Here is a 72,089-nt window from a genome sequence, read left to right as displayed (position 1 = left end):
TCCGGGCATAGGTAGGATTATATGGTCAATTATGCTTCTGCCTTTGTCTCCTGATACACAGTAACTTTAACCAAATTTTCAGGGTCTGAAATTGAATCATTAGAATAATGAATATAATATATCTAATTCTTCTTCAGTCTGTACACTATATAAATTAATTAAATAAAATAAAATTAGGATTTAAGTATCAGTAATGATTACCAACAAAACTTCTAGAGATCTAAAGATAATTATTTGTTCAATCCCCCAGGGAAGTGAATGGACATTGGTAGAATGCTGGATCTCTTCTTCAAATATCAGATTTTAAGTGTTTGGGGATTAAAAGCAAAAATATTGAGCTACTTTCTAAAATAAGACACTTGCAGGGCACGGTAGTACACACCTATAATCCCAGCAGCTTGGGAAGCTGACGCATTCAAAGCTAGCCTCAGCAGCTTAGCAAGGCCCTAAGTCACTCATCGAGACCCGGTCTCAAAATTTAAAAGGGGGGTGGGTGGGGGATGGGGATGTTGCTCAGTGGTTAAGTACCCCTGGGTTCAATCCCCAGTACCAAAATAAAAAAAAGGTGTCTTGAAGGAGCAAATAACAAATAACAGGAACCACTCTGGAAATCATATAACTTTAAACACCCCAGCTGGCACAGATCCCCAGTATCTGTGACCTGAAGTAGAGATGGGGATAGAGGTGCAGTTATAAGTTCTAAACAAGTATTGTACTAATCATGCTGTTTTCTTGTAACTGGGGGGAGGAGACAGTCCCCAGAAAACTGTGTGTTGTCAGATGAAAAGTTGGCCAAACAAGATAATCCAGCATAGCACCACAATGACTTTAAAGTATGAATTTACCATCTGCACATCACACACAACCCCCACCCCCACCCCAGTGCAAATAGGTCTTTTTAAAGCCCTGTTGCATCAGAAAGTCACTTATCTGGTTTGCCTTCTCTAAACACTGTAATCTCAACTGTAACTGTCACTGGAATCCGCTTGGATCACCTATCTCTCCACATCAATACCCTCAAAGTGCTGTTTATGTTTAGGATTTTATAAAAGCAACAGAAAGATATGTAGAAAATAACTAAAAACACACTATGTTATGAAAACAGTAGGAGAAGCAAAAAGTGACTTGGGGAATCTTTAGAGACCACCCAATAGTAGCCTTCAGTTCTCACCCAAGTCATCTCACACAGATGTACAATCTAGGTAAAGGTTCTGTTCTTACCATGCTAACAAGTTAAGTTCCTCAGCTGCCCTCCTGCAACGATATTGCTAACACTAAATTCCTCTTCTGTCTACATTCTAGAGCCACCTCTACATTCTACACAGGTGACAATATTGGTAACTCCAGTATTGTTGTACATGACTGATAATCTTATATATACCATTTTAGTATTAATTTCCAATTGCATCTTACACAGGAACAAGAGAAGATCTTTGGTCAATTCAATCAGGAAATCTGTTCTCATCTAGATATTACAGCACTAAGGAATCCTTAAACTTTTCCTGGGTGTTTCTGTTGGAATTTCTCTGTGCAAATACACCTTCCAGAACAATGACTTACCTGTATCTGGTATCTTCATACTGAGGATCCAAATTCAAAGTTAACTTTGAGTAACCCACATTCAGTGTGGTTAAGGAGAGTGGGGTTTGCCTCAGTTAACTCCACATGGTATTGACTACTAGGTTTGTTTTCAGAGAATGACTTTTCTCTCTTCCTATTTGGATAATACTGTAGCATGCTTTCTCTCTCCTCCTATTTTTGGAAATATGCTATGATTGCTGGTTGCTTCACTTGTCTTTTTGAAGTCAGCAAAGATGTTTGATCACAAGTCCTATAAAGGAAAAAGAAACTTTCAAACTGGTAAAACCTGGGTCTCCTATTGTACAAAAACAGGAAAACCTGGAAGCTTCCTATATATTTCTACTATCCACCTGCTTAGGACCACAGTAGCCTGGTAGTTTACCCTGTAGCCATTTCTTGCCCATTCACTTGGATCTACACTTAGATTTTCTACTGCACATTTCTTCTCACTAAGCTGGGAGAATACACCAGCAATTAAGTATAGTAAAGGTCAATCAATTACAGTATTTGACTATAAGACAGGGTACTGGATCCATCTGTCTCTTCCCTTTCTGAGTTCCCTGTTTTTCAACTCTCTGTATCTAGTCAGAACATTTCATTTCCACTATACAAGCACCAAACAGTTAAATCAAAAAGGAAAGATTCGATGGGGCTGTTTTCTTTTGGAATGCCCAAACAGCTTTTGCCATCTCTCTCCCAGAATGTTTCAAGGTCTTTTGGCAAAGGGAGGTTTGTATTCAAAACTCTGGCATGGCAGTTTCCTAATCTGGGATCCCAACAGTTGTCTGTAGCATTCTGCCTCATTTCCTGTTGGGAACAGCTGTGAAATGCTGTTTATTTAATTCCTGCTCAAACTCTGTGGCCCACTTCCCAGCCCAACACTAGGAAATCACTAGCATTTCAAGGTCCGACACAGTGAAAGCTGTCCATAGTCATGTGTATAGAAAAAGCTAGGCTTCCTTGCAAGGACAATGTACCTTGCTTCAGCTGTCCTGTTATTAAGGGGATTGAGTATGGACCTCAGTGATAAGATAATTAACCACCCTTCAGCTTTTTTGGTAAGAAGTTTCTAGCATTACCTCTAAAATCTAGTGCACACTTGTGGGGAGAAGGGGTTACTAGAAGCCTCTGAAGGACAGAAGCCAAATCATCTTGGCTGTCTTTATCCATTTCCTTTTCAGAGTAAGAACATGTGAGAAATGTAAAACAAACCCAGGATCTAATTTGATTGCAAGTATGACTCAACTAAATATCCCTCTTGGGACACAGGCAACTTCATACATTTCTTTGGGATGGCTTTGTGACGATTTTACTAACTCCACCTTTTGTCAAGAGTCTATTTGAGGGCAGTGGGACCTAATTGCCTCAAGGAACATGACTTAGGCCCTTTCCCAAGTCATCCACGTTCTGTGCAGAATCCACAAAGCAGCTCTGACTTGAATTAATGATTCATCTCTGAGATAGGGCTGTCATCCTTGAAATACAGTTTGGTCCTATCTGGTATATGCTATATGAGCTTCTCACACTTTCCTTTTATGAGAACATGATGGCAGAAGGAGAGAGAAGCAAAGAGGAGAAGTTAAATTAAGAAGTTTAAAAAGAAAAAAAAAAAAAAGAAGTTTAAAAAGTAGTGATTTGAATTAATCATATTAAGTGTCACTGTGATATATTCCAGGCACTTCACAGTCCTAAGGCTTTGCCTGGAACACCGAGGCCACTAAATAAACATTTTTTTTTTTTGATAAATAAACGAGATTCTCAAACAATCAATAATAAGCAGGGTTAGTTTAGTTTTGTTTAACATCCAATGGAGAGAAATTAAGGACAGAAAAATAAACTATGATATAGAAATCTCACATTCAGAGAAAGAGAGAGAGAGAGAGAGAGCAGAGTCTTTAATGTTAAATTGTCTTTCATCATTCCAAAGAGATAGTGACAACAACATGGGAATGCTATACTTGGGAATTCAACACTTTTAGTATATGTTTACCTGAAAGACCTGCTAATTCAAAAACACTGATTTAGAGAAAAGTGCCAAACCATCTCCCCTTTCATTTCCACAACACAAATAATCCATTTTAATCTTCTGCTGTTTTTCTTCTCCTGAATGGTGTAACTTCCACAAAGTAGGTTGAGTAAATATTCAGCTTGCTAGGTCAGAGGGCAGAGTTCAAGGCTCTGATCTCACTCCCTGCTCTATCTGCTATGGTTTGTGTATGCTTTGAACATGTCTGGCAAAATATCGTGAGCTAGAAGCTTAGTGTCCAGCATGGTGGAGTTGAAATGGTGGGACCTTTAAAAAAGAGCATCCAGTGGAATGTGATTAGGTCATGGGAGCTCCACCTTCATGAATGGGTCAGCTATCTTGTGTGAGTGAGTCAGGTCTCCAGTGGCCAGATTAGTTCTCAGGAGAATGGATTGTTATATAAAAGCAAGCCTTTTTTGTGTCTCTCCCCTCCAACCCCGCGAGGTGATGAATGATGTGAATCTACATTGTGTACAACCATAGAAATGAAAAGTTGTACCACATTTGTGTGCAATGACTCAAAATGTGTCTGTAAAAATAAAAAATATTTTGATTAAAAAAAAAAAAGCAAGCCTGGACCCTCCCTTGTCTCTTGCTCTCTATTTCACCATGCAACATCCCTCACACACACACTCTCACTATTTGATGCTATTTACCACAAGGCCCTCACTGGAAGTCAAGGACAGAGCCATGCTCTCAGACCTCCAAAACAAGCTAAAATAACCCTTTTTCCTTTGTAAAGTTACCCAGCCTCCTAACAGACTGAGACACTATGCCACTCCAAAATTTCAGGTTACCCAAAAAGAGTCAGGAAAATGCTGGTCAATTGCATGATGAACGAAGTTTTCCAGGATCACTGGGAAGCCAGCTACTGCCTCCTAGATCCCAGCACAAATGCTAACGTAGCAGCTGATAGGAACCAGCAACAGGTAATAAAAAGGGAGAACCAAGAGAATTGAAGCAAGACTAGATCATGAAACTTTACATTTACCATCACCAACATGGTGGCCCTGTGTTTTGTCCTCTGTTATGTGACAAGATACCTGTAGTGGTTTCACTCAGATGAATGGCCAGTCCTTCTCACAGGACATAGTCCTCCACTCAAATACTCATTTATTCTCCTCTTCCTCATCCCATCTGACAATGCCCCTAAAGGCCTCTGGTTTATTTCACATGCTTGATGGTGACATGGTTTACTTTGTTGAATAATTTGAGTTTGGTTCATTCCAGAGAAATTTTATCTTCTTTACATCATATTGGTATCTGAAGGTGATCCAGTGACAAGAGATAACAATGATTTCCTTTTTAGACACGCTTCTTTATTTACCATGGAGGCACATGATTAATGGATGTGATAGGTCATATCATACTTCTTGCATTTGATTCCGTAGGGATATGTTCATCCCCGTCCCACATATGTTTAATTCATCTACATGCAAAAATATACAGACATAGTCTAACTATTATTCAATTTCTTAGTGTTGCAGAAGATAATAATTCTCTTTTTTTTACAGTAATATTAAAAAATAGTACCCCATGTCCAATTCACAATCCATTAATACCATTGTTACATTGCTGAGAGTATTTCTAAAAGAATTTTAGTGGGATATTGTGACTCCTCTCCAGGACAAATGATTAAGCAGCCTTCACGTCATCCAGAATACTTGGAAGACTTTAGCATCTGCGATTATGACTAAACCTCTCTTAACAAATTTCAAAATTTACCATTAGTTTTGTGACGGGAGCTTCCTATAATTAATGTCCAAAGATATCTCTTAGTCCTTTGAATAATGTTGCTATCCAAAAGTGGCCTGAGGAAACTAAGGGTCCCTGAGACCCTTTAAGAGAGTCCATTAGGTACAACCTATTTCCATAATAATACCATGGCATCCTTTTGTTTTTTACTACATGGATATTTGTGCCAATGGTGCAAAATCAATGGTTGATAAAATTGCTAATGGTCTAGTGCATCAAACTGTTTCATTAGTTATTATTTTCTTCACTGCCACACATTCCCACTTAAGATAAAAAGTATCCATTTCACCTAAGAATTCCTTTGATCAGCCAGTGGAAACTCTTAATAGTATCAAACCCCAACCTTTGAGTACATATTTTTATCAGCTATGTGACAAGTTTGGAAGTAAACATTCAGTGATTCTGTGACAAATGAAAACAGTGTGGTTGTTTCAAGGAAAACACTTGGAGATGGTTTGAGTTGAAAGTTGAACTAGCCAACTCATCTCATGCAACATTATTTTTACTTGAAAGTATTATTAATAGACACGTTATGATTACTCAGGTTTTGGTATTTGTTAGACATTTGTTAAAAAATGAAAAGAGTCTGTTACTAAGTGAATGCAACTGAGAGTATCTGTACCAATGGTAGAAAATTGAGCTTTCAAGTAAAAATTAGAATTTTAGAAAAATTTTTATCTTGAAATTAGCATTTCACCATGACGCTTCACTTAACAAATTGTCAATGTTTAAAGATTTTGTTGATGAGATCAATGGTGATGTTAACAAATGTACTTTTGAAATATTGTGTGATGAAATACATCAATATTTGGTAGGTAAAATTTCAACCCCATGGCATTTGGCCCCTGGTGTCATGTCATAGTTTTGTTACATTTCATGCCCAAAGGGAGTTTGAAGATATACTTAAGTTTACTAGTCAGTTGATTTTTAAGATTATCTGGGTAGGTCCAAATTGCAGGAGTGCCTATCAGAAGAGAGAGGAAACAGAACAGAGACTTTATGTGAAACATGAGCAGTACTCAGCCTGCCTTAGCTGGCTTAAAGACAGAGGAGGTCAAGGGGAAGCATGGGAAGGAAATGAATTCTGTCAACCTCCCAAAGGAGCTTGTGGGTAGACTTCTTCCCAGAGCCTCCAGTAAGTCCTGCACCAGGGCTAACACTTTAGCCTCAACCTGTGAGATCTAACCAGGGAACCCAACTCCATTATGCTATGTCTGGACATCTGACCCATGAAAACTTGGAGAAATGGGCATTGCTTTAAGCCACAAGCTTGTGGACACTTACTGCAGCAGTAATAGAAAACCAACACACTCCATGAATCAATATTTTCCAAATGACCAATGCTAGATGTTTCAAAATCATGCATGAGCAATCTGTTCAAAGGACAAGCCAGACCAATGGATTCCAATGTTGCCAAGTATGAAAGTTCCATTATACAGTTTCAGAAACTGCTGTGCAGCTAACCTTTAAGAAATTGTCACTCATAGTTTGAATATAGCGTCAGTACAGAATGTGCACACTTTCCTTGAAAGGCTATTAAAAAGGCTCTCTTTCATTTATCTTTATTAATGCATTTTGCCTCATAATCTACTTGTCTATATTAACATAGCCACCCACCCTTTTCAAGCATTTTGTATCCTTTCATTTTCTCTTATAAGTAATAAGCAGTTGGATTTTCTTTCTTTTCCTCCCTTCCTCTGTTTCCCTCCCTCCCTTCCTCCCTTCCTTCCTTCCTTCCTTCCTTCCTTCCTTCCTTTCCTTTCCTTTCCTTTCTTTTTTGTTCCCTTTTCTTTAGTTGAATTCATGCTGTCAAGTATGTTTGGAGTATTTCATCCATTTATATTTTGTGTAATTGTAGCATTAATATGTTTGACTTTGAATCTCTTACTATTGGTTTCTTTTTTGCTTACTTTGTTCTATTCTTCTTATCCCTAAAGATATTTCCTTTACTCTTTTTGAATCAATCAAACATTATGTTATTTTACCCTTTTTTCATATATTAGTTTTATACTTTTACTTGAAATTATAGCATGCACACTTGACTTAGCAATGTTTAGCATAATTTAGTACTTCTACTCTAGCCTATATATTGCTAGAACTGATAATATTTTAACTTGAATTATCCTCCTCCAAATGTGCATGGTAATATTGTTGAATGATACATGTATGCATATTAAAGCTCACAATTTTTTATTTCATCTTAATTATTGAAATGAATTTCACTTTGTATAGAATCTACTGTTAGTAGTTAGTTTTATCACTTTTTTAAAAAAACATTTAATTATCTTCTGGTTTTCATTATTTCTGTTGAAAAATCTGCTTTTAGTCTTAGTGCTGCTTTTTTCTTTTAAAGGCAATTTCCTCTGGCAATTGTTAGACTTTCCTCTTTATGCTAAATTATGATATAATTAGATGTGACTTTCTCTTCATTTATCCTGTTTTAGCTTGTTGTTCTTCTTGAAGCTGTAGTTTGAGGTCTTACATCATTTTTAGAAAAATATCTAGGCAAATATTGCTTCTATCCTGCATTTCCCTCCTTCCTGGAGTCTGATTACATGTATATTATACCTTCCACTGTTTCACATATGTATTTTTTCATTTATCCTTTACCTAACCCATATGCATTTTTCATCTTTTTGGTCTTTCATTCACTATTTAGCAATCTTTAAACACCCTTTTTCTCTCTTTGGCTATACCTACTCTAATTTTTGTTATTCATTTCTTGTATTAGTACTTGAATTTCTATTTGTTTCCATTTTAAAGCTTCCTGGTTTCATTTGAAATTCTCAGGTTATCATATCTTTTTAACTAATTGGACATTTAATTTGAAATCCATGTATGAAAGTATATTGTCTAGATCTCTTGTGACCTGACCTCTATTTTCTGTCTTGCTCTTGTTTTTCAGTCATGTTTTTATCTTGCTTTCTCATTTATAGTTACATATAGTCACACTTAATTGTATGCACAAATAAATGCATGATCTCTTTCCTCTCTCTTTTCTCTCTCTCTCTCCCTCTCTCTCTCTCTCTCTCTCTCACACACACACACACGCACACACACACACACACACACACACACACACACACACATGTACACAATTATAGGGATAATTTGAAGCTCTGGATAATGTTAGATATGTCAGCTAAACTAGTTCAAGGAGAATACTTAATTCCAGATATATCTTAATCCAATGAGTAATTGAGATTCTGAAAAGCTGTGGTACAATTTTCATGAGCATTGGTATTTTATTATATGTTCTTAGTCCAAGACTGTGATCTCCTGACCTACAATCCAAAATATAGGAAGTTCACCAATGTCCTTCCCTCCTTGAAAGGCTCAGATTCTTGATATTTTCCCTAGTTCCCTCAGTCTTCCAAAAGCTAGATTCAACTTTTCAACTATTTCAGTAAGAAAAAAAAATCACCTATATTCTTCAAGCTTGCACCTGCATGACCAGGTGAAAAGTGAATACTAAAACTGTAGCATTACGAGGAGGAATTCCCTGTATAGGAAATGAGACATTAGAAAGGTGCTTGATAGGGATTAGAATTCTAAACCTTGCCCTCACTTGGTACTTCCAGTTATATGGTCTTGAGCATGACCCTTTATCTTGAAGGTCTCAGGAGTGAACAGAGGTGTTCTCTAGTAATTTCTAACTCCAAATATTGTAGGATCATCTACAATACCTTCCAAATGCAGGGTCTTGGTTCCATCCAATATAACTGCATCAATACTTCTAGAAGTGGAGTCTTGAAATACATGTGATTAAAAAGTAGTCCAGGGGATTCTATCTCTAATTATAGACCAGCATTTGGAGATGGTGGCCTTGGAATTGGGCTCCTCTGATTCATGATTTTCTAAGGTTCCATTAATGCAACTTCTGGTTGAATTACCCCCAAAATATCTGATAAAACATCTCTTAACAATGATGAGTCATTCTGAGGAGGACTAACAGACAAAAAAAAAAAAAAAAGAAAAAAAAAAGAAAAAAAGCATACTTCATCTTCAGGGTAATAGTACTTTAGTTTGGTGATTAAATTTACTAAACTAATATTGATTGGCAATCTACTACATAAAAAATAATGTGCCAGGTACTAAAGATAAATATGAACAAGGAAAACGGATCTTATATTTGCTGGGGGATATATACCAGTAAGTAGAGAAGCTGTTACAAAGCAAAATGATAAGACTATTTTAAAAAGCACAGGATGCAAAATGGGGATGTGGGATGGGATATGACAGAGTTCAGAAGATCTGGAAAAGCTTCCTGGAGGAAGAAACATCTATGTTGAAATTTGAAAGACAAGGAAAACTTGAGAAGAGTGTTTCAACTGGGGGGAGCAATTTGGGGAACTGCAAGGAACTCCATGCCAGTATTTGGTAGGAGCTGAAGGGTATGGATAGAGTAGGAGAGGAACTGAGGAGGGAGAGCAAGAGTTAAAGCTAGGTAGAAGGAAGGGGGAATTATGGACCAGATCATGAATTCTAGTATGAGTTCTCAGCAATGACCACCCATCCAGAAACCTGTCAAATCCTAATCTGAAGTCTGGTATGTGCACCTGGGGACCCAGCTGAGTTTGCAAGTATGAGCCCAGGTTTTCCAAGGAGTGCTCTCTCATCTTACAGGCAAACAGCACAGCACAAGTGGAATGAGAAAACACTGTTTTCTGAAATGGTCTCTTTCCCTGAAACTTCCTTAGATTTGGAACTCTGACTAAAGCTCTAGAGAGTGTGATGGAGGGATAGGACATCTCAGCTCAGGTTTAGGTCCACAGTCAACATGTCCTGAGAGACCAGAAAGAGAAGGTCCAGGTAAGAACTGTCAATTGAGCATGCCAAAAGGGTTGAGGACAAGTAAACCACCATGGCAGTGCAACACACTCCCTAAGCTACTTTGAGTTATCAGAAGATGTGTGGTCTTCAGTGATCCCAAAGGCCATGGACTGAAAACTTGATTATTGCACTGTGGTGCTATTGGGAGGTGGTGGAGCCTATAATAGGTGGGGCCCAGTGGAAGGAGTTGGATCATTGGGAATTATGCCCCTCCTCACTCTTTCCTCTTTCTCTTTGTCTCCTTCTCTCCCTTCTCTTCCTGGCTGCCATGAGATGAACAACTTTGCTCTACCGAATGATGTTCTGCCTCACCATAGGCTTTAAACAATGGAGACAACTGACCATGGACTGAAACCTCTGAAATTGAGTGCCAAAATAAATATTCCCTTCTTTATAAGTTGCTTATCGCAAGTATTTTATCACAGTGACTAAAAGTTAACATAGAAGGTATGCAGATGTCTGCCTTACACAAGACTACTTTATTTTTCACTTTTTGTAATTTTATTGTGGTATAGTTTCAAAATTACAGAAAAGGTACAAGTACTTCCATATACCTTTTATCCAGATTTACCATCTAGTAAAATTTTTACCATTTAAACAGTTATCATGTAATAATATATCATAATATAGTTATTTATATGTATCATTTATATTTCGTGTATAATATTATCATTATTATATATAATATATAAGTTTGAAACATATCTTTAATTTTGTACTTTTATATTGTACTATATATTATATAGAATACTTTATATTACATAGAATAATCGTAAATATACATATTTATTTTCTGAAACATTTGAAAGTAGTTTCATAAACATGTCCCATTCCCCTTGTTTACAAATTTATTTTCTTACGATGTTCACACATAATCTCCATGCAATTATCAAAATTTAAAACAATGAACATTGTCACAAAACTGAATCTGTAATTAAAATTTGCCAACTGTTCCCCAAATGTCCTTTATTGTACTTTTCCCCAGTAACAAATATAAGCCAGGACTAAACATTGAATTTAGTTTCCTTATTTCTTTAGTTTGCTTTAATAAGAAAAAGTTTCTCTGTCTTTGTCTTTTATGACTTAGCAGAGTTGAAGTTATTATAGGACTATCATGTTGGATGATTTGCCTCAATTTGAGAATGTTTGATCTTGTCTCATGCTTTGACTGAAGTCATACCTCTTAGTGGGTATAACACAAAAACCTTCATGCATCACATCAGGAGGCACCTGGGGAAGGAGGTTTGTCCTGTATTTTGTGAGACTAAGTCCTCTTTAAATATTCCTCTAAGCATTACTAGATCCAATTTTTAAAATTTAAAATACAAACCCACAAATATAAAGGTATTCAAGAGGACAGAATATACTAAATCAGGAGAAAAACCAGCATCAGTTATATATTTACCATGTGTCTTGCATCTGCACACCATATTACCTACACCATCTTAATCTTCATAGAAACTCCCTGAAGTTGATAGTATTGCCCCTAATTTAACACATGAACAAGGTCCAGAAGACCAAGTCAAACAAACTTATAGGATTTGAAATCCTACATATCTTGCCTTAGATGAACGCTCATAATCACCCTATTAAACAACTGGATTTAAACTTTTGATATAATCACATTGATAAAAGCAAATAATTTCGCCATCCACCATCAGCATTTTGATCCCAATGCTGAGTGCCTCACTCCTTACTCAATACCTTTAGGTCACCTCTTACTGACTAGTTCCCATCCACAGCTCTCCTTCAGAGAGAGTTTCAAAATACACGCAATGATTTTTTGAATTGCAGTGTTCAGCATTTTCAATTCTCTCAACAGCTTTAGAAACATAGCTGTGGTTTCCAAACCACTGAACCATTCATTCTCTTAAATTATCCTTGGATTATGACTCTTGAAGAGAAATTATGTAGTCGTCTCTTCTTGAAGCTAGCTCCCCAAAGTGAACTGAATGGTGTTTCTCTCCTCTCCCCATGAAGATATCAGGCCCTAAATTCCAGGAACCCATGATTGCTACCCTATATGGTAGTTTGCAGAAGTGATTAAATGAAAACTCATGAAATGAGGAAATTATTCTGAATTATCAAATGGGCTCTAATGCTTCACCAGGGTTCTTACCTGAGACAGAAGATAAGATGTACTCAGAGTTGAAGGTAACAAGGAGACAAAGGAGTTATACAGCCACCAGATGCTGGAAGATAAAAAGAACAGGACCACCCTCCATGACTGGATCTGAGAGGTCATGTGACCTTGATAACAACTTGATTTTGACTCCCAAACTGTGAGAGAATAAATTTGTATAGCTTTTAGTTATGAGGGTTTTGCTATGTTATAGCAGATATAGGAAACATACATTTCATAAACTGCTGTGGAGGTGACCTGTTGAGTTGAATGACCAACAATGAATAAATATAAAGAATTTATAGCTCTCTTCACAGGAATTTGCCCTTAACAGGCCCTTGTCCAAAAGAGTATCCTTATAACACAGTCAGGCATCACAGAATGCATCAGTTCGGTCAACCCGTGGAGGTAGTATTTTGAGAAAGTCAAATTTTAGGCAACTTTACATGACCACTGAGCCAGATAGCCATCTGGTTGCTGTTGAAGACCCATCACAGTTGATGGAATTTGGGTGGTAAGCTAGGAGAATACAAGTATTGGAAGTGATAAGTTCCTTCATCTACAATCATTCAGACGTCCTCTGCCCCTTTGTTCCTTCTTTTACTCATCGATCCACTGTCCAAGCAGCCAAGGAAACCAAGATTTGCTTCCAGAGGAGAAAGTTTAGCATTGAGATTAAAGGTCTAGGGTTTAGGTCAGAACGAAAGGGCTTCCAATTTGTGCTCCCAGGGCTCTCTGCCTGGCCCAACCCAATTAGGTACTGGACTTTGCAAAGGTTCCATTCACTACCCATAAAATGAGAGTAATAAGTCTACCTTCCAGAAAGGTCACGAGAACCAGATGAGAATGTCTATGCCACGAGTTTGGGGCAGCATCTGGGCCATACTGAGCACTCAATAACTTTGAGGTATTACTCTAGAGTTCCTTTTCTCATCTTGAAGTGGGTTGGTTTCCTCCAATAATTTTTTAGTTGATTTATCAGGCCTCTTAGGTGTCATCCCTCCAAAGCATTCATAATATGTAGATGAGATGTGAACTGTTAAATTAAAATACTGTGATTCAGCGAGGGTACGCTGTGTGTATGAAACGCCATGGGAACACCGTGGCAGAGGCCAGTCCAGCTGGGCAAGGGTAAGGGAGAGGACGAGGGAAGTCTGGCAAGGTTGCCACAGGCAGTGACTTGTACGTCTGGCCTGGAAGGCTGTGAAGGACTAAGTCTCCTGGAAGAGAGAGCAACTATATTGTGCCCCTGAGGTCTGAGGCTATAGATCACAGGTCTAAGTTCACAGGTCTAAGTTCATTTGCATGGGTGTATTTGTTAATGAGCAAATCTACTGTCTTTGCTTTGCATCTGCATTTTTTTCTTTCCTGATATGGGATGCTAAGTTGAGACATTAACACATCTTCTTTTAGTAAGGCATTTGTAACTTTCCTTTTCCTCTATAATGTGAAGGGTACCTCATGGGGTTGTTCTGTGAAAATAAAATTAAAAGTTTATGCACACGCCATTTTACCAATGTCTAAAGCAATAGCTGCTCAACAAATTTTACTCATCTTTTTCTGTATTTGGCTCTTCTCTCTTTTCTCTACATTAGAGGCAGTTGAATAGAAAGGATAGTTAAGTGTAGTTGATGGGTCTAGAACTTCAGGGAAATTTGACTTGCAATTTACTGTACCTCTTTTATAGGCTAGCACATACTTGGTCAGCTTCATTAACAGTTGGGGATGGAAGGGAGCAAGGGAGAAGAGTCAGAAGGGAGAGGAGGAGGAAAAAGAGCAATCCGTATGTTTCCTCATGAAACCTGTGCTCCAGAAGAGTTATCTCCTTCACCATGAAGGAAATTATAAAATAGCTTCGTTATTTTGGAATTAGGGTTTTTTTTTTTTTTTCTTTTCTTGCTTGTATTTTGCTCTATGTGCCTTATTTTGTTTAATTCTTACAGCTGGGGCTCAGAGATGTTCAAACTTGCCCAAAGTCACAAAGATTGAAATTCCAGTCTGACCCTAGGAGTCTTCCACTGCACTATCCTAACCAAAAGTAAGACACTCTGTTTCTGTAAGAATCAAGTGCCTCTCAGAAGTAACTGAAGAAAGAGCTGATCATTGTCTCTTAGAATTGATAAAAGTCAGCCATTTCTTAACTACATGTAAACCGTCACGTGCCGAGCTTCACTTCCCTACTTGTAGGATGAGAACAAGACCTACTCTTGCTCACCATACAAGGTTGCTGGAAGAATCTAACAGGAAATGACCTTTGTCGACTGTAAAACTAGAGACATGTAAAAATCTTTTAGTGGTGTATTCTCACTAAGGTGTAAATGACTGATATCAGATCCCACACTTAGTAGAGACAGACATGACCGAGCAAGAACTAAGAGAGAAAAATGTTTACATAGAAAAGCAAAATACCATAAGAATAGGAAGAGGACATTTGAAAGACCTGAATGTGCTATTTCATAAGTTTTGGGGATTAATCCTGCTCAGATCCAATGTGACATTCTACATTTTTCCATGTCCTGCTCCTATGTTTACCTAATATTCCAGAATCCATAGACTGCTCCTCATCCCCAAACACACTCACACACTTACACACACTCTCTCTCATTCTCTCTCTCTCTCTCCTCTCCATTTCTGGGGAGGAGATATTTCCCTCTCCAAATATGTACAAAACCACCAGCCCTATGCCGGCTGTGGGCTGACTGAGATCAGGGCTATTCTGGGGCAGCCCGTTTGCACGCTGATAGGGGAGGATTAATGAGACAGTCTGCTCATCCATTGCAATTAGAAACAACACTGGAACTATTCTGGGGCTATTTCTATGCAGGGAACTTGAACTGCTCATCAGCCCTCCTCACTCAGAGACCTGTGGGTAATTAGGGCCGTGTTAAATATAGGAGAATCAAACCCAGAGCAGCCCATCTGTGCTGGCGCCTTTGGCTCTGAGGATACACCGTGCCCTCAGCTAGCACTCCAAGAGCAGTAAAAAGGGGATTGAGCTGCAACCTGGAGGATTTTGGTGTTGCTTAACTCAAGCTAAAAATGCCTTGGCCTTTTAGCCCCACACGGGCTGTCAGATACAATTCAGAAGTGAAAACCACATCAGCCCCAGCAAAGTATCCTGACATTTATGGACCCTAATTAGCCAAGCCACAGGTTTGCCACCAGCCCAATAAAAGGACAATCCAGCTCAGGATGAGGCTACGGAGGGAGTGCTGCATGTCAAAAATCTTATATTTGAACAAGAACAACTAAAAAGAAAGAAAAGATATAAGTAGATAAGGAAGACAGCCAAGTAATAAAACCACCCATGACTCCAAGGGGTTATGGGGACATTCGGTCATTATGAAGCATTTTTCTGTCCTTGTGAAGAAGTACTCCTAAGGAAGGAGCACATAACACCCTGGATTTGAAAATGCTTTGTAATCATTAAATTAATTTCTCATGATATCGCCAGGGAACTGAGAAAGCACAGGTATTATTAGCATAGCATTATAGATTTTATCATCATCTTCATGTTCTAGAAATTGAAGGGGCTTGTGTAGGGAGTAAAATTAGATGCATAGTCAGAGCTTACAGTGGGTCCCAAAGAGCCATTCTGACTTCTTCTGGTGCCTGGTCTTCATGGCAATTACCTCTTTCCGAAATGCATCCTCTGAGGCCTGCTACTCAAAATCTAGTCCTTGGATTGGCAGTTTTGGCATCCCCCCTGAAAATGTAGTAGAAATGCAGAATCTTGGGCTTCATCTACTGTATCAAAACCTGCCTTTTAATAAGATCCCTAGTGATCTGTATGAACATTAAAGTTTGAGAAATACTCTCCAGAAGCCTCATTGCCTTGTATCTGGGAGGGGAGTAGGTAAAAGTGGGCATTTTACACAAGTTCAGCGATCAGTTTGAGAACAATGTGAGGCCATCTGTTGCAATGCCCTAACTATTTGTCATTTTCTTAAGTTTTTCTAATGCCTAATAATCAGAAAATTATATAACTTCTCAGGATCCCAGAATGGCATGTGGACCAACTGAGCTCCTCTGATATCCAGTCTGGAAGGCTTTTACTGTCTACAGTTTGACCTCTGGTATTGCCCTCAGTATGTGCATTTGCCAAGTTTTGTCTATCCATCAAACTTCATAAAAGATGATGACTCAAAGGTTCTAGACTTGAAGTTTCTTTACCCGAACCAATTTAGAGATAGTAAATTGTTTTTGTGGTTACTGAATGTTACACAGTTTCATCTTCCACTTATCTAGAGCTAGATGACTGTCAGCCTTAAGAAGGGGAAGTGACTTGGTATGTTCCTACAGTTGTATACTTTGTCTCCAAGGAATCCATTTTTCCCCCTCTTTTTGCAGTACAAATGCACTAGCAGTGAACTACATCCCCAGCCAGAAGCACATGTTTTATATATCCAAGCCTTCCTGGCCCTGCCAAACCTCAGGGCAGTAGCAGGGATCATTCTATCTTAAGAATATTCAGGGGCGTTGCTTTTTTGATGCAGACTGTCTCCTACTGAGGTCAATAGCTCCAGATAGGAAAGAAAAATTTTCACTTTTCAGATATTTAGGAGACTTGCTAGTCATGAAGGTCACTTTCAGGACTGAAAACACCAAGACCCAGGGAGCAGGTACTCAGACATTGCACCCTAACTATAGAGACAGACCGAGATTCTGCATCTCTGACAAGCCATTTGGGCTATGTATTTTGATTTCTTTATATCGTCCCAACTCATGAGCTTCAAGCAATTGCAGTCACCCAGGTGACTTTCTCTCAGAACTGCAAAGTGCCCAGTGGTGGTAGACACTGCACTGCCCTGGAGACACATTCTTCAGGCAATTTTATAGCCACTTAGCCTCCTCTGAAATTGATTAAAGTGGAGTGGTACAGGTAGCAGAGGAATATAGATGGTGACATCTTTGGGAACTCTAAGGTTACATAAATTACCAAATGGACAGTTGCAATAAACTAAGAGGCTGCATTTCTCCAAATCTGGATGGTGGATACACATCTTTTTAACCAACATGATCACTCAAGTTCTATGGTTGTCAGAAGCATCTAATGATCCTATGTCAAAAACTGCAGCATTTATGACACCACCAGCTATCACAGGACATATAGAAAGGAGTTTCAGACAAGGAGTGTTAATATTGTCTCTACCTCTGTGACTCTTTAATAATTCTTTTCTTGCCCAAGGAAGTAACATAGGTGCTATTTGTCAGTCTCCTTCCTATGCTGATTTGTTTCTTTAACAGATTTAAGGCACCAGGCTAGACTTTGTATTTGGTGCTGCAAGTATAGCATCGAACAGGTAGACATGACTCTGGCCTCATGGAGTCTACAGCTTGGTGAATGAGGCAGACCTTACAAAAGCGAGCAGAGAATTAATTTTTTGTTTAACATTATGACAGTGTGACAGATAAAATGTACAGGATGCTATAACCAGTTTAAAAAAAAAAAAAAAGAAATCCGGGTTTGTAGCATCTGCCAATTTCTATAGTGTAAATATTTCTGCCATAGTTGATTATAAGCTACCAACTGTTGCTAGCTCATAAAATTCCAGAACATTTAACGAGCAGCTCACTTTAGACAGTGTTAGTCAACTCTAGCACACCACTGGGTCACATAGAACACAAAAGAGACTGCACTGAATTATGGGGGTCATAGTTTTCCTGATGTAGTAAAATTTGAACTGAGCTTGGCAAGATTGTGTTCACTGGGGAAAGAATGAGAGCAAAATACTTTCCAAGCAAGGGAATAACTTGGGCAAAGACCCTGAGGTAAGAGGAAACATGCTGTTTGATGTAAAGAGAGAAGGTCATTGTGGTGGAGCTTATTATGCCTCCAAAGCAGATGAGATAGTAACTATAGTTATTATTATCGTTTCAAATGTAAGAAAACTGAGCTACAGAGAGACAGCAAATAAGCAACTTGCTTAAGGTCACTCAACAACACAGTGGTAGGGAATGGATCTGAATCTAGGAAATCTGTGTAAGTCTGTCATATTATAACTACTTTTTGCTGCCTTTCAGCTGAAACTTTAAGGAGTGAGCAAGGGCCAAACCATGCAGAAGCTAGTGAAATTTGGGACTTAGTTCTAAGAGTAGTACCAACTTCATTTCTCAGGGCATCTCTCTAGGCTGGCAGTTCTTAACCCATTTGATTGAGAGAACTCTGAAAAATTTGACAAAATGTATATAGACTGTAATGGCTAATTGGAATTGTCAACTTGATGGATTAATAGATGCCGATGATTAAGAGGCTTCTGTGTGTGTCAGTGAGGGTGTTTCTAGGAATGATTTGAATGTGGGATAGTGAACTGAAGTGGAGACCCTCCCTAAGCATGGGCACCACTGCCCAATGGGATGATGGCTTGGATGGAATAAAGTTGGAAGAACAAGAAAGCAGATGCAAATGCAAACTCAACTCTTCATGAACGGGTTCTTGATTGCAGTTTCCATCATCTGAGGATATCGCCTCTTGCTTCTTCACTCTTCCAAAGCAGACTCTGCCAGTGATTCTCCAGGTAGTTTCCAAAAGCCTTGGTCTCAGACTAGGGTAACACTGTTGATCCTTTTTGTTCTGGGGCTTCCACTTCTTGGACTGTGCAGCTGCTGGTTCTTCCAGCTCTCTAGCTGCAGGTGGCCATTGTGGACTATCCAGCTTCTGGTTGTGTAAACCAATCTAATAAATCCCCTTTATATAATCATACTTTCTGTTGATTCTATTCCTCTACAGAACCTTGACTAATATATAGACAAACTCCTCATAATAAGTGTGTTCAAATCCAAGCACAAATTGACATATGGTTTCTCTAGGTTCACAGAAACCTTGAAGTCTATTTGCAATCTCTTTAGTCATTCAAAGGTTACAGGAAAAGCACCTGTTACAAGCGGTGGCTTCTCTTCCTGCTTGTCTTTCTCCTGTTCTGTCTCAAATGTTCCTTTGTATGTAGGTCTTGCTCTCTATCTTACTGCAATTTTCTAGCTTCTCTCACTATTCCAGGAACCAAACATTTCATCTTTTATTGGAGTCCTGGAGCCACATCATTTAAATACCTTAACCAAGTGTGTTGGGTTAGGATCAGATGTTGATTTTTATTTCAAAGGTGCTTCCTGACACCTTTGTCCCCTGATTCCCTAACCATTACCTGATAGCTCCTATTTTAGTGTTTTCCTTAAAGACCCACACTTTAGACATCCTTTGCAAAAAGTATTCCCTGACAATATCCATATGTCTTTCAATAATTCAATTTCCAATAAGTCCACTTGGCATGTATTGAATTTTATTTCAGAGTAAAATTCTAATACAGTTGATCTTAACTGTTTATAAATACTTTGTGGTTTAAAAGAGATATTTTAAAAGTGTTGTAAGACTTTTGAAAAGAAAGTACCATTGAAATGCAGAGCATTATAATTATGACAATCATTATTTTGTTGCTATTCCACTATTACTTCCTGATATTGTCCCCTTTCCCAGTCCCAACCCTTCTATCAAAAACAAGGAGAGAAGGTTTAAGTCAAATAAAGACAGAAAAAAAAAATAGATCTTTGTGTTACTTTCTATTATGGCATCCTTATGAGGTAGATAGCAGATTTTTGTTGTTTTACCATCACACATAAATACAGTGGCTCAGAGAAATCTCACATAGCTCATGAGAATTGTTTTCTGAAATTTTGTGAGCTGAAGATTTTTTTGGATGGTGGACACATGGGATAAAAATGCTCTGATTAATCAGTAATAAGACACTACATGAAATATAAGCAAGGCACCCAGTTGGATGCTACTGGACAGACCCAATGGCCTCTTTGCCCTGCAGAAATTTACAGTCTGAACACTACTTGGGATTCTACCCCTTAAGAGTGTAGTCTTGCTGTGCATTGGGTCACTGCAAGATACAAAAGAAGCAAATGTTTATTGAATGAATAAATAAATGCTAAATGTAAGGCACAGTGCTGTCTGGCATTGGAAAAATAAATTCCCTGAGCATTCCAGCCACTCATATTCAAATTAGGAGAAGGGAAATGCCTTTCTGATGATCTTCTTGGAATAGACACATACTGAGCAAAAACCAAAGAATGGATAATTGGATTCTTTGCACCTTCAGTTCTGTCTCTCTAGTTGCTTCTCCTGCTTAGAGAGCATTATTTGTATGAATTATTGCTCAGTGGACCCCCAATGACTTAGTAGATTTGTGAAATTTGGTATTACTTTAAAGAAAAAAAAAAACCTCTCATCTGATGGAAGTAACGTTTGTCAAGACTCCTGGTTTTGTATCATTTACATCATGGTGAAACCTAGATGCTTCGCCCACATTAGTTCATTTAATCATCACAACAAACAGGTAAAGTAGGAAAATAAGACCCAGAGAGGTTAAATTACTTAGTTAATGTCATACAGGACTCATAACTACTGTGTTTCCACTATATAAGGAGAACCCTTTAGAAAAGAGTGTAGTGTGTTTTCTTCTAGGATATTTCAGTTGGTGTTCATCCAGAGGAGAAATGCTCCCCAGTATAGGATAAATGCCATGATTAAGGAGAAGATGATTGATTCAAGTACTCCCTCCCTACTTTGAACTTCACATTTATCCAATCATGAGGTCAAATGAAATATCATAATTTCATCATTTCTTAAGGCAATCATGTGTCAGATATGCCTGAGGAGTGCTCAGAAGCTTCATAATAAAAATTTCAACCTATTCTGTCACCAAAGACAAGCAGTTTTTAGAAAATTCTCTTTGATTACATCTCCCCATTTATCCTCTTTCCACAAATACACTCTATCATGAAAGAACACTGTTATGGATGAACAAACACACAAATCCAAGGTGCTGTGTATGATCGTGTTTCACTGCACGAAAGGAGTAGGTATAGGAAGAGAGAGAAATTGCAAAGTTAGAAGTGTTGGGTCTGAATATATACCAAGTCAATCATCAGAGAATAAATACCCTTTGGAAGCAAAGCAAGTTTAACTCTCTCAGGGAAAAAGATGAGGGAGGAAAAGGAAGTGAAAGAATGATTTGGGATCTGGTTAGTAAGAAATAATGGCAATGAATGGAAAAAGACAAGAGACAAGAAGATGTTACAGATTTCCTACCCATGTAGGGAGACTTTGTCAATCTCTGAATGTCTATTTTCACCAGGACTAGAACTGGCTAAAGAGGCATGGGATGTCAAGGAACTCCACCAGCTGTGCAGCCTGCAGCACACGGAGTCCATCCTCTGTCTTGCTCCCTGTTACTTATCATTTGCAAGACATACTGGCCTGTCTTGAAAGAGCTGAACCTGTGATTATGTGCTTGAGAAATTTGGCCACTCTGCCTGCCTCTAAGAAGACTGGAAATGGCTTGGAATTGATGCTTCTTCCCCTACCTTATCTAACAACTAAGATAAATCAGTAAATAATAACACCACCTACCTCACCCCTTGGATTACTTGGAATTAAACTCTGATTTTTCACAAGGGTTACTTGTCAATAACTCTATCAATAACAATTGTTTATTGGCTTCTTTCTCTAAACTCTGCTTCCAACCCCATCTCCAGTACCAGTTTTACCAAAGATCACTTCATCAATTGCTTATTTTAGAATTCCTGCCAATAGTCTGCAACTGAGAAAACCAAAGACAAGGCAGAATCTATTTCCAACATCCCACAGCTAACTAACAAAGTCAAACACCCTCTAGAAGGCATAAGTATGAAAGTTCATGCTGAGTGTAACCAGGCGGGACATCCATCCTCCCCATGGTGAGAGGTCTCTCCCAAAGCTAATATCAGACCTGAATGTTGGTCACTGATATTTTGGACATGATCTCATTCTTTGGATAGAATAAGTAGAGATAGGACAGATAGGATCCACAGATAGGATCTGTGGAATTTCTTCTTCAGGAGCATTCAGGTTTCCTTTTGAAATATATCAAGCCAAAAGGAGGGAATAAAGTACAGATAATTAGCCTTGAGTTATGGAGTATAAAATGTCTCTGAAACCAACAACTTTAAAAATTCACTACATCACTGAAGTGTGATCTGGATGAAAAAAAAAAAAAGATGGGTGATGTTGTTCTTAGGAAGATGTTCTTATCAGAACAAAGAGTTGAGTCAACCATCAGGAAGTTCTACCTCTGCCCTTCTGATCTCTATCCCCATACCTCAGGGCTTGGTTTGGAGGATGGAGGAAGATAAATCCTTGAGGCCAGAGAAGAGTTGAGGTGCTAGCCTTGAATTGCAATACCATTTGAAGCAGTTTTTGGAGCAAATTAATTTTGTTATTTTCCTTACAGTCATTCCAAACCTACTCCCTCCTGTAGGTTCTTTTCCTCATGTTAGTTGTAATATGCAAAGTGAACTGTGGTGGATTAAAGATGGTCACAAATTCCTTGCTACCCATTCTATTGAGGGATGGAGTTTAATTTTCCTCCCCTTGAATTTGGGCTTGCATTAATGACTCATTTAGTACACATAATTCCATGTCATTCCAGTGATATGGAATTTCAGAGTTTATGTGACCTAGAAACCTTCAGCTATTTTTATATCTAGAGCTAGTATATTCCATGGCACTAAAAGTGTAGACAGGGATACTTTATAGAGCCATTCATCCAATAAGTCAATTAAAGAATTTCTCCTGATGGACTAAGTGTTGCCAATCCAGCAAATCTAGGTTGGGCATGAATGACAGCATTCCATTATCAAGTGGAAGTGTAACATATGAGATTAAGCACAAGCACATTGAATAAGTAAGTGACTCAGAGTCCCATGGTTTGCTATAATCTCTTGGAACATACATACATAGACTCTTGGGAGCATCTCAGTGGACTTGAAAAATAAATATTTGACTTTGTTTAAAGAAAATTTCACATAATATCTTAGTATCATCCAAAACCAAATGGCTACACCACTGCAGTCCTACTCAAGTGTGATCCAGGAAGATAGGTGAAGGAATGTTTTTTCCCAATGGACAGAATTTTTCATCAGTGTACCTGACTATTTTGCCTAAAAGGAGAGAGAGACAGTGATATGAATCTACATTGCTTCATGGGCAGTAACTGATTGTTTGGATGGATAATCAGGGACTCAGAAGTAACATGATAGAAATTGGTCAGAGGAAAGATTGAGAAAGTAGTAAATGGACAGACTTCCTTGAATGGACACAGAATGGCCAATGTGAATGCTCACTACAGCTCAACCTCGGGATAGATACCATTTTGTGGACCTCTGTCAGATCTCTTTTTCCAGTCATTCCCTCTCTTGTTTGATTAGTTTGTAAGCAAAGTGGCTCTAGTAGCAGATGTGGAGAGTTTGTATGAATTCAGCAACATGAACTTATACTCACCAAGGCTAATCTGACTATAACCATTGAGAAATGGTCAGTCCAACAAAAGTGAGACCAACCTTGAACCCCTGAAAAAGTACAACCCTCTGGAAGAATCAGTCCCTATCTGACAGTTGGTTAGTTACAAAGGACTTTTCTTATCATAAAAGGGCAGTGGTTTATTTTTAGTCCATAGAAACTTAATCTTCATATTGTGTTTCCTACCTGCCATACTTTTGCCAAAAAAGTGCAACTGTGAATTTATAGAATTCTTACATCTTATTTATCATCATAATATGCCATAATGCTTTACTTCTGACCAAAGAATTTATTTTGCAGTAAAAAAAAAAAAAACATTGGAATAGGCTCATTCATGCTCATAGAATGCATTAGTTTTACCTTGTTATCCATCATTGGAAGGTGAAATGGTTCGTTTGACAATTTCCTTAGTGTGTTAGACGGAAGAAAGTTTTTTATCAGGCTAGGTAATGCCCTGAAAGATGCAGTGGATTCTCTAAACCAGCAACCAATATGTTACTATTTCTTCATTATTCCTGGGTCCAGGAATCAAAGGGTGGAAATAAGAGGAGTTCCTCTCACTGTTACCACTAGTGATCCACTTGCAAAATGTATTCTCTCCACTCTCAATGTTATGCTCTGCTGGTCTAGAAGTCTTAGCTATCAAAGGAAAGATGCTTCTATTGGGAAATGCTACAGTAACTCCATTAATCTGGAAGGTGATACTGCCTGCTGGCCACTTTGGGCTCCTCACTGATAAAGAATCAACAAATAAAGCAGAGTTTTGCTATATTGGTAGGAATGATAATGACCTTCAAAAAGAAATAGGGGGCTGGGGATGTAGCTCAGTGGTAGAGTACTTGCCTAGTATGTACAAAGCCCTGTGTTCAATTCCCAGTATGGGGGAACATGGGGGTGGGGAACAGAAGGAAACTGGACTATAGGACTAAGAGCTATGTTTGCAATTCAAGGATATCTCTTTTACTCTCATGTCCTGTGAGAACTTTTCTTACTGTAACCAAGTAAATGGAAAATGCCCCATACAAGTCCAATTGCCAAGGCCTGGATCCTTCAAAAATGAAGATTTAGGTCACTATGACCAGGTGATATGTTTGCTGAGGACAAAAGATATATGGAATGGGTAAGTGACTGAAGGAAGTTATAAATATCAGCTATATCCACAAGATATTATTGAAATTAGAATGGTAAAAGTTATATTTTGATATAAAATGTATTAACCAATTCTTTTTTATCTCCTATTGTCCATCTACTATGAAATGTGATAAATGCAGTTATCTTTTGTATTAGTTCCCTAGGGATGCTATAATGAAATACCACAAACTGTGTGGCTTATAACAACAGAAATGTATTCTCATGTAGTCTGAAGGCTATCAGTTCAAAATCAAGGTGTTGGCTATGTCAATTCCCTTTGAGAGGCTTTAAAGGTGAGTCTGTTCCACCTCTCTCCTGACTTCTGGTGGTTGCTGGTAATCATTTGTGTTCTTCAGTTTAGAGATAGGTCACTCCAACCTCTGCCTCCATTGTCACAGGACATTTTGGGGGCATGCGTGTCCGAATTTCTCTCTTCTAATAAGTGAAATAGTTATTGAATTAAGCCCACCTTTTCTTAACTTGGTTACCTCCCAAAGACCCCATTTTCAAATTAGATCATATTTATAAGGCCCCAGGTTTTAGCCTATCATTTGGCAGACAAAATTCAAACTTCCTTATATTTCAGGATTTCAAATGGAGACTGGATCTCAGTTAGTTGAGGATTTAACATCACCTCCAAATGAATAAAGTGACAAAATGGGCCCTATATACTGGGTGGAGGAAAGGGCAAGTGTGTTCTCATCTGTAGAAGTGACGGATGCTTATTGTTAGCATCATTTTGCTCATGTCTTTATTTGGATGTTACATTTGGTTAAAAAAAATAGAGTTGGCAAGGGATGGACTGTGGTGGTTTTATATAGTCTCACCTCCGCTACATCAAAACTCCATTTCAGAACTCCATTTCCTGGTTCACACTGGATTTGCCCTAAGGGAAATTTGAAGCAGAATGGAAGCAGCAGCCATTATATTTTGAAGGGAGCACCTGGAATCATTTTCACAAGCACACATTTTCGCTGGTCCCATGGCTCACTTTAGGTCAGAAGCTGTGATTGCGGCTTCTAAAGCTGTCCCTCGATCTCCATCCTCAGATTTACCAAGTCTTACGCTAGGTTTGTTTCCCGGGCAAAGGATACTAGGTTCTTCAAATAACTCACATTGAAGTTGGTTAAGGGCCGTTGTGGGCTCCAGTTTGTCTTCCTAATTCCTTTTTCTCTGCTATTTCATATCCAACTTGTCTCCCCAGTGACCTTACTGACCCAGGATATCTCAGGTCATCAGAGACAGAGGCAATCCTTTCCCTTTGATTTCACTAGATTCCACACTTGCCTGAGGTCTGCCCCTCAGAATAAACTCCTTCCATGTCTTCCAATGTTTTCACTTCTGATCAAATCCTGATACATGTGTCTTGCACCAAACATTGACAAATGTGGTCACAGAGGAGGAAATCAGAAGCTGTGGACAGTATTGCATTCATATCTTACCAACTCCAAAAGGCTGAATGTCTTCTATAGACAAATGTCCTTTTAGACGCTAACTTTTCTAAATATTTTATTATTGCTTATCCTTCTGGGCACCAGTGCTTAATTTTCTACTATTCCTTTCCTACAATGCACATACACAATTATCTCTGATCAGAGCTTAAACTTGAACACCTGAAATTGAATGCTACATGTTTGGGGAGAAAATCCCACAAATATGTGCAAATGTGCCTTATTTCAAGTGCCTGTCCAAATATAAGGCAAAGGTCAACATGAATTGCTTATTCTGTCCAGCTTGCCAGAATTCTTGCCTTCCACAAGGGAGGATCTAGTTAGAGCAATTTATTAGCATTCCTAGTCCACTTTTGGAGTGTGATCCAAGTTCTAGCTCCTTACCAGCAGCATAGCTTTTTCTTTTTTTTTATTCTAATATTCTGTTTCTTATATTTCATTGTTCTATGGAAAGTTTATCTTTCCCTATATACTGCCCACATGTAAGTGCTGGGTTTTGTCTTTCTTCTTTCATACCCCTTTGTATATGTCTTTTGTTGTCATCTTCCCCAACTTACCTCCCACACTGCCCATCTTTATTCAAAAGTAGCTGGCATAAGCTTCCACAAAACGTGAACTGTCTGTTCTGGTTAATATTCACTAATTGGAGTAATTATTTTACTGAAATAAATGTATACAGAGGTGATGGAGCACCTGGTCTGTCCAATTTAAGTTAATGATGTCTACTGTAAATGCTTTTAATTATTCTAGTAAATGATTAAGTTCATTTGGCATAAAGTAACCCTTGCTGTTCTCTGAGAATGATACATACTTTGGTCAGTGACTCTGCTTTCTCACAAAAACATGGTAATTTCCTAGCTTAGTACTGAAGTTCCCAGCAACTAGTGAGGCCTAGAAACCTGTGAAGTCTGATTTCTAGAGCAATGGTTTGGTTAATCCATATTATTTTCATGAAGTGTGTAAATTCCTCTTTAAAAAACTAGACCCAAAGCAGATTAAAAGAAAAGACCTGAGTCCCTTTCAGAATTCTTGGTATGCTGGTTGGCAAGACTCCTGTCTTCCCCAGGACACACTTTCTCTTAAAATTATAAACTTCCAAAAACATAAATCATTTTCATGTAGCTCAAGAACAGAAACTGTATTCTTTTTTTTGAAAGAAAGAACTTTACACACTATGAGAAATTTAACATTTGGACTTGAGAGTCTGGAAAATTACTATAAATTTTAAATCATTAATTATATATCAAAAGTTTACTCAAATATGCTCCAACATCAAGAAAATAGTCTGCTAATGAATTAAGTATAAATACTGTAACAGATTTACTTTTAAACTGATTAATATCTTGTATTAAAATAATCTCAAATAGCTGTTAATTACTGTTAAATTCAAGCTCCATTTTAATAAAAGAAAAATTTAATCACTTTAAGCAGAAATCTACTAAAAATAGACATGAAAAATATTTTGTTATAACATTTGTAAGCAAACGTTCACAAAAATATTTACGTCAAATAGAGTCTCATAGCATCAGACATGCCAGAATCCTTCAACTCCTACTCAGACCTGGAAAATTTGTTTATTGCAAATCTTCCCTATGGCTAAGTCCCTCTAGACATAGACTTCAATAAAACAGGAAATGTTTGGATTGTATTCTTCCCCTACCCCCACCTGTCTGTGGACTTATAACCCTGTGATACATTAACCAAGTGTTGTCATAGGTAAGTTTCACTTGCCAAACTGAGTCCACTTTGCTAAGAGCGGGGACAACAAATGTTGCGAATGCACTACCCAATGAATGCCTCCAAAGATGTCAATTGAACAAGGGGCAATGAAGGCAATGGGGACAGTGGAGACAGAAATGGCAGATTGTCACAGTTATCAAGTAGCCATTGGGAGATCACTGACTTATAACCAATGTGGCAGTGATTTGATTATCAAGGCTCAAAGGCTGATAAGAACCCTCATATTCTTAAGGTCACCTTAACTAGGGTTTCCACAATGTAAAAGGAATTATATTTATAGATGAGGATGACAGTAGAGGATTATAGGGAAAGGAGGAGACAATAACTGGGCAGATCAACCCTGGAACTCTTGGGCTTCCTCATAGCTTCTCTGCTTCACAGCCTCATCTCCTTCTTCCTATGTAAAAACATGTGCTTTATGTCTATGTTATGTGTTCAAGCTTCCAGAGGTAAGAGAGGCTTGATCTTGAGTTGAGGTAAAAGAGCGGGCAAAAACCACACATCCCAAAATGAGTTTCATTTATATAATGAAAATAAATTTTTACACAATCAACAGAAACACACAAAGGTCTTTTTTAGCGAAAAATATTTTTAAATAAATTTTTGTCATTTTTTTTACATTCTGATATACATATGTAACAAGGTTTATGGCACTGTAACCAGAATCAAATCAAAACAAAAAAACAAAAAAACAAAAACAAAAACAGGAAAAAGGTGGGAAGGAAAGTAATTGGTTTGTTGAATTTCTTTCTCTCTCTCCAAGCTGGCAAATTTGTACTATTTGTCTATCATTCACTTGCCAGCTCTAATGTGTTTGCACACTCAAAACACCATATTATTGCACAAAAGCCAGTGAAGGCCTATGGTATAATGGTCAGTCAGTTCCTCGCTATTTCAAAAAGTCTCTTAGACCCAGAGAGGGGGAAAAGAAAGTCCAGAGCATAAAACACTATTCTCTATCTCTTAAGAATGTGTGAAGGGTTCCTAGACCACTCAAGCTGCCCTGATCTTCTCTTTGCACCAAGGAGCACAGCAGGGCTTGGTTTGGTTGGGTTTTTATTTTCCATATGGATGGCCTAGGTGGCTCCCAGGTCTTCATGATCCAATGTCTTTTCTACTTACTTTTGGTTCTTTTTAAATGGTTTATATGGTATCTTAGGTCTATGAACCTGCACAGACTATTTAGTCATAAACTCTACAAAAAGCTTAAAAGGAAAAGGGAAAGAAACAAGTTTTACTATATTTTTATTGTTGGCTTAAAAAAAAATGACCTCTTTAGCCTCCCTGCTTTGTCAGTTTGTGGGAAGTAAATCTCAATGGCATCAAAAGTTAGAGTCTTCTCACACTCATTAAAAATAAAGTCTTTAAACAAGTTTGTTTCCATTCACAAACTTTACCCCCAACTAAAAAACGAAAAAAAAAAAAGGAAAAAAAAAAACAAAACAAAACCCATCCTCCTTCCTTTTCACCCCCCAAAGGAGAGCAGCAATCCTTTCCGCCCTGACCACCGTCACACAACCGTCTCTACACCCATCAGCTTTGGTGTAAGGATCCGCGGTGTCACACCATTGTTTAGGTCTTCCTCAAACTCCAGCAACTGCCCCATGAAGTTAAGGTTTGGGGAAATAATTGGTCGTTTGCCTTTGACAAATTTGTAAGCATCAGTCATGGTCATCCGTGTGTGCTTCATCAAGTAGGCAATGACAATGGTGGCAGAGCGGGACACGCCAGCCTGGCAGTGGATGAGAAGCCCCTTCCCACACTGGTGAGCTTCCTCTGAAAAGAGAGAGACAGAGGTAAAGGGAAGGAGAAAGAGAGATGGACAGAGACAGGTTAACGTGGACCTGAACTTGACAAGGCTTCATTTCACAGAGGAAGAATGAATTTGAATGGTTTTTAAAACCAAGTGCAATGTACGAGTCAATTCTGCATGCTTAGGTCCCAACTTCCAGAACTGGCTAAAATCAATATTAGATGAGCTAGAGGCTATCTGTCTACAGTTAGAGAGGAGACGGAGTAAATGAAACACTCCTAGGAACGGTATTTCACAGCAGGTCTGGAGCTGAAGCTAGACCTCCAACACAAGGGCTTATGTGTTAAGCAAGCCGTAAATCAATTAGAACATCTGTCAAACATCTTACTCCTTTTTATTATTATTTTTTTTGAATCATTATTGAAAAAAAAGAAAAAGGAATGAAGGAAGGGAAGGAGGGGCACAGAAGATGGAATAGAAGTAGGGAGTAGAAAATTATACACACATATACATAAATATATGCATACACAATTTGAGTATATATAATATAGTCCTCCTTCTAATTAAGGACATTAGTTCCAACTGCCATGTTGTGGAATTTATCAAAACTACAGTCATTAACAATGTCCCTTCTCACCTGTGACAGAAAAAAATAATTCTTTTATTTGGGGGGGAGGGTACTGGGGATTGAAGCCAGAAGCACTTTCCCACTGAGCCATGCCCCCAGCCCTTTTAATTTTTTTTATTTTGAGACAGGGTCTTGCTAACTGGCCTAAGGCCTTGCTAGCTGCTGAGGCTGACTTTGAACTTGAGATCCTCCTGCCTCAACCTCTTGAGCTGCTGGGATTACAGGCATGTGCCACCATGCCTGCCACTTTTCTTTCTTTACACTATAGAATTGCTTGGTACAGGAACTGACATTAAATGGATGAGAGTTTTTAATACTAAACTCTGATCAGAGTTAAGGAATAAAACTCAGCTAGAATGTTGTGATGGTTAGCTTCTCACCAGGAAAGTCAATCATGGCAAAGTTTAAAAACTTATGGTTTAGCCAGTGTCACCCTCTTTTTAAGTGTTCAATCCCCCTTGCATTCATGGGGGCTGTTCCAACATGGCAAGGATCTGCAAGATGGAGGAATCCCCACCATGGCTCAGAATCTGAGTACTCAGAGCTTCAATCCTCCTGTCTGAATAATGGGAACAAAACCAGGTATCTTGCCTCAGGGAATATGGGAATATTATCACTTGATTCAGGAGTATGCTGGCACAGTTAAGCTCTAAACCTAGGCTCCACCTAGTTTGTACTAAACTCTCAGTGGTTATTATGTTAAACATCTTCTGTTTACTGAAAGCAACAATATGAGATTTCAGTTTATCTGATCACAGTCAAAATAAAATTGTGCCATGCAGGTTGTGACTCTGAATTGTCTTCAGGCTAAATGCCATTTGTTACTGGTTTGGTTTGCCTTCTAAAAGAGCATGTAAACCTGAGTAATCTATAAGGAATGCGAGTTCTTTGGTTGAAATCCTCTCAGGACGCTTGTATCTTATGCTACTCATTAAATGGGAAGTAGTTTCCCCAATGTCCTCTGCCTAGAATGAAGTCAGGTGGAATAGCAGTCATGACATCATATATCAATTTATCTACTAAGGGACAAATATTTCTTCTTTTCTTCTTCAGGACTCAAGGATTGGCTCAGATTTTATTAATAAAGACTCTGAAGCATCTTTACACACATTTGCTAGTTGGGAATTAATTAATAGGGAATTATGAACACTGTCCCAATGTTTTGTAGAAAGGTCTATGGCCTGGGAGTCAAGAACCCTGGATCTCTGTCCCTCCTCTGACACTAGAATTCTGAGAACTTGGAGAAGTCACTGTACTTATCTGAGGTCAGTGACCACTCTAAATTTCCTTCCAAACTGAATATCCCATGGTCCTACACTGAAGATACAGTTAGCAAAGAGCTGAGCAACATGAACAAAGCTTGTTGGCTCTCCAGCAAATCCACCAGGTTGTTAAACCTGAGGTCTTTTTTTTTTCCCCTGACAAAGGAACATCAAACATGATGGGACAGAGGCCAGTAACAGCTTGCTGCAATAATGAGGAAAAGTACTGGGCTACCCCTTTGTAGAGATAACAGAATCACTTGAAAAACATTGAGTGTCTGCTATATGCTGGTGTTCTCCAAATGATCACTTGAGTCTTACAACAGTCCAAGACTGCAGAAGTAACAAAATTTAATTAGGATTAGGCTGATGGTTGCTTCCTTTTAAAAAGTAGAGCTTTCTATTACTATAATTTTTCTCCTTGGGCTACATAACCTGATCTTTCTTGCTTTAGTTGAGTTTGGGACAAAATGTCATAGGAAATCTTATATCATCTCATTAGTACTAACATTCACTCCATATTGTTATCTAGGGCTTAAGAACTGAAACAAAGCAGGAAGAAGGGAGAAACCACTTAACCCTTTCTCCCTCCTCTACAATGATGCAATGCATAAAGAGGTTCCCCATTGCATTACCAGTCTGAAAAAGTTTTTTAGGACCAACCCTTCAGCAAATGCTACCTGTGCCTCAGTCTCAGGTGAAGAGATACCAATTGCAGATTAGTTTAATTCAAGGTAAGGAAATGCAATCACTTCTCATGCTGGGTAAATAGGCTAAGTAGGGTACTAGGGAGGGTTGGGCATTTAAAAATTATGTATTCACTCTATTTCATGTCCTACAGGGCTCTGAGGGGAGTTAGCAGATTAGGTAGCAGCAGTACCAGCTCCAATCCCCAATTCCTTACTTTCCCTCCATTCTTCTGGTTTTAAAGCATGTAAATGCTAACCACTACCATTTTTTCATTGAGAACTTGAGGGATGAGAATTTCTAGTTGAACAGATGTCAACCCAGTTATTCTTTCATGTCCATCCTGATGACTCCGATACATCTGAGGGGTTATGAATCAGGAGGACACTTTGGCTGCATTAGGTAACAACCTGAAACACCTCAGAGCAGCTGTTTTTTGGTAACATAGGAATAAACCTTGGACTTGATTTCAAAGCAGAAGCCAGAAGGAAAGGAAGGCGGAGGACAAGGACTCCTGTGGGAGATTCTTACCAATGAACTCAAAAGCCTCTTCAAAGTACTGCCGCAGGTTCTGCTTGTTGCTGTCAGTGGCCGGCAGCCGCTTGTAGTTGAAGAGGCCTTTCTCGTAGTGGTAGAGGGGAAGGTGAGTGGTGACATTGATGACATAGCCGATGTTCAGCCGCTGCATGGTGTCCAGGTCCTGAGCGTCCTGCTCATTGCCAAGGAACAGGAAGGGCAGGATGGGCGTCAGCTCCGCATTCTCGATGTCAGGGGTGGTGGGGACAGACTGAGGTAGCAAGCTCGAGGCCGCAGACGCACTGCCCCCCACCTCCCGGCACTCTTGGAGCTGGAGGGAGTTGTCACAGAGGTTTTCATGGTTCTGTTTAAAACTACTAAGTCCACCTGGAACACAAATGCAGAAAGCAAGAGAGACTAAGATTTCAAAGCTGCCAAAAAAATGCCAACTTCACAGTAAGAATCAGAGTTCATTGTTGTTTATGTACATGTTTATATAAAGCCAAAACCAAAAATGCAAGTCCATTTGGGGAGCTTCCAGGACCAGCTTCAGAGGGTATCTCTGCATGGAGGACTCTAGAAACATGCTCCTTATACAAAGTGGGGCACATGATTCAGGAGTGAGATTCACGTAGCATCAGGCAATTTCATCAGCTGCAAATGTGATCTGCCTCAAAGAGCCATGAGCCATATGCTCAGTGGCCTACATAGAACCTTGCATGTTGAGAGCAGAGGAAGGCATGGATGGTGTCCTCTGGCTGAGAACTGCTTGTAAACCACACTGCACACATGCCACCTTGCACCTTCATGCTCACCTTACTGTATTGCTCCCAATACAGCGGGTTGGTTACAACAGGGACCATGGCTCTAATCCCAATGCCACACTTTCCTGGCTCTATGACTTGGGCAAGCTCTTCTCTCTCTCTCTGTTACTCTTCTGCTAAGATAAGGGTAATAGCATTATCTCTGAGTGTGACTATGAGTCTAAGAATAAATACATGTAAAGAGTTTAGCACATTGTCAGCCACATACTATTGCCCAGCAAGTGTTAGGTGGAAGCAGCGGAGAAATGCTTGGAAAGGACAAGACAGGGCCATGTGTGCAGGGTTGGGGGTAATCCTTAGGGTCTCATTCTGATATTCTGCCTGTACGTTCCTGACATTTGTCAGCCTTGATTTCGGTAGAAGGGAATTAGAGCAGCCTAATCCCTTACACTTGAGTTTTGAGGGTTTTAGGTACATAAACCCATCAGGAAAACTCTAATGGATCTAATATACTTCAAACGTAAAGCCCTGCTCTGCCTCCAAAAGTTATGGGTCTACCATAAAAAGTTTAAGCTGTATCTGTTTTCCCAGTTTCTAAATGCAAACATTCCCCCACACATTTCACTTATGGAAATGTATCTTAGGAAAGTCATTTAACCAAAGATATGTGAAGACATTCACTATAGCATTATCAGTCTAATGGAAAAGGGAGAGTAAACAACAAAATAAAAATTTAAAAGATAAAATTTATTTTACTCATTCCATGGATTATAATGCATTAGTTAAGTGTATGAACAAATGTTTAGTATTAAATGAAAAAAGTTAATAGTATTTACCAAAAGCTGAAGGACTACAGAGAGAGAGAGAGAGAGAGAGAGAGAGAGAGAGAGAGAGAGAAACACAATTGTTTTTAAGTTAGGAAATGTATGGATTATACTTTATTGTTTAAATTTTCCTTTAATATTTGTTGCATTCAAATGCACACATGGATAAACTCAAAGGATTATTATTGGGTTTAAATTACACAATATACATGTTAGGGCTATGAAATCTAAGTTGACATTACCACTAAATGAGCTCTAACATTCTGATTAGACAAAAATAGATATCCTCTAGCTTTCTCTTTGAAAAGAGGGGAAATTGGAAAACTTCTATTAGCTGAAAACCATCAGTATACAACATTCATTCCCATAGATGTTTTGTGTCTGTCTTAATAGTCCTTGGAGTCAGGCAGAAAGCACAAGTATGAACAGGATATGGTTCTGTTGAAACAACTACAGGAAGTCTATCTGTCCACTAGGTTTCAGACCCTAACATGTGTTCTCCATTTCAAGTTTCATCTGTGGCAACCACAGCGGGAAGTCCAGACCATAGTCTAAAACAAATATCATGTCTATGTACAACCCATGTACACTGAGACAGTTGTGTAAGACAGAGAAATCACATTGTCATCAAGAGATGGTAACAATCCACACAAATTTCAAAGGGGCCATATAATGATCACTTTACTCATCTGAAATAAGTAAAGTCAAAACTTTGTTTTTTGAGAAGAAAAGTGAGTTATTAACTCATTCTAACTGATTTCCACAATTAAACTTTGCCTTTACATAGTTATTTATTAGGCTGTGAAATCATGGATAAAGTTTGAGCCCAAAGAAAATTTTTACAGTACAAAGAAAAAAACACCAGAAAAACTTCATCAATGAATACTTTTAAAAAATGAAATAAAATAAAAACTAGCCATTGTTACTATGATAAGTTCAAAAGGAACTCTAAAGAGTTATTTTAAAATCTGCTCAGCTTTGCCTCCACAAAAATCCAAGTAGACAGTTCCACACTGATTGTATGGTGAGAGCCTAAGCATAATTCATTCTTTTCTTAAGAAAAAGGCAGTTGAGGCATTCTTCCACATACGATGAGAGGAAAGACCAACCCCCAAAAAAAATAATCTTCAAAAGAAGAAGTCTCTAAGCAGTGGGAAAAAAACTTCTCTGTTCTTATTGAGGGTACTCAACTGCAATTTGTATTAAAAGCAGCTAGTTAAAAAATAAAATAAAATAAAAAAATTAAAAAGCATGCCAGAAAACACCCCACACAGAAAAAAAACAGCATACGGCTTTTTAAAATTCTGTCTCTACACCTCCTTTCCCAATGACATCAGCTGGAGGCTCCCCACCTGCCCAGTTGCCATAGCAGTTACACAAAGACATACAATGACATCAGTTGGCATGATATCAGCTCTTTGAGTGCAAACAATACATGAAGAACTACTTTGTTTAAGGCCTTTGGTGCAACTGTGTTCCGGGGAGCCAATGATGTAATGCTAACAGGTGGCATGGCCTTCCATTTGCCTAATGGGGGGAAAAAAACCCATGGGAGAGGGGGATGGAGGGAATTTGAGACAGACACACACAGAATGCTCCAAATCACAGGGTGTGCTCATGTGCAAAATTATGTGTTTTGTATGTATGTTTGAGCCATGTAAGAACTCTGTTCATGAACTATTATAATTCAAACATAGTAGCTAGAGACAAGGACATTCTCAGTGAGGGTCTGAAGAAATAGTCTCCTGTTCATTTCCAGGCTGCTCATCAACTTAAGCGTCAGCTCTCATCTAAGGGTAACACACATCTACGCACTGCCATTAAAAACTCTCTCTGGATGGTGTTTAAAGCAAATGAACCAGTAGTAGTTTGCAGTGGTATATTTTTTCAGAGAGTAAGCTTCAGGAATTTTTTTTTTTTTTGGCGGTGGTAAAGTGGGTGGAATTGGCAGCTGGAGGGGAGGGGGATAAGTAGAACCGACATGGTTTTCTCTTCCAACTACTTTCCACCCACCCTACCCCATCAAACACCACCTGAGGCCATCCTGCCTGATTGCTTAATGAGGAGCTTTAATTATGCTTGTTGTTACTATATGAGAATATTACAAAACGGTAATTAACCAACAATTGAGGTAGAGGCCGTGTGGCATGGCATAAGAGCAGTGTTAGAGGCAGATAGACCCAGACTATAATAGTGATTCTGCTCGGTAGGAGCTATGGGACCTTCAAAGGTCTCACAATCATTTTCTCCCATTAAAGCCTCAGTTTGCTGATCAAGTGGATTTCACATCACAAACCCATAGGGTTGCGATAGAAGAAGTCTATGTAAAGGTTTTGGTATACGAACTGGTGTTTGATAATTAACCTCTTATTCCCCCAGTACCATCGCCCCGGTCGCCCCTGCAATTGATCTGTGCTTGTATGCAGTGATTCAGAACAGGAACACTGAGGTCAGACCACTAGGGTCTGATGGCTAGTCAGACACTAGCTGTGAGATGCTGGGCAGGTTTTTCACCTCTCTCTTCCTCAGTTTACCCATATATACAACAGGGATAATAACAGTGCCTACCTCTTGGTACTTTGTGAGGATTAAACCAGTTAATAAATACAAAATACTTTATAACAATGCCCAGCACACAGGAAGCACTTTCTTTGATACTTTGGGAAACTGTAATCTTAAAGATTTAAAAAATAAAATAATAAAGATCTAGAAAAAAATCAGCTTCATAATGATTCTAAATTATAAGGAAATTATAGAGTTTTTACTTTTAAATTGGTATTTAATAACTAAGAACAAATGCATCAAGTGTTAAAAGTTTGGACAATATAATTTTATCATAAAGAAAACAACAGCTCCCTATCCTTCCTAAACATATACATTCTTTACAATTTATTTGGTCTAACTTTCCCAATAAAGACTACATATCTTTGGATTCCTGGTTTTTCCACAGGAGCACTAAATTTTTAAAATAAAACTCTTCTTCCCTCCCATCCTCCTCCCCCTAATCCCTACCAAACACTAAACCTCCTTGTGCACACAAGAACCTGCAGTCAATAGTGAAAACATTTTTGAGACATGAGCAACCATGCTGAGGGACATTTTCAAATCTTATTTCAAAACTAGGTTCTCTGCCAAAATGAGCACGGTTAGCACATTGATGTCATTTGAATGGTAACAGCAAAGAATATCCAGCACACCTAAAGAAAAATACATATTAATACCACCTGCCTGTTTTGTTTTGTTTTTGCTTTTGTTTTTGTTTTCCAAAGGGAGGTCAGTACAGTGACTGTCCCAGAGAAGCTATTCTAGTTTCAGTGGGAAACCTCTTTGTGGACGCAGTGCAGTTCCCATTGCTATAGTGGCCACGGCAGCCTTAGAAACAGAAGAGACCTCTGTGATGTGATTCAGAAGCCGTGTCGTGCTCTCTGGCTGGGGAGGAGTCAACAAACCCACATCCACATGTAGAATCCATAAACAGAAAGCTCTCACATTCTAAAGATGAACAGTCCTTGTGCACACAAGCTTTTGGTTTGATGCTAAGCTGGGAAGTAGCACCTCCCAGAACTTGAAGGAAAACGTTCTCTGAAGATCGGCAAACAGAACTAGTGTCCAAAGAGAGGGTGTGTATAGTCTAAAATTGGACTTTTGTACGAGTTTGCTGCAAACATATTGATTACTCCTGTTGTGGCCTTGTTTTTCCTACTCAGTTATCAGCCTTTTAAAGTGAAAAAGTACTCTGATGATAATGGAAAAGATCACAGATTAGAGTCAGACTAGTTAGTTAAAATCTTGGTTCCTATTAGTTATTAGCTGTCTTACTTCCTTCAAATTATTGAACATCTCTGAACCTCAGTTTTTTACATGTGTAGTTCATATATAATATTCTCTATCATCTCATAGAATACAACATGGATACAACACTGCATAACGTAAATGGAAAAGATCCTGGAATAACATGGATACGAGTTTGTGGGATGGACTTGAGAACCGTACATAGCACATTGGAGCAGCCTCTTAAGATGCTACCTACATGCAGGAGGATCTTTGTGGAAGAACAAAGCATAGATAATTGTAGCTGATGTAAGGTGTCCAAAGCTGAAACCTTCAAAATGGGGTCAGAATAACTTCATCATTCTCAGGGTAGAATGGCACCCAACTTAACTGGAGAAGTATTTGGAGTAAGAGTAAGATCCATAAAGATTATTTTGACTTCTTCTTTTCTATGAAATTGTCTTCACACTCCACAGGTACAATTGGTATTTCACAGTACCATTGATTCAATTTAACTGATATACCAATTAAATTGTTTTATGATCCTGTCCCCAGGGAACCTAGATTTCTTCCCCAAGGAGGATGAAGAAAGACCGTACTGAAGAGAGAAGAAGGGTGAAGTGGCAGAGTCATTTCAAGAGATGAAAGGTGAGGAACAAAGAGACACATATTCCTATTGCTCAGAGAAGACAGATGCGGGGTCTGGGTCCAGCAGCTCTGCGGGTGGGGCCTATCACAGAGGAGTATTCCCATAGGCTTGCCAGTGACTGCTTTCCTCAGCCAGCATGGCCTGGTTCAGTTGTGAAATGACCAGTGTGTGAAAAGACAAAAGCAAGGAGGTGCCACAAGCTCAAAACCTGTTAAACCACCCCCTCAAAAAAAAAATAATAAAAAAAAACTCAGCATCTTGAATTCAGCTGAGTTCCTCTTGATTAACTGGTTTAGTGTGTACTATTGAGTCTTTTGGGAAGATGTTAGTCCCTCTCTTCCTGGCCTCTCTTCTGGGGTACATGTTATCTACAGGTAGCTTAGGAGTCAACCCAAGAAGGCAGAGACAGCACAGAACATATGGTCTTGGGTTGAGAACAGCAGCATAGTCACAGAGTCACTTTTCAATCGCATCTTCTAGACTAGCTGTCTCAATTACAGAATGGAGAGACTACTCCTCAGGTCTATTATAATAATTTCATGAAATCATGTGTAAACCAGCCATTCTGTTCTCTTTCTGAAAGCACTGAGACCCTATAGCTATTTGGATAATTGTCAGTGGTGTAGCAAAGCCAAGGAGTGCTGAAGGTGGTCAGACTCAGGAAAACTATCCTTAAAGTAGTCAAAGGAGGCTCTGCTTTGGTTAGCCCATAAAGAATGGGCAGATGGTTCAGCAAGTTGGCAAACAGGAGACCACCTGCCAGAGCAGTCTCCAGCAGGAATACAGGCAAGGGAAGGTGAGGCAAAGGCCCTGGGGTCGCCCACTGAAGATCTGCTCCTGCAATGGTAGTCTTCAACCTCGCTCTTGGGCCTAGTTTAGACTCCACAAATACAAGAGGAAGTGGCATGCAGGTCTTGTGGTTAGCGGTCTTCTTTGGAAACCTTATATTTAGTTCTTCATGTACTAAGACCTCAGTAGAATTTGGGGGTGGGGGAGAAGATATCTAGGCTATCAAATAGCAAAAATGCATTGTGGGCAAAGTTGTTGGGATATACATATATATGTATTTTGTGTGTGTGTGTGTGTGTGTGTGTGTGTGTGTGTGTATACACATATATACACATGCATTCCTAAAAGTTTTAAAAATGGAGGTATGAAACATTATGTATATGAAATAGTTGTATAATAAAGTTACATATAAATATTATACATTGCTGTGAACACCTGAACTTATTGAGGAAAGACATACAATTTTTATGTCCACAATTTGTCTCACGGTGACCACTCAAGAAGTTAGCTTCATCAAGTCACCACATACACAGGTAGCCTTGCTCTCCAAGTAAAACTGTGCTAATGAAAACTTGTTCTTTTAAAACTATTTTGCTTTTCATGCACATCCAAATGAATAGCTTTAACAGAACCTACGTCCTTGGAGGGCAGGACCAGTTTTATTTAAGTCCCTTTGACACAGGATCCAGCCATAGTCACATCAGGTGATCTGCTGATATATTAGCAGGAGGATCTATAAGTAAAAGGTATGGAGCTAGGGGGCAATCTCTTTATGGAAATAACTTATGAAAATTTAAAAAACTAAAGTAAAAAGTCATCTCTCATGCCTTCTTTAGTGACAAATGATAGGTAGAAATTACTTCCACAATGTCCCTCATAAAAAAAAAATTGTATTTTCTGATGGACAAAATACAAACATAACAAACAATTTACAGATGCTCACATGAAACAGACATTATTTACATAGTTGCTGTAACTCTGTCATCAAGTTATTCTTATTTCCTTCAATTGATGCGCTATCCCTTCTACCTTAACACTTTGGTCCGCTATGAAATCTAGCTTTCTGGAAATCAGCTAATGCTTGATTATGAATGCATTTACCAAGGACTAAAAACAGTATCTTTTGCTCCTTCTTTATCTGTATATAATTAGCAGTGTGCTTTCTTCTAAATTTTTGGTTCTATATGCTTCTACAACTATTTTCAGTCAATTAACTTGTGGCAGGGGCCCTTGTACTAGAAGGCTTTCTCTTCGATAAAATCTTTGCATTTCCCTGAGTAGAAAATATATTTTTAAAAATTCTTGCCTAAATATTTACCTCCCCCCAAAGTGAACAAAGTCAGAAAAATCCAATGATTCAGGAACTATGATTTATAAAAGTTGAAAATAAAGCTTTCCTTGGAAGTCTTCCAAGATTGACTGACCCTGGAATGTTCTGTCCGTGGTTAAGAGATCCTGCCCTCTGCTCTAAGGCCCTACCTTCCTGAGTTCAGAAGCTGCCTCTGGGCTTCTAACTCCCTCTCTATAGAACTGGTGCCTAAAAAGACTGGGGATTAAACTTCAGCCTACTAAAGTGACATAGTCCTCACAGAAAAAAACAGCATTCCCTTGTCACTACCCCAAGGGAGGTACACTTCTGCTGCCCCCTCCCCACACTTTCTACTTTAAAGCTTTGCGGAGAAACCAGTGTTTGGTAGAGCACAAGTTTAATTTGTGTGTATTTGAATAACACAGGCAGATTGTTTGAGAGGCTACTTCACAAGTATGTAAATACAGCCTGCTTCTTTAAATCTGTTACCTCATTTATTTACATTAGAACAGAAAGCACTGCCAGAAGCAACAGCTGAGGACAGTCATGTAATTTTCCACAAAGACAACAATTAAACAGCTTTGTGTTATTTTAATGAGCAGATGACTTTTATGTGAGCAGGATTCAAAGGGTAAGATCTCAGAGTTCCCAGAGCTTGCAGCCCCCTCCCGCCTGGCAGGAGCCTGTGAGACTGAGGAAGAGCACCCTGTGACCCGATCCACAGGAGCCCCGTGGTCTTTGTCTCCCAATCTGTGTCCCTCAACCTCAAAAACCCATCCAGGGAGATGGGAAGAAGATAAGAGAGTAAGATTCTACCTGGACTATTTTGGGGTGCTTGAATGGTCTATGAATCCACAGATTTGTTTTTAAAACTTGCGGGTGGCTGGGTCAGAGTGGCCGCACGGATCCCCCTCCTGCCACAGGGAGTGAAGGCCAGCCCTGCTCTGCCTCAAAGCTGGCTTCAGTAGGAACCACCTAAGGATGGGGGTGGGCAGAGCTGACTTCTCCTGGTCACTCCTGTCAGCGGGGCAGGGAGATGGCCTTGTGCTCTCCCTTGGGGTCTCATCTGGAGAGAAAAGGTCACAGCAGAATTTCTGGTGGGCCCACTTGTTCCTTTGACTCCCCCATCTCAGCTCCCAGAGGCCAGACAAGGGGAAACACAATGAATGGCCAGAGTGAGACAGTAACCAGAGGACATAAAGTGGGAAACTAAAACCTTTAGGAGGTGGAGGCCTTATGGGAGGAAGTTATGTCACTGGGGTGTGCCCTCAAAGGGGATACTAGAATCTGTCCATTTCTTGTTTCTCTCTTTGCTTCCTGATCACCATAGGGGGAATAGGCCTCCTTTGCCATGTTTTGGCAGACAGGCCCAAAGCAATAGGGACAAATGACCATGCACTTAAATCTCTGAAACCACAAGCCAAAATAAACCTTTTTACTTCTTTCAAGTTGTTTTTCTCAGGTATTTCATCACAGGAACAGAACTAACTTGGTAATTTACATATGCTCCAAAACTTGGGCAGAATTCTTATCCTTTCTTTCGCTGAGTGCATTATTTGTTTCTGCTATAAACTCATGATATCTCCTCAAAATTCCTATGTTGAACTCCTAATCCCCAAAGTGATGATATTTGGAGGTGGGGATCTTAAGGAAGATAGGTTTAGGTGAGGTCATGAGAATGGGTTCCCCAGGACAGATTTAGTGCCTTACAAGAAAGACAACAAAGAAAGATTTGTCTTCCCCTGCCATGTAAAGACACAGTAAGGTCGACTTCAAGCCAAGAAGAGAGCTCCCATAATGACCTAACTATGCTGGAACCAAGACCTCACCATGGTGGGGGTCTTTATCATCTAGAGCTCTGAGAAAACACATTTCTCTTACTTACATTACCCAGTTCATGGTATTTTGCTTTAGAAGCCTGCCACAATTTGGATGTGGTTTGAATGTATTCACCAAAGTCTGATGTGCTAGCTGTTTGCTCCTCAATGTGGTAATGGTGAGAGGGGGTAGAACCCTGAAGAGGTGAGGCCTAGTGAGAGGTAGTTAGGTCACCAGGGTGTTGCCCATGAAAGGGATGAATGTGATTCCTTAAGTATTGTATTTCTTGAGACACCAGTCAGTTCCTGTGACAGTATGTCATTATAAAAGGGCAAGCCTAGTCCCCTAATCTCTCTGGCTTCCTGTCTTGCCAGGTAACCTCTTCTGCCTGTGCTCCCACAGTGACGATGCCATCTACAAAGAAGCCCTCACTAGAAATTGAACAGATGGAGCCACTCCATACTGACTCTTGAAGTGGTGAATTGAATAAACCTCTTTTCTTTATAAAGTGTCTGGTCCCAAGTACTTTGTAATACAAACAAAATTAATTCATACATAGCCCAAGCAGACTAGTACAGTACCACTTTTAATTTCAATTCCCAGCATAGTTTACTTTTAGAAACATAATATCTACTTTTAAAGATCCATACCAAAGCCTGTGGGCTGCCAGGAAATAGGCCCCTGGGAGCCAATGAAAAAAGTCAAGCCAGAAAGGGTCCAAGGAGGTGTTGCCTAATGAACCAACATGACTAGAAGAGGCGAGTCTACAGAGTCTTCCAGAACTTTAGTTCCAAAAGCTGGTGACAAGTACAGAAGTCCACTTCTTTCCCAAAGACACATTATTCCTCATTAGCCATAACCTCATTGTGGATCAGCTGTGGCTCAATTCCTCCCTGCAGCATCCTTCTTCACCCAAGAAAATCTTAGCTATGTATTTGCGAGGCTTCTCTATACCACATCAAAGCCCCACATTCTCCACTCACTGAGTAGCTCCATACTGGGTAATCCATCAAGATGGACTAAAGGAGGAGGAAAAATATCCATGAGATCACACTGCAAGCCTGAAGAGGGAAGAATGTTAACAGGAGCAGGGTGCTGTAAAACACAAAACCATATTTTTCCCAAGAGCTCAACCAGATACTCTGCATTATTGCTTAATTCTCTGAAGAGAGGGAAAACATTCTCTGCTTTTCAGTGCAAAAGAAGTTTAAATAATCAAGCATTGCTAAACAAACAAACAGAGGAAAGCCCAGTAAAGCTATTCATTAAACCAGACCTCAGCACAAAAGGAAGACTGTTGCTTAACAATCCACTCCCCCACGAGGATCGACATTTATCTTAGACCCCAAATTAAACAAATCACAACTTCACAGCAAAAATATGTTTCCCAGTGGGATTTAAGTAAAGTCCAATTAAATAAATCTCTAGAAATGTCAAGAGCAAGCCTCATGGGAGAGCATTCTTCTACTGTGAAACATTCCCATTGGAAATTGTATTCACAAAAGGTCATCTAGAAACAACCATGACAAGAGGTGGAGGGACAAGGGACAGGACACATGACAAAGTTATACAAGTGAATCCTGGGTTGGGTTCCATCACTAATATCAATATGGAAATGCCCAAACTCCTCATAAGCCTCTTAGCTGACTTTGAATGAACTGCATCCCCCTCCACCCATCCAAACAAAGAGTTTTTACAACTATGTAACTTTGCATGATCTGGAGGTCGAAGGGCAGTAGCTGGGGGAATTCAGGAAGTGGTAAGAGAAAGAATCAAATATCAGTATCAAAATTTGAACTGTTTTCCCGAACTAATGTTTTCAGTTCGTGAAATGGATAGCACCAACTTCCTCAAGCTACCAAGCTGAATTCTATATTTGGCAAGAATACTAAGCAAGGCTGAACATGACTGATCAAACGCCAGAAAGAGAAGGCATGAGCTGTCCTTCCTTGCACACGAAACCAGCCAGTCAGCCACATCCAGCAGTCAGATCATGAGGGTTAAGCTTGGAAAGACCCTCTTGAAGTCAAGTAGGGTCCCTGCACACTAAGAGAGACATAGACAAGGTATATCAGGTCAAAAGCCAGCATGTCCCTGGCATGAGTGGACCACCTTCCGAGATTAGAGGGAAATAAAACAAGCAAAATGACTACTTAGTGCTGAAGAGAATCAATAAGGGCTTGAAAATAAACGGAGGGCCATCCAAATCATAAGAAGTTCAGCCTGGGACACTTAGAATGGAGAACTGACCTTGGATACACCCCATAGCCAACACTGTCATGCTTCCCAGGAACATCCCCTTGAAGCCATGCCTAACACTGCACGGGGTGACAAGGTGCCCTGAAAGAAGGACTCAGAAGGCAGCCCTTCCTTCCTCTCTGAAGTGATGGTACTAGCTCTGGGACACTTACTGTCACCTCTATAAAGTCAGCACTTGGGGCAATTTTTAAGTTTCTTCCACTCCCAGCATTAAGTTCAGCACAACTTAGCTCATCAGATACAGGTGAACTGATGGCAAGGAGATCAGTTGTACGCAGGTGCGTGAGGCCTGCATGATCAGCTTCCTGTTTCAGGGCTTTGCATTCCCTGATCCCTCTTCCTGGAACTCTTCTCCAGAAGTTCCTTACCAGGGTATCGTGATAAGAAATAAACATTTGCTCTCTGGGAATTCCAGGCACAGAGCTCCTAGGACCTTTGAAATCTCCAAAGTGATAAGAGTGTCTTTTATATGCTAATGAGATGGCTGGTGACTGGCAGCCCCTAGAGAGCCTCAGGATGGGTGTGGTCACCAGCAAGACACAGGGTAGAGACTTTCACCCCTGCCTGCAAACTTGGGCTGTAGGAAGAGTTGACCACCTACAGTTAATAATCTCACCACCTACAGCCAACAATCTAATCTAATCATGCCTAATCAAAACTCAAGAGTTTGGAAAGTTTCCCAATTGCTAAGCTTGTGGAGATGCCTGGAGGACATGGAAACTCTACACCCCTTCCCTATAGCTTTCCTTATACAGTTCTGCCATCTGGCTATTTATCTACATCCTTCATAATAAACAGTAACATGTAAGTAAAGCATTTCCCTGAGTCCTGTGAGCTGTCCTAGTCAATTAACCAAATCCAAGGAGGGTGTTAGAAGAACCTTGATTTATAGCAGGTTTGTCAGAAGCACTGGTCACAACCTGGAGCTTATGACTGGCATATGAATGGGGGACGTCTTGCATGACTGAGCCCTCAACCTGAGGGGGTTAGGGTGTTAGAATTGAGTACATTTCAGGATATTCCATTGGTATCAGCTGGAGAACTATTAGTAAGTAGAGGGGGAAAAAAAAAAACACTAAACATTCTGCGTTGTGAGGTTATTAGTCTGTTTTCTGTTACTATAACAAAATAGCCAAAGACTGAGTACTTACAAAGAAAAGAAGGTCATTAGCTCATAAGCTGAATGTTCATATAACACGATATGGGTTCGGTGAGTGACTCAGTAGCTGTGGCACATTGTAGCAGATGACATCACCACGAGGAGAAGAACAGATCACATGGCAAGATAGAAGTCAGGGCAAGGGCAAGGGCAAGGACAAGGGCAACGGCAAGGTTTGCTCTTTCTATAACAACCCTCTCTTGAGAACTGAGAATCCCAAGAGAATGACCTCAACCCCTTCCTAGAGCAGCAATTCCACCTGACCTCTCAGTAGGCCCCACCTCTTAAAGGCATACCACCACCCAACACTGTCCAAGTAGAGACAAAGTCTCCAACACATGGATCCTTGGAGGCCACACTGAAACTAATCTGCACCAGAGCAGAGTACATATTTGGAGAAAGTGTTTCCTTTTAGACCTGCATAGCTGACGCTAACTGACCTGTGACCAAATGTGTGGTCTTCTCAGAGGCTCCTCCCTGACTTTTCAATTTACAACTGCTCACCTGGTTCTCTTTCATCACATCATGAAGTTCTGAAGTTTTATGAGCCTCAGATCACTTATCACTATCTGAAATTATTTCACATTTGTTTTCTGTCATTATTAAACTGTGGACCCCAACAAAGTCAAGATGCTGTTTGTCTTAGTGTAACCATTCTGTGCACTGGCTGTCTCCACGACTTTCCAGGACGACCTTGTAAAGTTGCTTAACCTCTTCTACCCTAGTTTCTTTATTGCAAAACGGAGCTAACAATAGTGCCAACTATTAGCTACTGCAAGAATTAAATGAGCCACTACATGGTAATTATTCACAGAAATTGTTGAGCATCTGATTTGTATAGTAAGTGCTCATTAAATATTTTTAGATTAAATGAACACTAGAATAAGATGGAAAGAACCATTAATTATGTGCTATTCAGCATTGGGCTAGGGATATGAGAGATTTTTAATACTCCTGAAGGAAAAACTCTAATAGGAAAAAGGAGAGAAGATAAAGAAACATTAGAGGAAATTTCACAAAAGGACGGGTGAAAGAAATGTTTTCAGAATACCCTGAATATTGACCTGAATGACATCATGTAGCCGTGACTCATGCAAGCAGGTGCAGGACAGCCAGGTGAATCCGCACAAGGACTTAGAAATCCTGACTTTTCCCAGGCTGGGAAGGAGGCTGATGAGAGTCATGCAGAAGAGGCAAACTGCAGGAGTACCAGACCTTCAATGTGACAAATGGGCACCCTGGAGAGGCTGAGATTCAACACCAATCACACTTGGTGGCCTCTAACCCTCTCTCTCCTCTCCTTGCCTCCCCCTTAGGCCATTCAATATGAGTGCTGATGGGCAATGATGGAAGGGAAGCATCATGAGACAGACAAGATGACACATGACCTGTCTGATGTCACTGAACAGGGGAGGGATGCTCAGTTCAGTTCAACACACAATTAAGTACTTTCTGTAAGCTGGGGACGCCAAGCTCAGTACTAGGCATGTGAAACTGATGAGGACATGGGTGGCTTCCCACTTAAACATGGTCAGCAGTGACAAGATTCAGCCAGTCCTGCCGACGCTGCTTCTCCTGCCTCCTTTTGAAATGGAAACAATACAGGATCTATTATCAGAAATTCCGGGTTCCTCTTATCCCTCTTATCAACTGTGTACTTTTGAGCAGTTAAGTTACCTAAGCTTGTGGTCATATTAAATCACACGATCATATCATACGAGCGCTTCTTCAAATAGAGGACTTTCCTCTTTGGAATAAAGAGCTGTTTCAGCCCTAGTTCCCTTGCAGGGCTGTAGCACTTTCTGGTGCTCTTGAAAGGTGAAAAGGAGCCTGGAAGCCTCGCCTGGAAGGAATGGCTGACGTGCTGAATGTGCTCTACTCCTCCCATTGGGAGCTCATGACACTCCTATTGTCACTGAGAGTGGCAGGGAGAGCCACCTGACAGTTATCTGGCTGAACAATCCCCACCCTTAAAACTGAACCCCTCTGATCAGCAAGGCTGGCCAGGTGGCGGTGTGCACACAGCCCAAGGCCAGCTTGAGTAAGAAAGAAATCAAGCCAGCATGGGTGTTCAAAGCCTTTTTTTTTTTTTTTTTTTTTGCTTCATTCTGGTTTTCATGGATGCAGGAAACTTCCCTACCAATAACTAGAGTTTGTGTTTGTCTTCTTAGAAATCTGCCTTCCAGGGTGGCTCCCTAAGGTACTCATAGGAGTCAACTTTTCAGAACCTGGTGACCTAAGAGAGTTTTGCAAGACAAAGGCTGGGCCTGTGCGTGAATAGAAAAGTGACAGTTAGCAGGACCACAGATGAGAGACAGTGTCTATTTTAAGCAAAGAAGGAGGAACTAAACAAAGAAAAAAAAAAAAAAAAAGAGGGGGTTCATGGCTAAAATTTCCAAACAAAAGTAAATAATGAAAAGGCAACATTTGATTTGAATGCCTTGTTTATAAGGTATAATCGAGCATACCACAGAATGTTTCCTGACAATGTAAAAGATTGAACAACAAAGTCCAAAAACTTATTATTGTTACCCTATAGTAGTCTCCCTAAGGAACTCAATCCTAATATCAATATTTAAGAGCCCCTGGTATCAAAGGGATGCCAACATGCATCTGTAGCTACATCACCGCCACATCTGGGATGCCATCTTGGAGGTGGAATAGCTGAAGGGTTCCGGGCATGGAGATGCCATAGGTCTGCCAGCCTCCAGGCTGAGCCTAGTAGTCAAAAGGAGTTGATCAAAGATTGAGTCACTGTACAAGTCCAGCATGCGACTGACCACTGTCGTTAAGGACATTGGGTTAGAGAGACAGGTAAGTTAGATCGCAGCACTTGGCTCCATCGACATACATCCAGTTGAAAGGCAGTCGGTTCTTGCAGTGCTGACACTAGCTAACCTCAGAGCAGACGAGTTAAGGCCCAGTCTCCAACATCCTCCAGACACCAGCCACAAGCTCAGGGGTTCCCAGGCCACTCACAATTCTGACTAACTGCTTTATAAATTCTATGGTTGCCACAACCCCTCAGGTTCTAAAATTCACTAGAATGATTCACAGAATTCAGGAAAGCACTATACTTATGATTGCAGTTCTTTTATAATGGTTGCAAATCAGGAATAGCCAAATGAAGGCACACACAGGGAAAGGTCTAGAAGGGTCCTGAACATGGAACTTCTGTGGCCTGTCCTGTGAAATCAGGACACATCATCCTGCTGGCACATCAACGTGTTCAGCAGCTAGGAAGCTTAACTGAGCTTTGTGACCAGACTTGGTGTTAGGATTTCATGACTTAGGTTAAATTGATTAATCAGAGACCTTGTAATTGAATTTAATCCTCAGTCCAGCTTCCTCTTCCAAAGAGGATGAACGAATGCAAAGCTCCAACACTCTGATCACATGGCTGGTATTTCTGATGACCAACTCTTATCCTGAGTCATCTCATTAACTCAGGTGTGATCTCAGGGGCCCTTCATGAGTAACAAGGACACTCCTATTCTTCTGGAAATTCCAAGGAATTAGAAGTTATCTCTACTAATCAAGGACAAGAGTGAGACAAATTTTGTTATACAATTCCGCAGTGATGAAGAGAATAGGCTCTAAAATCACACAGGTCTCAGCCTGACTTTCTGCTGTGTGACTTCGGGCAATTTACCTCACCTCTCTCAGCCTGTTTTCTCATGTATAAAATGGGGATCTAATTCTATTATCACTATATAAATATCAGCACTATTTGACAGAAATGCAATGCAAAGGTTTTCTTTCTAGTTGCTACACTCAAGAAAGTAAAAAGAAACAGGTAAAATTAACATTTATAATATATTTAACTGAACATGTACAAAATATTACCATTGCAACATGTGATCAGTATTAAAATGATTACTAGTGAAATATTTTACATTGTTTTTCTTTAACATATTCTTTGCAACCCAGTATGATTTTTACACATAGAACACATCTCTGTTTTACCAGCCCTATTTAGAGTGGTCAATACTCACATGAGGCTCTTGGCGACAGCACACATAAGAGATAATAATAGAGTTGCTATTGCAATTAAATGAGTTACTGCTGAGTGCCATAACCATCCCCATTCTACAAATGTTAACTGAGTATGTGCTTGTGTATGTGTGTGTGTGCATGCACACACATGCAGAGGTAGACCAATGACAAAAATTTAAGACACTAGAAACCACACTGTCCTAGGAAGTCAGTCATCTCCCACAGACATCAAAGAGCCCCTCTTTCCCTAGGAAAAGCAGTCCGTGAACTTGGAGGAGAGAGGCTCTCTGATGGATCATCCACAGCAAGCTCTTCTATTCCCATATTCTCCTATCTCCCCAGCACACATTTTAATACCAGCAAAATCAAGTAGCCTTGGACAGTAGCTTCCCATGGGCAAAGATACTCCAAAGAGCAAGATGCAGCCAGAGGAGAAAGTCTCCAGGAACTCTGACCAGCTGGAGTGGGGAGGAGGAAAAGCTGCAGGGGAAGAGTCTCAGCTCACTGAGTGGGGAAGCAGTGTTCCCAACCCTCTGAGGCCATTTCTCAGAGCCACTATCCAGTCACCCCACTCCAGTCCCTGGAAAAAGCTCTGCGTTGTGAATCCAGAATAATGTTGCTAGTAGGAGAGAAGCATAAAGGTAATTATTTAGGTAGCTTTGTAGCATCTGATTCTCGGGCCGCAAAGCATTTTCTAATTAAAAAAAATAAAAGATAAATATTAAATATTATATTAATATATTTAATATGAATGCTCACACAGTCCCACATTCAGCTTCTCCTGATCTTTGTCAGAGAAAGCTGCCAGACAACATCACTCCTGCATTATTTGGTTTCTTGGATTCTCACTGGAATGGAGTGGGCCTTTCTTCAAGGTAGGAATGAAGAGATTCACCTAACAGGGGCAGATGAATGCATTCTTACATGATACGCAAAATTAATTATAATAAATTCAATCCAATTCACGTACTTGATCAAGGAAGACATGTTAATCATCTGTCAGAGAATTACCTCCCACTTAAAGAGCATTTTACCTCAATTTTGCAAAAAAGAACTAATCGGGATTTCTTTCTCTTCTGCCTATGTTTGCTTAAGGACTCAGGAGACCAGCAGTGCGCTAAAACCCCAGGGCTTAAAAAGGAGGCCACAGGGGAAACAAACACATGCTCAACATCTCACAAAAAGTCTCTTAAGCCAGCCATGGTGGAGCACTGTGACTTAGTTTGAGACAGGAGCATCGAAGTTCAAGGTCAGTCTCAACAATTTGGTAAAACCCTGTCTCAAAATAAAACTAAAAAGGGCTGGGGATGGAACTCAGTGGTAATACACTCCTGGGTTCAATCTCCAGCACAGGAAAAAAAAAAAAAATGTCCAACTCTTTCTGCTTTTATTGTCCCTTTAAAGTGTTTTATCAACACTGTAAAACTAGGAGTGACTCATATTTATGAAACAAGGAACTGTTTTGGCCCTGCCAGATCATTCACTTCCACAATAACTTCTGGGTTTTCATAGCACTGAGTGGCGCCTCTAAACCTACTCACTCTGCCCACCAAAGGAGAAGTCCAAGATTCACAGCACATATCTCAGAGTTTGAGTAGCATACAAACACAGGATTTGTACAAAGATCTGAGATCAAGGATAAAGACTTCCTGTAAAACTAACAACTTTGATAGGCAGCTGGCTCTTGTGTTTTGGCGGGGGGTTGCGGGGGGGGACAAGAATGAAAAATTGAAAGTAAATTAGGGGAGTAAAAAAAGATAAACCCAAGTTGGCTGGCAGAGAGAGCATCCAATCTACTAAATGGGGGTAGGCTGGGGGAGAAGGTTCCAAACAAAGGTTTCCCTCTAGAAGTTTCTATTAATGAAAAATGTGGAAACAACCTTAATTTCCATTAACTGGCAAATTGGTTAAGTAGCATGTGGTAATAAGACAGATTATGGCATTAAAGAAGAACATCTATGACGACAATACAGGAAGCAAAAGTGCATGCAATATAAAGTGAAATGAATTTCAGTTTCTATATGAGAAACTCTGTGAAACATGCACTTATATGGGTAAAGAATGAAGAGAATATGTAAAAACGAAACTAGGTCAGTCAGGACAGGATTAGTATTTTTTTCCTTTTAAAATTTTCTTAATATTTCAACTATGAGCATACATGAAAGGTGCTTGCTAAGATTAAATTTTATAAGATGTAAAATTTAAGATGTTTACATGTAAACAGTATGTAATTTTTCAATTTGGCACCAATTCAGAAAAATTTTAAAAAAACTATGTAGTCCATCTATCCACCTCACTATAAATACCAAGGTTTTTTTTTTCAAACCTTTAAACAAAATGATCTACTAACCATCAAAAAGTTTTTTCCTATAATGCACTAGGGGTAATATCGAATCATTTTATGAAATCATATCTCCCAAATGTCCCTTGGGTAAAAGTGAATTGTTATTAGTAGTATTTAATTTTATAATTATAGTAAATTTTTAATAAATGCTAGCTATTATGTGTCAGTCATTGCTTAAAGCATTTGTACATATATTATCTAATTTACTCTTCCATTCATCCCAAGGAAAACATCTTATTAGTCTCCCCATTTATAGACAAGATAACTGAGTCATGGAAAAGTTAATAATTTGTCCAAGGTCATCATTATGTAAGTGGCAAAGTCGGAATTCAAACTTAGAAATCCGCTTCAGAATCTGTGCTCTTAACCTCCAAACCACACTTCCTCTGCAGGAAAACACATTCTTAGTAGGAAGGTTGACTACAAATGTAGGGGCATCATGGGCTTATTTAATGAGAAGTCAATTAATAAGCTCATAAGAAAGTTCTACAAAGGAACTGTGAACTGGCTAAACATGTGGGCCCATGAGACTTGCTTACTGAATACCAACTCAGATACAAACCAAAGGACTGCATGCCTCCTGGGCTTAAAAAATAATTCTGAATTGAGAGCTAAGAACCATGAATCCTGTGAAAATCTCTGTTACCAGCTACTTACAATCTTGGGTTAATGATCAGTTTACATATCTGTAAAATGGGTGAGGTGGCCTGAATGTTTAATAAGGTCTCCAGGAAAAACATTTTTTTTTTTAAATTCAACATAGAGGAGTGAATGCCTGTCTTTAAGGGACTTTATCAATATTGTTTTTGAAGACCTCTGAAGTTGTCCTGGAGTCTCTATGGTTCAGAAAATTCACCTTGCTTTATTAATGTGAGAATTTATCAATTAAGTTAATATCTTGAATTTATTAAAACCTTTCTTAAAATGGATTACTTTCATTTTTAAATAAGAATGCTCCTATCGGTAGATTTTCTTCCCCACTCACTAATTCCATCGTCTTGATCATTCACACCCAGCCCTCTCACCCTTCCTCTGAGGACTTGGGATGTCTGGGATGACGTGACTTTATAGTTGGCAGCTGAGAGGACAGACACATGTGTCCAGCCATGAATATGGATGCTCTCCTAAGAGAGAATTCTGAGGGGAAAAAAAAAAAAAAAATCTGCTTCCAACACAGGACTCCACAGCATTTGGCCTGCTATTCTTCAAAAGTGTTCCTTATGCTTATTCCCAGGGTCTGTCACTGCCTCAAACCCAGGTCCCCCAAGCTGTGTTGGTGGCCTTAGACTGCAGAAGGGAAGAACAGAGTTGATAAAGGTGAGGAAGGGAGAAACGAAAAACATTAATCATTTGATAGGATCTCTGTTCACTTATCCCAGAGAATTCACTTTCCCAAAGGCTAATGAAAACCTACCAGAGATTCTTCAAATACAATCTGTACTTTATCATCTACACTAATAGAAAGAAGAGAGAATGAATACAAAGCACAGTTGATCAAACAAATACCTTTGGGCATTAGGGTCTTTGGGATAGAGTGACATGGGCCCATTACATATTCCTTCTTACTCACTGTTCCTAACTTTGGACCTCTCTTTCTTCTGATTTATTTATTTCCCACTCTAGAAAGTAAGTGAATATATTAATACATGCAGAGAAAGGAAACATCATCCTTCCATCCACAGGCTCTTAGAAGAATGTATTCTAAGGTTCTAGGCATTAAAAATGGACCAAGCAAAAGTACAAACATGCTGTGCCCAGGTTCAACCATGTACCTGGTGAATGATCTTGGACAAGTGCCTGCAAGACAGACCAGGAAGGGTCCTGATTCCCCCATCCAATGCAAGCTGCTTTCTAAAAATCGTTTCCATTAATGACCAGGTTCAGGAATTGCTGACTCCTCCCCCAGGCAACCCCCACAGTGCAATATGCCTGAATTTGACCAATATGTGACCTTCCTGGAGTGACTGTAGTGATCACCTTCACCCTCTTGTGAGCCAGCTAAGAGGGATCCAATGCACATGCACAGATCACCTGGTCAAGTGCAAACCCCAATGTCAGGAGCAAAACCTGACAAGATGAAATAGAAATCCTGAGATCCTGTGCGACAGTTGAATGTGCCTGCGTGAACCTGCCTTTTTTGTGCTTTGATCCTCCTAACCTCTGGAACAGTTAACCAGTGCACTGTCTCCCGTGCGCCTGAGCATTAAAACCATTAAAGCCTCATTTGGATAATACTGCTTGCCTCTTTGTGATTTCTATCCCAACTTCCGTCAAAGAACCCTTGGATGAGCTGGCAACACAGAGGTGGTAACATCAAAAAGATGTTTGCTTTTTTGTGATTTTTATCCTGAACTGAAGGATGGCAGGGGGTCCTCATGCTAATTGGTAATGCACGAACCTCTGAGTCTCAGACATTCATATACAACTGCTGTTATAAGAGATGATGCTCACAGCAGAGTCTGGTATATAAGAAACACTCCATAAATGTCACAAATAACCATTGTAATTTTCAAAAGTTTCTTTGATTGATTTCTTACTCCTTTAAAATCTCTGCCGTGATCAAAATTTAGAGTTTCCAAAGGCTAGGATATTACTTGGGGCAAAATGACCAGAAAGCCAGCTCTACCCTAAGGACAGAGTAGCAGTGGGATTTTTACTTGAGGATATTCAAGAAAATGGGAGAAGGATGATGGCATTAGACTTAACCTACCTTACGAATTAAGCATAGCTAAAGCAACTACCAAGAATGAGAAAGAGCTCAGTTAATAAATAGACATGTGGCCAGCCTGAAAACAACATGGGCTTTGAAATCATAAGTTTTTTTTTGTTTTGTTTTGTTTTTTCATTTTGCTGTGTTGGGGATGGAACCCAGGACCTTTCTCATTCTAAGAAAGTGATCCACTACTGTGTGTGATATGCCCCCGGACTTTTTTTCTTGCTTTGTTTTTTTGTGTTTTTCTTTTTTTTTTCTTTCTCGCAGTGCTGGGGACTGACCCCAGGACCTGGTGCAAACTAAGCGTGTACTCTATCACTGAACTACACCAGAGTCCAAAAACCAGGCTTTAATTTTTGTTCTCTTACTTGCTAATGAAATGAGACAAAATATTTAAAGTAGGGATGTGAAACCTCTCCCAGAGATATGTCCCGAGAACTAACTAAAACACGTATACAACAGCCCAATGCCCAGCACATAGAAAGCATGCAATAGGTGTTTTTCTTCCAAACTACCTGGGAAGTAATTTTCTAATTTCGAGATGATGGGTTGGTTAGATCCAGAGTAGTTTTAAGTGTTTAAATGCTGTTCTATAACATATTAAAATATTATTCATGAGAACCATAAGATCTGCCCTTTTAAACATGGTGCTTTAATAGGAATAGAAATATAAGACCCAAGAAAAGGTCCTATCCCTTCAGGAAAGGTCCTCTTAAAAGTTTATGTTTTGTCTTGGCATTTTGAGAGGGAAGCAGAGACACTGTAATGACTGAGAACAAAAACAGAGTCTTGAACCTTGGAGCCCAGACTTCAAATCTGGGAGCTTGAAGATGAGTTACTGTTAACTTGACTGGTACTCTACCCCCTTGCTGTCCTTTTCTCCTGCCTCATATTCCTCTCATCCCAATTTGTATCTTCTTCTGTCTTGCCAGTAGCAATAGCTAGTAATAGGTAGTTCAATGGCAGTGAACTTCGGGGCCATGATAGAAGAGAGTGAGATTTGTCCTTCCACAGAATAAATGTAAGGTTTTTTTGTATTGGTTTTTTGTTGATTTGGTTTGGTATCGGGAATTGAACCCAAGGGTACTTAACCACTGAGCCACATCCCTAGCCCTCTTTCATATTTTATTTAGAGACAGGGTCTCACTGAGCTGCTTAGGGCTTCACTAAGTTGCTGAGGTGGGTTTTGAACTCATGATCTTCCTGTCTCAGCCTCCCAAACTACTGGGATTACAGGCATGCACCACCATGCCTGGCAAATGTAAGGTTTTGAAGAACTAGACAGTGCACAGTAGTGATGGCCTCCTTACCTCAGAACACAAAACAAGATCAGCCGAGCTCACATTACAGCAGGAGAGGATAAGCTCCTCAAAGGCAGGAGAAGCCTGACACCACTCCCTTGACCAGGCAGTTTCAGCAACTACCAGAAATGGGCAACAGAGGCAACCCACCTGCAGGGGTAAGACAAGAAGGCAACACTCTGCGGAAACATAAGGAAGAGCTGGGCTTTGTTTGGTTTTCCACGAAATTGGAGAGCAGGGTTGGTGGGAAAGAGCTGGCCTCCACCATAAATAAAGCATTAAGAAATGCTGATAATTTGATGAATCCACAAACCATTTTCATCCTAGAAATGATCTTTTACTCTGCCAGAAGCAGAGCATGGGGTCATAGTCTTTATCTTGTATGAAAGTCACAGGCCTACACAGCTCATTTTCCTGTGCAAAAGCACAGGCTCCAGGTTCCATCTCCTATAAGAAACATAAAATATGGGCCCTATTGGGGGAAGAGGATACAGAGTTCTTGACTTTTAAGTAATAATAGCTGACACAGAAAACCTGGGGTGGGGGGAAAGGATGCTAAGATCTTGCTTTGGGCTTGGGATAAAAACATCTAAAAATGCAAATTCTTCATCATTAGGAAATTAGATCAACTTGATATAATTAATGTGCATTTTAAAATGTTTTACAATTAAAACTTAAAATACATATTTGTTATCTTCAATTTTTTCTGAATTAATAAGATTATATTCAATGAATGTAGAGTATATGGTATATAGAAATGGTCAATGAAAATTTGCCAAAGAGGGATCCTCATTGTTTAGGAGAAATAACAAAGGCTTTAGAATCACAGAGACTTATGTTTTCTTCCCAGTCCTGTCCCTTAGAGTGGCACTTGCAAATATACCCCCCCACCCCCACTGATCCAAGCAGGTCAAAACCTTATGTCAGAAATACTGTTTGCCATGCTTCTTTGCTTAAGCATGTCCTTTTCATAGACAGCATGCAGGGAAAATAAACACAGGCCTTGTTCTTATCAGCAACATGCCCAAATTAGTGGAGTTCAAATGATAAAGTTCCACTCTACTGCACCAAGGAACCTATCCACGCTCAGCTCCACAGGCAGAGAATGCAAGTGTATTTCCTTTTCTATTAAAAACCAGCAAATCATTTCTTTTCAAACCAAAACATTGGAAAGAAATTTTGTTGGCTTATAATGTACTTAGAAAAGGCTAGGCTAGGCTCTTCTGTGAAAGAGAAAAGGAGAAAAAGCACAGACAAGTACTCCCAGGAGAACAACATTTCCGGAAGATAAACTGCTCCTAAACAAGACTGTGTGGCAGAAGTGGAGGGAGAACACAAGTACACATAGGATCTTCAGAGAGGAAAGAAGCTGGGAGACTGGCCTTGTCCAAAAGGGCTCTCATTCTAGCACTTAGATTGCAAAGGTGGTGGTGAATTCCCAGCTGCATGCTAGTGCCTAGCATAGAGAAGACATTAGGCGACAGTTACCCAACAAATGAATGAACCTCTTCTACCCACCAGGTTGTGCAGACATCGATTGGCCTACCTATCAAAAAGTCACTGGCAGCCTGAGATACTTGGGTGCTCTGTGACGTTTTTCAGCTCTTCCTTAAACCATTTAGTTCCTCAGAAGAAGGGATTAAATCAACATTAATATTTGGCCTGTATTTTTAGGACCTGGGAATAATGTAGACCGTGAGCTGATGATTTCCAAAGTCCTTAGACTTAGGTATGTTTGCTGTCAACTGAAAGTTCAAAAAAAAAAAAAAAAGTTATTGGTGTTCAAAATTATTGATTAAATAGCTTATACTTTATGCTGTACATTAGATATCATTATTATTAGATAATAATACACACAAACACATTGCTCTATATACCAGGCAAGACCTACTTTAGCACTAAGGATCAAAGCTCTAAAATTAATCATGCATGTGACCTTGGACAAGTCATAAACCTCTCTAGGCCTAATTTCCATAGCTGCATAATGAGAATACAAGACTAGATCAATGGTTCTTCAAATTGTGCTGCATGTTAGAACCACTCCCGCCGCCACAGGGAAGTTTTAAAAATCCTGATGTGCATACAGGCTGTACTCCAGACCAATTTAACCAGAATCTCTGCAGGTGGGAATCCTAGGTTTTAAATTCCCTCTGAGTGATACCAATGAGCAGCCTGTGGTAACAGGTAATAGCTTCTAGATTAGAGACCTTCCAAAATCCCTTCCCATTCTAAAATCAGAGAATCTCCAATGCAAAAGAGAGAGATGATGTCTCTTGGGATTAGAATTTCTATCCTTAGTATGTAGTGTATCTTTTGATGCCGACTTGGATTAAATTGCCTAGCATTGCAGTATTTCTCAGCCTACACTGCTCTCCAGCAGCATGGGGACCCAATACTCTTGCTGCTGCTAACAGGTCTGAGAAAGCAGGGTCTGCTATGAGGGTCCCCACCATGCAGCCCCTGAGGGTGTGTGCACAAGGTGGCTGTGGCAGGGAGATTTTCTGCTCTGTGATTTTGTGAGACCGCCAGGTGGGTTTGCCTGAAGAAACAAGTAAAAAAGTGTACTTGCTCTCCTTGCTCCTATCAATTCATGTTTTGAAAACAGAATTAGGCAGACTGCTCTGCCTACTTAGTTTTCTTCTCCATGCTGCTTTTTCTATAATCATTACCAACCACTGCCCAGAGTTTTTTGAACTTGGCTTCCACAAGCCAGGTGGTTAAGTTAACTGATACACACTGGTAAGGAAAAGGTGTTGATATTTAATATGCTCCCACAGTCCTGTGCTGAAAATAACTTTGCTGTTTTCTTCCCTCTAATGTAGGAGATTCTTAAAGGGCAGGGGTAGTGGGTTCCAGAGGCTGACTTAACTGAAAACTATCTATGTGCTAGGCCCTTTATATACATCTCACTTCATCCTATGATGTTGAAATTACCCTGATCTTCCAAAGGAGAAAACCTGGGCCTCCGAGAGGCCAACCTGAGTTGTTTAAGTTGGTCAGTGGAAAAGGCTGGATTTGAAGTCAGGTGTAAGAGAGCTAAACTTCAATTTGCTGAGCACATAGTGAATCGAGGACAGATGGCGTAAGGACAGGCAGGGGTGGGGGATGGCTCACTTCTATTCTTTGTACACACATTTGAATTAGGAAGCAGGAGGGTGTGTGCAAAGCTCAAAGAGAGCACAGGCAACTTCACAGCAGTTCAGGGAAAATGTTCAGGACTCACTGAGAGAAATGAACCGGCCATTCCCTCCTCACTCCAGCTCCTCACAACACACACCCTCCCCCTCCTTCCCCCTACCCTTTTATAGTCAGACTACAATCCTTCTTCCAAAAATAAATCAGCCTAATGAGAAGCCAGAAAAAGCAAACCCTAAAAGTTTTATACTTTCATTATTCAGTTATGGGACGTTAGTTGGACAGATTTATCATCACGTTTTTATAAATTCCCCTACAAATAAATAATTCTAGGATATGCCCAAATTACTCTGGCCTCTTGACCCAACATGTTTTTGCAATTACTTGGCACTCCAACTGTATGCTACTTAAATTAGGTAACAGTCACCAAGTTATTTTTAGGCCATAGCAACACACACAGACACAGACACTCACAAACACACATACACACTCTCCTATACCTAGCATGTTATTTGTACTCCTTTGGAAGAAGAGCCAAAATTACCTTCATACTGGCACTATCATTTCTGTTCGATCAATAGCAATAATAACATTGAGCTATACTTACCATGCATGGAGGAACTATTCTGAATACTTTACATGCATTCATTTATTTAATTCTAGCACTGCAATAAACTAACACTGCGATTGCTATTATTATCTCTTCTTTTTGTAAATGAGGAAACTAAGGAATTAAGGGCTAAAACAACTTGCCCAAGGGCACGTAAAGAGAAAACCAAAACTAGTTCAGGTCTACTGGATCCAAATTCTGCCTTAATTTCTCCTCCTTTTGTTGCAAAGCTAATGCATTTAGCCTTCTTTGGTGATTAATCAGAGGCTCAGAATAATAACAATAAGTTTTTGAATGCAGATCTGTTTTTATTTCACATATCTCAAAAAATCCTCAGAACATCCCTGAGAGCCAATGGAGGGGAGGGTGGCTAGTGTCAAAGGAGAGATTTGTATTCATTCCCCAAAGCAAGAGAGAGATAGGAAGAATATTTTCAGAGAGTCTCTGATTTATAAGGCCAGTCATTCATACGGTCATCATCTAACTTTATAATGTCTAGAAATGCATATTTCAGAATCCTTTTTGTTAGGGCAAAATGTGCAATCTATATTGCTCATTTCTCAGGAGTTATAAGGGTATGTTTCATAGTATAAAATCTAACTTTCTAGATTATAGTTCCTAAACTATTTCCCTTGCCTTCTCTTGTTCCCCTCAAAATGCCTCTGGTACAGAGCAGGCCTGTCAAAGATTATAGCCATCAGTCAGTCTTTGTTTCATGTTAGCACAAGCAAGTACAGGCATGGACTCTGTCAAGATGAGCACCTGACATTCAAGTACTTAGTAGTGAAAAATGTCCATACTATCCTATAAAATATTCCCACCTTTATTCAATTTAAAATATTAAGTTTAAACATTAAACACATTTAAATACTTTCAAATACTGCCTACACTATAAAATATTTCAACAACAACAATGAAAAGAGAAAGCAAATAGGGAAAAAAGTAATAATAGCTTAAACAGATTGACAGGTACAGTGGTATACATTAAATACTTTGCTACTTTTCCAGATGTTTGAAAATATGTTCTGATAAAAAGGCATATATTGTCATAATGAGGAAGTGACAGTAGAATCCCTTCCTATATAGATAAAAGACAAATGATTTTTCTGAACCCAACTTTGTTGAAAAAAGAAAAAAAGATAGCCTTATAAATATTACAGAAAAAATGGTGGCTTTCTTTTATGGAAGGTCAAGAATTGTCTAACCTTCTTATTCAATTTGGCTAGAAACCAAGTTAGAATTGATTAAAAATTGACTTTAGGTAAAACAGACTGTAATTCTTTCAAAGACTTTGCAAATCCCTAAATATTTATTCATTCGGATCATTTTCATCAGGTTGAACAGAAGCACAGATCTGATGCCATTTATTCTTCCAAGGATGAGAATAAAACATGGATTCAGACATAGGTCACAACAGGGAGGTGACTGTAAATTAGAACAGTAACTTAATCCCAGGGGCTTCCAGGCCTCTGATCAGTTTCTTCCCAACCTGACACAGCATTACTAAAATGGCAACCCAGCAGCCGCTCGACTTGACAGGCAGCACCAAAAATGGAGAGTGTGGCATTGAAACAGGGGGACATAAAACCTGGTCAGGGAGGGTAGCAACCAGTGTTTACAAACACAAACCAGAGACTCAGATGGATCAGGCATAAATTACCCAAGATTGTACTGAAATCTCTGGAAATAAACTTACAAGACCTCCAAAGAAGTTTCTCCCTTACATTCTAACTACCCCCACTGCCACATCCTCCCTGGAAAAATCACTCCTTCCAACATGGTACCACTACTACTCTTGCTCAGATACAATCTTAGATCACAAAGGAAGGAGATTCCTAAAATAAAGCTCAAAAGAGAAGCCACACCAGGATGGTGTCTTGGCCCACTCAAGAACCTGGGGGAAGTTGCTGACCATTCCTTTTGGGAAAGGCCCACCCCATTCTTCACCTCAATGCTGCTATGATATTAACCTCTGGTTTGCCCAGATGAAAGGACAACAGGGACATTCTAATAAGGATCCATCCCTTCCCCTTCATTCCTATCTTGGGTCCCAATTTTAGGCCATTCCATCAAACGATACCAAATGAACAAAAATAATAATAAATGGAGTACATTATAGACCCATTTGCTCCTGAACTATGTATATTCAACCAAACTTCCAGGTATTTGAAGAAAAATCCCCCCCAAATTTGCAAATAATCCAACCTCTACCACCAGAGCGTCTTCCAAGTACACCGCCGCGCTGTCTCACCAACCCGAAAATGAGGAGCCCTTGCTGTGGCCACCCAGGGCGCCTGGTGGTGAGGTCAGCAGCATGTCCTGCCCCGCCCCACTGAGGCAATCTCCCTCTCTGACACTGATCAACAAGCCCAGGCTGCCTGGATTCTCAGCTGCATTCACAAGAAAGGGGGAGAGGAACCCCATTTCATCAGCGACCCTCAGGAGATTCATTTCCCAGTAACTGACAAGTCACCCTTCTACTCAACAAGACCCACTGAAAAATACAGGGCAGGATCTACAACTCCTGAACATCCCCATGTTCAAGTTCAGGGTCATCTTATTTTGAGTTGCTTGGTAGTTCTCCTCTGGTCATGCTGTCACAAAAACCATGCATTTTTTTTTTTTAAATCAAGAAATGTCTATAGAAGAAAAGAGATCAGCAATATTATTTGTCTTTGTTCCCCAAGACAAACTATCACAAATGAGAAATTTATAGATAGTATTTTCTCATCTGAAAAAGACAAGCCAGGATCGTGGTGAGAGAACAGAAGCACAGAAGAAAGGTAAACCTACAGGTTAACACTAAAAGTGAACCAAACAAGAATACAAAAATAAAATACAGAGCTACACAGAGGAAGTCTGAACATATTTGTGACTCCAAGGAATCCTACTGACATTACCAAATAATTCGTGGAGCTTTGTGAAACTCTCTGCTTACAATTCTATGATGTTCTTCTCCAGAGCCCAAGAGCCTTAAGATGTGCCTTGGTGACAGCTGAGCCCAATGAAAGAAAACTTTGAGGATAGGAGTGTTAAGTGGGTGGGAGGGATTACTAGTAAAAGAATTCAGGACCATATTTCTAAGAACAATGCTTACCAAAAAGCTGAAGGCCTCTCGTGGAAGACAAGAAGAATGGTGACAGAGCTGTCCCACAAAGATAAAATAAGTAACTTGCTCACCTAAATCCCCTGTTGCAGTTTAAATATGCAAAGTGTTCAAAGGAACCCAGCAACACTTTTGATCAACACACTTCAGGAGAGAGGCTGGAGATGTGACCCAGAAACTGTGCACCTTGGCTCAAAACACAAGAAGAGAGAAGAAAAAGGATGACTATCTCTCACTACTGTCACCAAGTAGAAGATGCCAAAGAAGAATGAGGTGCAATGTCTGAGAGTAAAGACACTTTTGCAACTGGATTGGACACAAGATCAGAGCTCCTCTGCTAGGTGAGATAATACTGTATGGAAGGGCCTCAGAGAAGAGTGGACAATTAATTCCTCCTCTTGGGGCTCAGCTTCACTAATCTCAGTGTTATTCTACATTCAGTTTACTGGGCAAGGTACCCACTACTCCCTCTTAAAAGGAACCATGATGCCAATTGTTATCAGGTGAAGCCAAAAAGAGCATTGAGTTGGAAAGTGTTTGATAAAAATCTCTGTCCCCTTGGAACTCTGGCAGAGGAATGAAGGTATTCGATGAACTTACACTTCCATTTTATGAATAAATCTCTGCCCTTCTTGAAGGTCATTGTATAAGCCATATAAAAGTCAAGCTGATCAAAGATGAGAAAGAGGAAGAGTCTCCCACAAAAAGAGCTGGTACCTGTAGGTTTACTTGTAGTTCATCATAGTTGCTTCCTCTGTTCCATCAACATTGGTTAGGCCTGAGAGACAGCAACTTTCCAATTAGTTATGAACTGGAACAGAAAGCCACCAGACCAGGCATGACTTGAGACACCATCTGGTGGTATAAAGCCCCTTTTTAGAAGGATGACAAAACAGTCTCAGAGAGGTGAAGTGACTTGCACAATGCAAATCAGAAGCCGAATCAAGGGTAGCACCCAGATCTTCTGACTTCCAACTCAGTGCTGCTGGATTTTTCTCACTATACCAAATAATAAAGAAAGGACATGGGAAAGAAGACGAGAAGAAAGTCTGTTTTGGTGTTTGGTAGCCAGGGTAAGGAGAAGGCTGCTACTTCTAGGAGAAAACCCAAAGTGAACCCAGCTAACCAGGACTGTGCTTGGGACAGAATAGGGGCATTACCTTTCAACACCAGAGGTTCTTTGCCTTCTCTCTTCAGGGACTCGAGGACTATGTGAAGCGGCTGGGAGGGCATCACTCGGCTTGGTTCATTGGTATTCTCATCATAAACTATAATCTCTTTGGAAAGATCCTCTTGAAAGAGTCCTTGCCTTCCCTACAGGAAATCAAGTCTAGAACAGTGATCTTGCCTTGCTGCAGTCTCCGCCGGCTGATTTTATCGGCACAGTTAATATGGACAGCTCCTTGGATGTGACTCTTGTTGTACTCCATGAAAGGCCTGCAGTCAATGATGACAGGGCCCTGGCTCGGCAGGTGACTCTTGCTGCATTTGGTCATCTTCTTCGCCAGGTCATTGGGGTAGATTATTTTGATGCTGGCTAGCTGCTTGGGGGTCCCTGACACAGGGCTGCCCACCCCACCTGATGGACTTAAAGAGCCTGAATTCTCATTGTTGTTGACCATCTGGTTAGCAGGGCAGGTGGTAGAGGTTCCAATGGCGGTGGTGGCAGTGCCAGCAGCGATGGCTTGGGTTTGGGCCTGATTGTCCTTGTCGTAGGTTGCCACAGTGCAGCAGCTGGCACTGCTGCATCCACAATTCAGGGAGCGGGCAGAGCCGCTGGATGAGGGCATATACGTCAGATTCGCAGCCTTGAGGGACACAACTGTGGTGGCGATGACAGGACGGTGGCTATTACTGCCTGGGGTGGCAGAGCCAAGATAGCTAGAGTCTAAACAAAGGTTGAGATCCTGAGGTCGGACGGGCCTAGATAGTGCCACTACTACCCTGTCGTCTAAAGGAGACGGAGGCATGAGGAGGCTGAAAACTGGCAATTCAAGAAGAACTCAAGAGTCTGTAAAGAAGGGGAAGGGGGAAAGAAAGAATAAAGTCACATGACACAAAAAGCAGTCTCATCCAATCCCTAGGAAAGGTCTTTGCATATCTCTGAGCAAAGTTGTCCTAGGTGCCCTTTTACTTGCTGCTATCAAAGCTCCAAACCCATTTAGATAAATTCAAAGAGGATGCAAACCTGAAGACCCCGGCTATTTGGTTGCTGATTATAAGGTTAAATTAGCCTTAGTGTTGGAAATGTTAATGAACAAACTTTGCCTACATCAAAGTTCAGCCTTGGAGAAGGTAAAAGCACAATTAGAAAAGCTGAAGACAGAAAGAAAGGTTCTTAAGAAGCATCTATTCTAGGTCTCATCTCCTGGGCAGAAGAATACTGCAACTGAGAAAGACCCATCTGTTCATTCTTGCATGCTTTCCGTTTAATTCCTTCACCCACTGCAAAGGCAAAGAGATGACCAAGAGCATTGGCATGGCTCACAGAAATATACAGCATCTAAATATACATCAAGCGGATGTCAACTTTCTACAAATCAGAATGAAAGTATCCCCCAAAGTGTATCTCTTTAACTAGGAGCTATTCTTACTTTTCATTCTACTGGATCCTTTGAAAAGCACAACATAGTCATATTAAAACCCCACATGTTTCCTGTTAGCCTCTTATTAATCAATCTGCATTTCCCCCTTTCACTACAAGCTGGTGTCTCAAACTAAGTCTCAAGTCAAGGAGCCAAGCCTGAAAACCTCACCCCTAACAGATCCATCATCATTGCTCCCCTGACCACGTTGGCCTCACTCCTGCTTCTAAGAAAAGGACCCCTTGGAGTCTCCTTCCCTCTTCATCTCCCCCATTGGCACAGACTTTGTATCCTAAAGCGTCTCTCACTTGAAGCAGCTGATTCGTATAAGATTTCAATCCCATACTGATAGCCTCCTCTTGGAGAGAGTATGGATTCTATAAAGAGGACTCCATTGCCCCCTTCAACAGAGCCAGGCTAATTGGGAAGTGTTTCTCACTGGGTCTACTTCAGAGGGTGCCTGAAAAGGGACAGTTCCTTCCTCCCTTGAGGCACAGGGTCACTGTACAACACAGCACTGCTGGCTTCTCTCTTTCTAGTAGACACGCATACAGCAAAGAAACCAAATCCCAAACCACTCACCTAAAAGAACTTTAAGAGCTGTCTGGAAAAATGTCATCTATCATCCGTCTACACACAACCGTCACCATTCTCTGACACACAGCCAAAGTGTCACAGGCAGAATCCACACACCCACGTACAGGGGCAATACCCACCAAGACGGCCGGCGGGCATATCCCCAGACTCCGGTTTCTCTCACCCACCTTTGGATGGGAGCAAAGGATCCAACCGCCTCCACTCCCTTCACTCCCTCCTCCCTCGAGTAGTATTATTTTTTTTTTTTAAGAGCGAGTACTATTCCAGAAACTGTTTCCCAGATGGACCAAGCGGTAAAAGTCTTTGCCATTGTGTTACCTGGTAGGGTACGTCCAGGATCAGCAGTCTATTTCTTTTAAGAAGGAGGCAAAAAACGTGTTCAAAGAGATACACGCGGGGACCCCCCACCTTCACCCAAGTGCGCGGTTCGCAGCACGCACTGAGTGTACAGAGAGATCTGCATCCCTGCAGCAGAGGGTCGGGCGTGTATAGTGCCCGTGAAACCATCCAGTCTGGCCCAGGAAATCTCCTGGAGAAATACTGAGCTATCCCCTCTCCCTTGTTAGTCCCCCTTCCACCACTGGGCAAGGGCTGGAGAGAAAATTAAGTGGTTAAAGAATGCTCCTTTCCCACTCCTAGGGGCACTAATCATCCCCTTTCCCGGCCACACAGGCGTATTAACGAGCTCAGGGCATTTAAAACTGCCGCAAAGCATCCCAACAAACCTCATTTTTGCTTCACCCCCCAATCCAAGTAGACTGCAGAGAGTAAAACGCACAGGGCAACGGGAGCCAACAGCCGGAACCTTATAAGCTTACCTGCTGTGGCCCCTCCGTCAGCATCGCATCTCTATCTCTGTCTCTGTCTCAATATCTCTCTCTCTCTTTCTCCTCTCTCTCTCTCTCTCTCTCTCTCTCTCTCTCTCTCTCTCTCACACACACACACACACACACACACACACACACACACACACAAACACGCGCGCGCGCACGCACACAAACACGCACCGCCTTACAATCCTCCACCTCCACTCCTGGGCTCCGAGTAGCAACTGCGGTGACTTCCACTTACTTCATAAATAAGTGTAGCCCTCCACCATCTGGCGCTCCGCTTCAGCTACGGACTGGCACATTCAGTCCTCATTCACTTGGCTTCATTGATCTCCAGCAGCAACATAGTTACTTTCTCTTTTGCTACACTGTAAATGTAAGGTTCTGAGGGGGCAGGCCGGCCTCCGAACGACGGCGCGTTGGGCCAATAAGAATCCGGAGAAAGACGACCGCTACCTCACACAGATCCACAGCCAATGGGCGATCGAGGGGGAGGAGCTGAAGGCGTGGCCTCGTCCCTTTAAGGAGGGTTGATCCGACGCTGCTCTGGGTCCTGTGTGTTATAACACGGGCGGTGATGTCATTGGCAACCAATCAAAAACTTAAAAGAGCCAGTCGGGGCCCGCGCGGAGCAGCTGCTCTCTATTTACATGTAAACCGAACAGGCAGGATGCAATTAACCCTTTCCGGGACTGAAGTGTCAATGGGCTGCGCTCGCCGCGCCGGCTAAAACTGGTTCTTCCTACTCTCGGGATCCTCCAACACCGACTCATTCAGAGGCAGACCATGCTGTCTTTATTTTTCCTTCTCAGGATAGAGGATCAAAAGAGTTGAACTAACTTTCTAAAAGCAAGGGACAACGGGCAATCTCCGTCCCTAAAGGGAAAGCTGGGTTCTCCGAGTCGCTCGAGGTGACTGGAGCCCGTGATACCCGGACCGCACGGAGTCTGGAGCCGGGGCGGATGTGAGCGCGCAACAAGGGGTGTCGCTGCTCCTCCCGCCAGTCGCCCCCGGGAAGTGCGGCCCGCCCAGCCTCTCAGCTCCGGTGTCCTCGGGGTGGCCCCGCTCAGCCCCGCGACCACGCAGCGTCGGTCGGCGGCGCCTTGACCCGCAGATGTCGCTGCCCCTCCGGCTGCCCTACTGCTTTCCGGCGCTGCGGCAGCCCGTTGGCCTCCGGTTCCCCTTCTTCTCACCCGGGTTACGGCGCCGCCATCCCCGGCTTGGCCCCTAGAGCTTGACTCCAAGCTCCAAGGCGACACTCCGGAGGGCTGCGTGGAGGAGAAGGCTTGGGAAAAAAAAAAAAAAAAAACAGAGGCCACCGGGTCGCTTCCTGAGCAGCAGCAACGGCACCATCCCCCAAGGCCCTAGGTTCCGGGACCTGTCGCGCGCGCAACACTTCCCCCAAGCCCGGCCTAGGCCCCTGCCCGCCTCTTGCTCTTCTTCCTGGTACACAGGGTCGCGGCGCTGCGCCCGCATCCGCAGGCTACCCGTCCGCTGCTCTGTGGCCGTCGCTGCTGCGCCTCACAAGGCACCGAGCGAGCCAAGAATCGCCAGCCTGGCGCTTCTGGAACAGCCGGTGCCGGCAGAAAAAAGTCAGAGCCAATGGTAAATAGCCAGATTGAATGGAGCTAGAGGAGCATCGAGGAGGCGACGCCGCCTCTTCCAGTTCACTGGACTTTTGTTGGCAGTGGGTTCGCAGGCCTCCGCGCATATCCCGGGAAGAAGAGTGGAAGGCTGGGTAAGCTGCCCAGCGCCTCACCAGGAAAATCCCAGGGAAACTGCAGAAATTGCCCTGGAATCCAAAAGGAGTAGACAAGCCCAGATGAACTGTGAAGAGTTTACATCAAAGAATCTTTAAGAAATAAAGAGCTTCTTCTACCCTCTTCCTTCATCCCCTCTTTGCACTACGGAATATTTGACTGATTTTTTTTTTTTTTTTTTCATTAATCCTATTGGAAGTGTTTGAAGGCTTACTTCAGATCCTGGGTCTAATAAATAAAGGGACGGGTACCTGTTCATGTAATTGCTTAAAGTGTAGATCTGAAATCAGAAGGTACCAAACCATAGCTGACCAACTACTCTCAGTTGAGGTGTTAAGAGAAATCCCAGGGGTTGGGGAGATATCTCAGTTGGTAAAGTGCTTGCCTTGCAAGCACAAGGCCCTGGGTTCAATCCCCAGCACCGGGAAAAAATAAAAATAAAAATAAAAAGAGAAATCCCCTTGAGTACTTGCACGTGGATGCATGCACATACATAGTTCATCTTCCTACACACCAGGATGTCAATGTGATGTCAATGTGCATTAAATGTATCTAATGTCTTAAATATGATAGGATTCTGTGTAACTCCCTCCTTACCCACATACATTCACTCCCTTAGTGACAACTGATGAGTGCTCAGGGCCCTCCATTTGCACCTTTGAAGATCAGCAGATTGTGTCCAGGAAAGTTGGGTTCTGGGTGATTTCCATAGGACTCAGATAAGGACTTCCTGGAGGGGTCTACCATGGATCTATTTGGAGCTGAAAAACTACAAACCTTTCCCTAAACACAATTATTGAAAAAAAAAAGTTCACTAATTCTGAGTTTGATAATTCTAAATCTTGATTGTGGCTGTCTTGTATCTGTTCAGTCAGTCCCTGTGTTCATTTATGTATCTGTAAAATAGTAGTATACCAGTACACACACACACACAAAAGAAAAAAACATTCAGGCAAGCGATAAGGGGGAAAAACGATTCTCTTTTTTTATTCAGTATCAAAAGGTATTCAGTTAAAAATCATTGTACTTTAGAAAATGGAGTGCCTCTATCTAAAGTTACTTGTAATCTATAAATCATGAATTCATTGTTAATACCTCATTATCTAAACCCAAATAAAGTAGTAATTTATACAATTGCAGAAGAGCTCTTCTATTTCCACAAAACCCAAAAGGGGAAAGTAACTTCGAAAAGAAATATAACTTATTTAATGAGATGATTATTTGATTATAGTTTCAAACTAGCAAATTATTTATAATTTAATTGACTAAGATGGCATCTTGAATTGTGCTTTTTATATTCAAATTATAGTCATAGAAAAAAATTAAATACAGCTTTTTCCAGCCCCTACTCTTCTAAGCTGTTTCTTCTTCTTCTTTTTCTTTTAAAAAAAAGGTGATTTTTGTTCCTGTTTTGAGTCATAAGTGAAAACACTATTTAAAATACTGTCCTTAGGTTTAAATATGTATTTTCATTCAGTCAATGGCCATGAATCTGTTCTGCATACAGAGAACCAGCAGAATCTGAACATTCAGTTTTAGTCCCAGAGAAACAATGAAGCATCTTCATCGTATTTGGGTGTTGTTACATGATTGTACTAGATCATAATTTAGACAACATAAGAAAAGTATAATTTCTTTCAACCTAAAATGCCACGTGTTAAAGTAAAAAAAAATGAAGACAACTTAGGTAATGATATAATGTATGATAACAAATGTATTAATTAAATTACTTCCTTTATGTACATTCAGATTGTTGAGTATTTGGGACAATTGCAGAACATGGAGTCTTTAAAATAATCCTAAGGTCAAGGTAGATTCCTGGAGATTCTACAATTAAGGCAGAGCAAGGCTTGCCAATAATTTAGCAATAATAAATCCCAGGATGAAGATGATATTGAGTCAGCAAAAAGTAGGAAACAAGCTAAGGACTAGAAAAGTGAGATGTAGAGCAATTGAGGTCATTGGACCAACACTCTCCAAGTCTAGGGAAGTGCAAGTGAGAGAGAACCCTGAGGAGGTGGCTGCTGTGGTTTGCATATGTCACTCAAAATCCACATGTTGCTTAGTCAGCAATGTGATAGTGGAGAGGTGGGGCCTTTTGGAGGGGATTAAGTCATGAGGGCAAAGCCCTCACTGGGTGGGTTTAGGGAGTGGATTCATTCTCTTCTATCCTTCCTGCCATGTTAGAACACAGAGCTCTTCCACTTAAAGAGTTCAGGGGGACAAGGCACCACCTTGGAAGGAGAGAGATTTGGAAGCAGCTAATGCTTTGGTTTTAGACTCCTCCCAACTATGGCAAACTAATTTCTGTTCTATATAAATTACCCAGTCTCAGTTATTCGTTTATAGCAGCAGGAATGGACTTAAGACAAGTGACCAATGCCAGGATAGAAACAGAAGCAGGGTCATGTGCTTTTGTCATTATCACATTTGGGCACAGGAAGCCAACAATCCTTCTCTGCCTGAATTTATGCGCAGGAGCATTGGTGACTGGCAAAAGGCTCTGTGTCTATATTTCAGTACGGTGACCATTTACCATGAGATTATTCAATGCTTGAAATGTGACTACTTTGAAGAGATGTGTGAGAAGTTTCATGTTGGATTTTGAAACTTCATAAAATATGTAAAATATGTTAAATATGTTATTTTTCTATTGATAACACTTTGAATTATTTATTTTTCAGATATGTTGGGTTAAGTAAAATGTTATTAAAATTAATTCCACCTATTTAATTTTACATAGAATATGACTATTAAAAAATCTTAAGTGACTTTGGCAATTTATTTCTGTTGGACAGCGCTGTGGTAGAACTTGTAATTGTTTCTTTGATTTGGGTCACTTTGATGCCAAAGGCACCAGAACCACAGAATATTAGTTCAGGATGGGACTTTAGAGCCTATCTAGGCCAGTGGTTCTTAAACTGTGTTAGGATGATCCAGGGGGAGA

General features: G+C 40.4%; 1 protein-coding gene across 1 annotated transcript; it reads right to left on the bottom strand.

Moving 5' to 3' along the window:
• Nucleotides 1-28,481: 28,481 nt before the first annotated feature.
• Nucleotides 28,482-67,773, bottom strand: Dusp10 (dual specificity phosphatase 10). The gene is given in 5 exon segments (XM_047521476.1): nt 28,482-29,753; nt 32,839-33,210; nt 64,531-64,653; nt 64,656-65,381; nt 67,624-67,773. Coding segments are annotated over 4 exon segments (1,446 nt in total). The 5' UTR covers nt 65,341-65,381; nt 67,624-67,773; the 3' UTR covers nt 28,482-29,487.
• Between the last annotated feature and the right edge of the window lie 4,316 nt (nt 67,774-72,089).

Source organism: Sciurus carolinensis, chromosome 12 (assembly GCF_902686445.1).
Source record: "Sciurus carolinensis chromosome 12, mSciCar1.2, whole genome shotgun sequence".
Taxonomy (NCBI): domain Eukaryota; kingdom Metazoa; phylum Chordata; class Mammalia; order Rodentia; family Sciuridae; genus Sciurus; species Sciurus carolinensis.
This window is presented reverse-complemented; position numbering and strand designations above follow the sequence as displayed.